At 45.9% G+C, this 72,089-nt stretch overlaps 1 protein-coding gene and 1 long non-coding RNA gene across 3 annotated transcripts; one reads left to right on the plus strand and one right to left on the minus strand.

Moving 5' to 3' along the window:
- Window positions 1-1,988: 1,988 nt before the first annotated feature.
- Window positions 1,989-33,763, plus strand: tspan2b (tetraspanin 2b). The gene is made up of 8 exons (XM_014147593.2): window positions 1,989-2,248; window positions 21,771-21,873; window positions 25,232-25,329; window positions 30,779-30,853; window positions 31,003-31,089; window positions 32,880-32,936; window positions 33,099-33,182; window positions 33,565-33,763. The coding sequence occupies exons 1-8, from the start codon at window positions 2,180-2,182 to the stop codon at window positions 33,628-33,630; spliced, it is 639 nt and encodes a 212-aa protein (XP_014003068.1). The 5' UTR covers window positions 1,989-2,179; the 3' UTR covers window positions 33,631-33,763.
- On the minus strand, window positions 30,493-30,804 carry LOC123727386 (uncharacterized). 2 transcript variants are annotated; one of them, XR_006759381.1, is made up of 2 exons: window positions 30,762-30,804; window positions 30,493-30,575 (listed from the first exon to the last, which is right to left on the minus strand). It is a non-coding gene; the product is annotated as an uncharacterized lncRNA (long non-coding RNA). The 2 variants fall into 2 exon arrangements; XR_006759382.1 differs by lacking the exon at window positions 30,762-30,804 and adding an exon at window positions 30,714-30,735.
- Window positions 33,764-72,089: the final 38,326 nt, after the last annotated feature.

The following is a 72,089-nucleotide window of genomic DNA, read 5'->3' on the forward strand; positions in this document are numbered from 1 at the left end:
CACACAAAGGCACACATTTATATTTTAGTCATTTAGCAGACACTCTTATCCAGAGCGACTTACAGTAGTGAATGCATACATTTCATTCATTTCCTTTCTCCGTACTGGTCCCCCGTGGGAATTGAACCCACAAGCCTAGCGTTGCAAACACCATGCTCTACCGACTGAGCCACATGAGTAAAGAGGACACAACCTGAGTGTCGTTAACGTTTCTGCTGTCCTCTGGTGACAGGGTATTACCATGACAACCTGAGTGTCGTTAACGTCTCTGCCGTCCTCTGGTGACAGGGTATTACCATGACAACCTGAGTGTCGTTAACGTCTCTGCTGTCCTCTGGTGACAGGGTATTACCATGACAACCTGAGTGTCGTTAACGTCTCTGCTGTCCTCTGGTGACAGGGTATTACCATGACAACCTGAGTGTCGTTAACGTCTCTGCTGTCCTCTGGTGACAGGGTATTACCATGACAACCTGAGTGTCGTTAACGTCTCTGCTGTCCTCTGGTGACAGGGTATTACCATGACAACCTGAGTGTCGTTAACGTCTCTGCTGTCCTCTGGTGACAGGGTATTACCATGACAACCTGAGTGTCGTTAATGTCTCTAGGACGGTCTCTGCTGTCCTCTGGTGACAGGGTATTACCATGACAACCTGAGTGTCGTTAACGTCTCTGCTGTCCTCTGGTGACAGGGTATTACCATGACAACCTGAGTGTCGTTACTGTCTCTAGGACGGTCTCTGCTGTCCTCTGGTGACAGGGTATTACCATGACAACCTGAGTGTAGTTAATGTCTCTAGGACGGTCTCTGCTGTCCTCTGGTGACAGGGTATTACAATGACACTCTATGGCGGCACCCGAGGGGCTAGATTAGAATTTACCCTTAGACTTGGTGGTGACGTAGTAACTCCATGAGTGACAGAACACTGAGCCAATCACGGCGCAACGCTCCGCATTTTCTGCTGGCTTGCCCCTCCACCACAGAAAACACTGAGCAAGGCTGAAACACCTGGATATTGGAGCTGCCTTACTCAAGAAAACAAAATAGAGCCCATGTTTGTATGTGGCTTTATTAACTCAATTATCTATATATATATTGTACATTGTTTGCAAACTGATATGTGACACATATTAATGCCAAAATAAAATGCAAAACAGGCAACAACAAAAAATGTATTCATTTATTTTTGCTAAAAATGTGGGGCTCAAAACAGGTGGGGTCTGCCCTGAATGACAGGTCACCACTGCTTATATGCACCCTTTAATTATCCTACGGTTCTGACTTGGTGTACAGGGAGAATACTGTAAGAACGGTCCATGTTCTGAATTCTGTCGCTGTACATTTCAAAAGTGCTGAACAACGTCCGTCCTAGCTCGCTCATTAATGTCTTAATCGAAATTACGGATTGCCTCTAATCCGCTCGCCATCACTTTATGCCATAGTTTGTACACCTCGATTGTCAGTAGAAACCACATTTGTTCAAGCAAGTCAGCAATATCAGCAGTAAATGAGGCTGAATGAGTTGTTTCCCCGATAGCCAAGAAAGCGCTGCTGTTGGGACAGCTTTATGTATGCCGTAACAGTTTGTGGGCACCGTTTTTCACCGTTATAGTGCAATTAATGTTGTGCTCTGACTTTGCTGGCATCGATTCCGCCAATATTTACATGCTAAAATCGCCACTGATTCAGCTCTGTCTGAGGAAAAACTAAGTGAAGCACTAACCACCATCAGAGCAAACCAGGCAGGAGAGGACACAGCCAGCTAGCTTCATATCCAATCAGAATCAACCATGCAGTCACTGGACTGGAATCAGCGTGTCTGCCGTGTTCTTTCCGTGTCTGAACCCCTCTCCCCCCCTCTCCCCTCCCCCTCTCCCCTCCCCCCCTTCCCCCCCTCCCCCCACCCCTCCCCCCTCTCTCCCCTCTCTCCCCTCCCCACCCCTCCCTCCCCTCCCCTCCCCACTCCCCCCTCCCCTCCCCCCGACATTATTATGGGCGGTCTGGAAACATAGTGAGAGGATCTTCAGGTGCTTCATTCTGCTGACAGCGAGGCTTGATGTTGTTGAAAGCAGCACCGATATTGTTTACCATATTTTTTTTTTTTAAAAGAGAGAAAGAACATCAACAAACTCCGATTTACGTTTTGTGAATTAGCGGCGCATTTTTTTGGGAGCCAACATGGGGAAAGTGGAAGGAGGAATGAAATGTGTAAAATATCTACTGTTCATCTTCAACTTCATATTCTGGGTAAGTCGTGATACAGTATTTTTATAATTTATTTGGTGATATATGTTGTGAGTTTGTGTTTGAATGAAGCGGTCGGTTGTGTCGATGCGGCGGACGGTGCAGATAACGTTACGTTATGTTATGTTAGCTGCATGTTGCATCGCCATGCGGACATACCAAACCGCAGAATTATTTTTTTAGCCTATTGTTTGTATTTTGTAACATTACTTCGCGAATAGCGACCTTTCAGTTCTAGTCATTTTTGCCGGTTAATTTCAGTCTCTCCCCCCCCCCCCCGTCCTCGGCTATTTCTGTCTCTTTATTCATCGTGTGTATTAAGTAAATCGCGTCGGCATGGAAAGGGTGACTACTAGGAGGTTGAGCTTTGGCTCGTCGGTCCCAAACCACATTTTCCACTGAAGGAAAATCCGCCCTTTTCCCCTAGCCTTGGTGTGTTTCTCATCGGAAGGATAGAGTGCGGGAGTTATATTACGCTGGCCCGGGTTGAACCGGGCAATGGCCCGTCACATCATAGGGCGAAAGCAGGGAGACAGTAGCGATCTTCTCAAATCAAACAGTCATTTGCACCACACTAAGTGCATCGTCCAGAAACATTACATAAAATACATGTTTTGAATTTAAGCTCGTTTTCATTGTGAAGGCAGATGAAGCGTCTATCAAAAGCAATCGCCTTTGTATGTGAAAACACATTTGCCTAATCCTATTCATCACTCCACGTGCTGATTTTACGTTATGTTTGTTTTGAGCCGACTTTAGAGACGTTGCTCATTCCCGGAAGGCAGCCAGAGTCCAAAACAAACGCTATTGTTTTCCACCGGGAAACTCCTCACCCTGTGTACCGCGGGCCAGGTAAACGAATCCCCTCGGGGAGTGAGTTCGGGGCGGTATGGAACAACACCGTCTCTGTCTGGGTCATTCATTAGAAAACAGACATATGATTGATTGATTGATTTTGATCAATACACAGTAGCGTGTATTCATGGATGGTCAGACTTCGCCAGATATTTGACCAATAAAGTTTTATTCGTTGTTGGTTTTTTTTGTATCTTTCGTCTCTGTTTTCATAATTTTCCATTCAATTCGCAAGTGTCTGAGTCTCTCTGGAGAAATAATCCGATCGAGGGAAACAAAGTCTGTCTCAGTATGTGTAGGCCATGTATCTGATGCTGTCTGGACCAAAATAGTATACCTTGTTTCCTGCCGTTGCATTTGCTTGATTGATGCCAACAAGCGTTTGGTCTCCTTTTAATACAAAACAAAATGTATAAAAATAATTAGCTGTGCTCAACTGTTGGTTGGTCTGGTGCAGCAAAACATTCCCCAAGGGAGGTCAGTTTGGATTTGGCTTCAGACCAAATTACTTCCTTTGCTTAAACATCATTTTCAGAAAAACGTGTGTGTTTCTGGTCTGTTTGTGTTGATGTCCTGCAGTAGCTAGTTTGCTAAACCGGCCCTTTCCTATAAAGCCATGGATGAAGATGGGGATTTGGACTTATGGCTTTGATTTAATTCTCTGTTCAAGTAATTCTGATGTAACCATACAATGAATGAATATGTTGTGCCACTGGCCTGAGAGACGATTTGAAGTTCAATATGTAGTTTAGATGCAGACTCACGTTAACTAGCTAGCTAGCTAACTCAGCTGGTTCAATGTTGACCATGCTAAGTCAGCTGGTTCAATGTTGACCATGCTAACTCAGCTGGTTCAATGTTGACCATGCTAACTCAGCTGGTTCAATGTTGACCATGCTAACTCAGCTAACTCAGCTGGTTCAATGTTGACCATGCTAGCTAGCTAACTCAGCTGGTTCAATGTTGACCATGCTAGGAAGCATTTTGACCATGCTAGGAAGCACAATGTTGACCATGCTAGGAAGCATTTTGACCATGCTAGGAAGAACAATGTTGACCATGCTAGGAAGCACAATGTTGACCATGCTAGGAAGCACAATGTTGACCATGCTAGGAAGCACAATGTTGACCATGCTAGTGTAACAGTGTAGGTTCCGTCCCTCTCTTCACCCCAACCTGGGCTCGAACCAGGGACCCTCTGCACGCATCAACAACTGACACCCCACGAAGCATCGTTACCCATCGCGCCACAAAAGCCGCGGCCCTTGCAACGCAAGGGGAAACCCTACTTCAGGTCTCAGAGCGAGTGACGTCACCGATTGAAACGCTATTAGCGCGCACCACCGCTAACTAACTAGCCATTTCACATCGGTTACACTATGAAGCACAATGTTGACCATGTTAGCAAGCGTTTTAGCTAGGTAACCTATGACTACGAAACTAAAAGTGGACTGGATGAGTCCGTTTTGCCAACATGAAAGAGAGGAGGGTGGCATTGGAGATCTTCTCCAAGTCATTAAGGTTTCGAGGCTGATGTTTGGTAACTCGAACCTTCAGCTCCCTCCACAGATTTTCTATGGGATTAAGGTCTGGAGACTGGCTAGGCCACTCCAGGACCTTAATGTGCTTCTTCTTGAGCCACTCCTTTGTTGCCTTGGCCGTGTGTTTTGGGTCATTGTCATGCTGGAATACCCATCCACGACCCATTTTCAATGCCCTGGCTGAGGGAAGGAGGTTCTCACCCAAGATTTGATGGTACATGGCCCTGTCCATCATCCCTTTGATGCGGTGAAGTTGTTCTGTCCCCTTAGCAGAAAAACACCCCCAAAGCATAATGTTTCCACCTCCATGTTTGACGGTGGGTATGGTGTTCTTGGGGTCATAGGCAGCATTCCTCCTCCTCCAAACACGGCGAGTTGAATTGATGCCAAAGAGCTCCATTTTGGTCTCATCTGACCACAACACTTTCACCCAGTTGTCCTCTGAATCATTCAGATGTTCATTGGCAAACTTCAGACGGGCATGTATATGTGCTTCTTGAAAACATGAAAACATTAATGTGCTTGACCCTGCTGCAGGTCCATATAACTGTTGAAAACATTAACTTGTTTGACCCTGCTGCAGGTCATAATATAACTGTTGAAAACATTAACGTGCTTGACCCTGCTGCAGGTCTATATAACTGTTGAAAACATGAACTTGCCTGGCCGTGCTGCAGGTCATAATATAACTGTTGAAAACATGAACTTGCTTGACCCTGCTGCAGGTCCATATAACTGTTTGTATGCAACATCTGTATTGTGGACTTCACCGGACAGATGTTGAAACAAACGTAGGCTATGTGCTTTTGAATATATTTCCGCCACTTTGTGACTTTTCTTTTTGTTGTTGTCACGGGCCGTATTGTATATCACTGTGGCTTATTAACGAAGGGGTTATAGAGCCTTATCACGGGCCTTATTGTATATCACTGTGGCTTATTAACGAAGGGGTTATAAAGCCTTATCACGGGCCTTATTGTATATCACTGTGGCTTATTAACGAAGGGGTTATAGAGCCTTATCACGGGCCTTATTGTATATCACTGTGGCTTATTAACGAAGGGGTTATAGAGCCTTATCACGGGCCTTATTGTATATCACTGTGGCTTATTAACTAAGGGGTTATAGAGCCTTATCACGGGCCTTATTGTATATCACTGTGGCTTATTAACGAAGGGGTTATAAAGCCTTATCACGGGCCTTATTGTATATCACTGTGGCTTATTAACGAACGGGTTACAGAGCAAACAACACAATTATCACAACATGCAGTAGGTTGTAATATGGTTTTTACACTGGCTTGGCTGTGATTTTTTTTTTTTACTTTTTTTTTTTCTCCCCCCACATACCTCTACTGTAAACACACACAAATCAAAGTGTATTGGTTGTGTACACAGCTAAGCAGATGTTATAACGGGTGCAGTGAAATGATTATGTTACTAGCTCCAAACAATGCAGTAAAATGTCACGAGTCATGCAGTGCTTGGACAGTTTTTTTTTACATTTAGGTGCAGGAGAGCTTCTGTGTTCTATAAAAGGAACGGGCGCTGAAGCAGTAGCCCTCTGCTATAGTGTTCTATAAAAGGAACGGGCGCTGAAGCAGTAGCCCTCTGCTATAGTGTTCTATAAAAGGAACGAGCGCTGAAGCAGTAGCCCTCTGCTATAGTGTTCTATAAAAGGAACGAGCGCTGAAGCAGTAGCCCTCTGCTATAGTGTTCTATAAAAGGAACGAGCGCTGAAGCAGTAGCCCTCGGCTATAGTGTTCTATAAAAGGAACGAGCGCTGAAGCAGTAGCCCTCTGCTATAGTGTTCTATAAAAGGAACGGGCGCTGAAGCAGTAGCCCTCTGCTATAGTGTTCTATAAAAGGAACGGGCGCTGAAGCAGTAGCCCTCTGCTATAGTGTTCTATAAAAGGAACGGGCGCTGAAGCAGTAGCCCTCTGCTATAGTGTTCTATAAAAGGAACGAGCGCTGAAGCAGTAGCCCTCTGCTATAGTGTTCTATAAAAGGAACGAGCGCTGAAGCAGTAGCCCTCGGCTATAGTGTTCTATAAAAGGAACGGGCGCTGAAGCAGTAGCCCTCTGCTATAGTGTTCTATAAAAGGAACGGGCGCTGAAGCAGTAGCCCTCTGCTATAGTGTTCTATAAAAGGAACGAGCCATTTTGAGACCATTTGAGGTGCCGGTTCTCGGCTCATGTGAGCTCCTGCCCATTTCGACCACTGCGAACGGGTACACAAATAATCAATTACAAAAAAAATAAACGAGAAAGTACAACAAGAAATGATGGAAATATTCCAAATTACTCGGAGGTATTGAACGGCGGCTACTGTTGTTTTTTTTTTCTAGGCCCTGCCTACGTTATGCCCTTATTTAGAAGTTGCATGGCACAAATAGTCGTTTTTCATTCCTTAAAGTCTCAATATGTCACTTTTTTTGGGGGGGGGGGGCGGCGAACTGACCAAATTGACATAGAAATGTAGTTGTAGATCTGTCATTCGACTTGACTGCAAGTCTAAGAAGCTGTCCTATGTGTGCTATTTCTATGCTATTTCTATGCTTCCTGTTCTTATGTTTTGTACGTGCATCTTTTACTGTGTGTTTTGTACACTAGCTGAAACAACAACAGTATTTTTGCTTATGGAAAATATACTTCCCAGTGGTTTAGATGGTACAATGATTCTCTACACTATACTATTTTTATTTTTGTCATAAACTGAAATTAAGCTAAATATTTGAATTTTCACAACCAGTTAAATGTCGGAGGGATTTATGCATAGTGCGGCTTTAAAGTCATCTCATCTGTGCTCAGACAGTAGCAGCCAGATAACCAGCTCACGTTATCTCTGTTCTCCTCGTACTCTCTGTTTGTAGTCATCCTGTTTAGCTAGCCTGCCTTAGTATGCTGCAGAGCTGTTCTTCAAATTAGATACGTTGTTGTGTACATAGCTAGCCTGCCTTAGTATGCTGCAGAGCTGTTCTTCAAATTAGATACGTTGTTGTGTACATAGCTAGCCTGCCTTAGTATGCTGCAGAGCTGTTCTTCAAATTAGATACGGCATACTTTCACAAACTCCCTGTATCTCCAGAGCTCTCTTCGTTGTTGTGTACATAGCTAGCCTGCCTTAGTATGCTGCAGAGCTGTTCTTCAAATTAGATACGGCATACTTTCACAAACTCCCTCTCCCTCTCGTTGTTGTGTACATAGCTAGCCTGCCTTAGTATGCTGCAGAGCTGTTCTTCAAATTAGATACGGCATACTTTCACAAACTCCCTCTCCCTCTCGTTGTTGTGTACATAGCTAGCCTGCCTTAGTATGCTGCAGAGCTGTTCTTCAAATTAGATACGGCATACTTTCACAAACTCCCTCTCCCTCTCTCGTTGTTGTGTACATTCGTCTCTCGCTGCGGCGTATACGGTCTGTGTGTATCTAAGTAGCAAGCGTAATAGTGTATCCATCTGTAAGAACAAGCGCAATTGGATTATGGTCATTTGTAGTTAATTACCACGTTTATGAGCTGAACTAGGTGTGAATATTTGCTTAATGAAAAACTACAACTCCCTGCAGCCCAGCATCCCCACATAAATTCTTGACTTCATTTCTCTCGTGAATGATTTGATTTCTCTAGAGAAATGGCGTGTTGGGCTCACACACAAAAAAAACAACACAACTAAATGGAATTCAAGTATTTGAGCCGATGTGGGTTAGTTAGTTCTGTTTTCATAAAACCCCCCCCCAAAAAAAATGGGTTAATCGCTGAGCACTAACAAGTAACCTAGTAATGTTATGCAGATGCAACAACATGTTTTATTTATTCATATCAATACAGGATTTAGACTGCCCTTGGGATTGGTAGAATATCAGAAGCCAACTTCCAGACCAACTCTAGATTTATATGGTTGTCCCCAAGCACCTGCGCTCTCTCGCGCTCTCTCTCTCGCTCTCTATCTCACACACAACAGGAAGTGAAGAAAGTGTTGCCACTGCGACAGGATGTGAAGAAAGTGTTGCCACTGTGTATGAACTCAGCCTCTGATGAAATCGGTGACGTACATGCTGCCGTGACACTTTAGACTCACGAGGAAGGTTTTCGTTAGCCGGTAATAGCCGATAAATAAAATTGGTTCCGGCCAATTGTCCAGGAGAAGAAGAAACAATCCCATTGTGTAATAATGTTGTATAGCCTCAACACTGATGGAGATACCAGTGGACTGGTCAGCTGTATAGCCTCAACACTGATGGAGATACCAGTGGACTGGTCAGCTGTATAGCCTCGACACTGATGGAGATACCAGTGGACTGGTCAGCTGTATAGCCTCGACACTGATGGAGATACCAGTGGACTGGTCAGCTGTATAGCCTCAACACTGATGGAGATACCAGTGGACTGGTCAGCTGTATAGCCTCAACACTGATGGAGATACCAGTGGACTGGTCAGCTGTATAGCCTCAACACTGATGGAGATACCAGTGGACTGGTCAGCTGTATAGCCTCAACACTGATGGAGATACCAGTGGACTGGTCAGCTGTATAGCCTCAACACTGATGGAGATACCAGTGGACTGGTCAGCTGTATAGCCTCAACACTGATGGAGATACCAGTGGACTGGTCAGCTGTATAGCCTCAACACTGATGGAGATACCAGATGACTGGTCAGCTGTATAGCCTCGACACTGATGGAGATACCAGTGGACTGGTCAGCTGTATAGCCTCGACACTGATGGAGATACCAGTGGACTGGTCAGCTGTATAGCCTCAACACTGATGGAGATACCAGTGGACTGGTCAGCTGTATAGCCTCAACACTGATGGAGATACCAGTGGACTGGTCAGCTGTATAGCCTCAACACTGATGGAGATACCAGTGGACTGGTCAGCTGTATAGCCTCGACACTGATGGAGATACCAGTGGACTGGTCAGCTGTATAGCCTCAACACTGATGGAGATACCAGATGACTGGTCAGCTGTATAGCTTCGACACTGATGGAGATACCAGTGGACTGGTCAGCTGTATAGCCTCAACACTGATGGAGATACCAGTGGACTGGTCAGCTGTATAGCCTCGACACTGATGGAGATACCAGTGGACTGGTCAGCTGTATAGCCTCAACACTGATGGAGATACCAGTGGACTGGTCAGCTGTATAGCCTCAACACTGATGGAGATACCAGTGGACTGGTCAGCTGTATAGCCTCTACGCTGATGGAAATACCAGATGACTGGTCAGCTGTATAGCCTCAACACTGATGGAGATACCAGTGGACTGGTCAGCTGTATAGCCTCGACACTGATGGAGATACCAGTGGACTGGTCAGCTGTATAGCCTCGACACTGATGGAGATACCAGTGGACTGGTCAGCTGTATAGCCTCGACACTGATGGAGATACCAGATGACTGGTCAGCTGTATAGCCTCAACACTGATGGAGATACCAGTGGACTGGTCAGCTGTATAGCCTCAACACTGATGGAGATACCAGTGGACTGGTCAGCTGTATAGCCTCGACACTGATGGCGATACCAGTGGACTGGTCAGCTGTATAGCCTCAACACTGATGGAGATACCAGTGGACTGGTCAGCTGTATAGCCTCAACACTGATGGAGATACCAGTGGACTGGTCAGCTGTATAGCCTCAACACTGATGGAGATACCAGTGGACTGGTCAGCTGTATAGCCTCAACACTGATGGAGATACCAGTGGACTGGTCAGCTGTATAGCCTCAACACTGATGGAGATACCAGTGGACTGGTCAGCTGTATAGCTTCGACACTGATGGAGATACCAGTGGACTGGTCAGCTGTATAGCCTCGACACTGATGGAGATACCAGTGGACTGGTCAGCTGTATAGCCTCAACACTGATGGAGATACCAGTGGACTGGTCAGCTGTATAGCCTCAACACTGATGGAGATACCAGTGGACTGGTCAGCTGTATAGCCTCAACACTGATGGAGATACCAGTGGACTGGTCAGCTGTATAGCCTCAACACTGATGGAGATACCAGTGGACTGGTCAGCTGTATAGCCTCAACACTGATGGAGATACCAGTGGACTGGTCAGCTGTATAGCTTCGACACTGATGGAGATACCAGATGACTGGTCAGCTGTATAGCCTCAACACTGATGGAGATACCAGTGGACTGGTCAGCTGTATAGCCTCAACACTGATGGAGATACCAGTGGACTGGTCAGCTGTATAGCTTCGACACTGATGGAGATACCAGATGACTGGTCAGCTGTATAGCCTCAACACTGATGGAGATACCAGTGGACTGGTCAGCTGTATAGCCTCGACACTGATGGAGATACCAGTGGACTGGTCAGCTGTATAGCCTCAACACTGATGGAGATACCAGTGGACTGGTCAGCTGTATAGCCTCAACACTGATGGAGATACCAGTGGACTGGTCAGCTGTATAGCCTCAACACTGATGGAGATACCAGTGGACTGGTCAGCTGTATAGCCTCGACACTGATGGAGATACCAGTGGACTGGTCAGCTGTATAGCCTCAACACTGATGGAGATACCAGTGGACTGGTCAGCTGTATAGCCTCAACACTGATGGAGATACCAGTGGACTGGTCAGCTGTATAGCCTCAACACTGATGGAGATACCAGTGGACTGGTCAGCTGTATAGCCTCAACACTGATGGAGATACCAGATGACTGCCTTGCGTTAGCCCCCTACTGCCTTGTGTTAGCCCCCTACTGCCTTGTGTTAGCCCCACTGCCTTGTGTTAGCCCCCACTGCCTTGTGTTAGCCCCCTACTGCCTTGTTAGGCCCCTACTGCCTTGTGTTAGGCCCCTACTGCCTTGTGTTAGCCCCCTACTGCCTTGTTAGCCCCCTACTGCCTTGTTAGGCCCTACTGCCTTGTGTTAGGCGCCACTTTATCAACATTTTAAACTAAATGTTCAGATCTGTTGCATCAGACTCATAGCTTTTTAATGTATTTATTACTTATGTAGCTTAGGTTTACAGGTTGTATGAATTTGGGGATGTATCTATCGTTACACAACTGTCCCAGAGTCTGTTTTGGAATAGTCTGTCTTTCTCAACAAACTGACCAATAGGATATGTAGTCTAAACTTTTCTAGTATAGTAGATTGACATAGGCTAGTGTTTTAGCTGTTCGTAAATCTGGTATTCTAACATGTGCATATGAGAATTCGGTAAGAAAGGGCCACACGTCGTTGCGTCCTCGACTTGCGTTTTCGGCGCCACATTTTTCCTAATTTAAAAACCCTGCTCACGAGAGTCGTTCAGCTCAGACCACGGGTCAGGTCGACCTGAAAGGTGACAAACACACACTCGGGTTCATTTATGTGAACGATGCCTCCCCAATCTGTCTCTATCACTTCTTCTATAATGTAGCACCAAGTCCTAATTTGAGCTAGACGGGCAGCTAGACGGGCAGCTAGACGGGCAGCTAGACGGGCAGCTAGACGGGCCACGTACATAATGCAAGCTCCCATTGAACTGATCTTTGCTAGTTTGGGTCTTTAACGTAAAGGTGTAGTAGCAGCCTAATGGTAATCTCAATCCCACTTGACTCTGGACATCCCTGGAGATTAATAATAAAGACGACACTCTCTAGGGGCTGGTTTCCCGGACACAGATAAAGTCTTGTCCTGGACTAATAAGCATGTCCAATGGAAAAACTCTATTGGAATAGCTGTTTAGTCCAGGAATAGAAACTGGCCCCTCTTTTCTGCTGTAGCCTAGCGTAGCATCGTGGACTGGGTGGTTAAACCGTAGCGTCGTGGACTGGGTGGTTAAACCGTAGCGTCGTCGTGGACTGGGTGGTTAAACCGTAGCGTCGTCGTGGACTGGGTGGTTAAACCGTAGCGTCGTCGTGGACTGGGTGGGTAAACCGTAGCGTCGTCGTGGACTGGGTGGGTAAACCGTAGCGTCGTCGTGGACTGGGTGGTTAAACCGTAGCGTCGTCGTGGACTGGGGGTTAAACCGTAGCGTCGTCGTGGACTGGGTGGTTAAACCGTAGCGTCGTCGTGGACTGGGTGGTTAAACCGTAGCGTCGTCGTGGACTGGGGGGTAAACCGTAGCGCCTGGACTGGGGTTAAACCGTAGCGCCGTGGACTGGGTGGGTAAACCGTAGCGCCGTCGTGGACTGGGTGGGTAAACCGTAGCGTCGTCGTGGACTGGGTGGGTAAACCGTAGCGTCGTCGTGGACTGGGTGGGTAAACCGTAGCGCCGTCGTGGACTGGGTGGTTAAACCGTAGCGTCGCCGTGGACTGGGTGGGTAAACCGTAGCGCCGTCGTGGACTGGGGGGTAAACCGTAGCGTCGTCGTGGACTGGGTGGGTAAACCGTAGCGTCGTCGTGGACTGGGTGGTTAAACCGTAGCGTCGTCGTGGACTGGGTGGTTAAACCGTAGCGTCGTCGTGGACTGGGTGGGTAAACCGTAGCGTCGTGGACTGTAGCATCGTGGATTGGGTGGTTAAACCGTAGCGTCGTGGACTGGGTGGTTAAACCGTAGCGTCGTGGACTGGGTGGGTAAACCGTAGCGTCGTCGTGGACTGGGTGGTTAAACCGTAGCGTCGTGGACTGGGTGGGGTAAACCGTTTTATTTTATATATTTTTTTGTCCTACTTGAGACGCCGTAGCAATAATACACAGTGAATAAAAAATGGGAGTACCAGATAATAACATGGTTATATACAGGGAGTACCAGGTAATAACATGGCTATATACAGGGAGTACCAGGTAATAACATGGCTATATACAGGGAGTACCAGGTAATAACATGGCTTTATACAGGGAGTACCAGGTAATAACATGGCTATATACAGGGAGTACCAGGTAATAACATGGCTTTATACAGGGAGTACCAGGTAATAACATGGCTATATACAGGGAGTACCAGGTAATAACATGGCTATATACAGGGAGTACCAGGTAATAACATGGCTATATACAGGGAGTACCAGGTAATAACATGGCTATATACAGGGAGGACCAGGTAATAACATGGCTATATACAGGGAGCACCAGGTAATAACATGGCTATATACAGGGAGCACCAGGTAATAACATGGCTATATACAGGAAGTACCAGGTAATAACATGGCTATATACAGGGAGGACCAGTACTGAGTCCATGTGCAGGGTTACCAGGTAATAACATGGCTATATACAGGAAGTACCAGGTAATAACATGGCTATATACAGGAAGTACCAGGTAATAACATGGCTATATACAGGAAGTACCAGGTAATAACATGGCTATATACAGGGAGTACCAGGTAATAACATGGCTATATACAGGAAGTACCAGGTAATAACATGGCTATATACAGGGAGTACCAGGTAATAACATGGCTATATACAGGGAGTACCAGTACTGAGTCGATGTGCAGGGGTACCAGGTAACTGAGGTAGATATGTACGTATAGGTAGGGGTGAAGTGACTAGTTAACAGGATAGACACACTGCGCTGTAGCAGCAACGTATGAAAGTGTGTGTGTTTAGCGTCAGTATGCATGTGTGCTGCATGTTCCTCAAAATGGTCACAATTCGTGCACGAAATCTGTAATTTTTTGACGTTTTTGCCGAGGTCTTGGATGTAAAATTGTGCAACTAATTAAGATGTTTGGTGCAGTGTTTCTCAGGTGAACAAAATATGCGTGAAAACTAGTCGTCCGTCGTTGAATGAAAACAAACACTTCCTTGAAGAACCCCTACTGTTGACCAATCACCGACAAAGGGGCGTAGACTACTGAACTACTGAACTTCGGCTTGCCTGGAGACAAAAAACCCTGGGGGACCGAAACAAACAAAAACGTCACAAAATTGTTGTCATGAATTGTTTTTAAACGGTTTCGGATGGAAAACATGCAGCCTGGCCGTTAGCTTTAGTGGAGTGTGTTTTATCCATGTGATTTCAATCCGTTTTTGACAGCATCCCTTTTGATTTAAACACAACTTTCCATACATGTTTGGCCATGGTAGAGTTGCTCAGAAAGTGCCTTTTTTTTGGACCTGAATGCCAAAACATTCATGAGATAAAGGTACTCGAAGTTGACTCCTTTTGCATGCTCCACCATTACAGTTTAGTTGTATTTATTTTTCATAAGACACAATCAAATGAAAATCAGATACAATAGAGAAAAAATTACTTTCTTCAGTAAGAAGGTCGTCGATATGTTTAATTACCTGACGGTGACCAGAACAACCAGTTGTAAATGTATTTTGTAGTGGGTTTGTCACGTCCTGGCCAGTATAAGGGTTAATTGTCATTGTAGTTTGGTCAGGACGTGGCAGAGGGTATTCGTTTTATGTGGTTCGGGGTGGTGTGTTTTTCTAGAAGGGCATTTGATTCAAGTATTCCGGGGGTTTTTTGGGCACTGTTTGATTTTCATGTATTCTATGTTGAGTCTAGTGTGTCTGTTTCTATGTTTGGTTAATTGGGGTTGGGACTCTCAATTGAAGGCAGGTGTTGTCTATTTGCCTTTGATTGAGAGTCCCATATATTAGGGTGTGTTTGTCATTTGTGGGAGATTGTTCTGTGTTTAGCCTTGTGCCTTGCCAGACTGTTTTGTTGATCGTTCGTTGTTTTGTTATTTTGGTGTTCATTTAGAATTTATTAAAACGTCAAGATGAGCATACACATACCTGCTGCGTTTTGGTCCTCCTTTACCAACGACGACCCTGACAGGGTTCCAGCGATCGGGTCCTTTTTAAAAAAACGTAAAGTGGATTTACCTAGTTCGGTAGAGACCAGAGGAACCTCGAGTTAACAAACCTTGTGGATTGGAATCTCGTGGTGTAGAGCTTTCATAATGAAGGCATCTTACAGTGAGGGGGGGGAGTATTTGATCCCCTGCTGATTTTGTACGTTTGCCCACTGATAAAGAAAGGATCAGTCTATAATTTTAATGGTAGGTTTATTTGAACAGTGAGAGACAGAATAACAATCCAGAAAAACGCATGTCAAAAATGTTATAAAATGATTTGCATTTAGCAGACGCTCTTATCCAGAGCATAATTACAGGAGCAATTAGGGTGAAGTGCCATGCTTAACGGGCACGTCGACAGATTTTTCACCTAGTTGGCAAGGGGATTTGAACGAGCGATATTTTCAGTTACTGGCTCAACGCTCTTAACTGCTAGGCTACCTGCCACCATGCTTCATCCAATGCTTCATCACTGGAAAAGATACAGTTGACTTTTTATATAATATTAAAAGTTTCCAAACAGTGTAGTTAAATTAATTAGTCATTGAAAAAAAATATATATATATTTTAACGTAAAATTATTTTAAAAAATGCGTTTAACGATATCTTTTCCCCCCATATTTTCGTAGGTTGTAGCTCGGACCCTATTTTCCATAATCGTAGGTGTTTGTGTCGGTCGAGACACAACATGCTGTTGAATACAGGAGAGGGTCATGTCATGTCATGTCATGTCATGTCAATCATACAAATAGAATTGATTTAAATTGAAACGTCAACTTCTAATTACTTCCACAAAGATGACCGCCGGTCCAATGGCAACTTAAATGGTCATGTCTATTGTATTATATATATATATTTCTATAGGTTTCCTCTGAAGGATTGACACTATCATTTAAAACAACAGATAGGGCGGCAGGTAGCCTAGTGGTTAGAGAGTTGGGCCAGTAACCAGCAGGTAGCCTTGTGGTTAGAGAGTTGGGCCAGTAACCGGCAGGTAGCCTAGTGGTTAGAGCGTTGGGCCAGTAACCGGCAGGTAGCCTAGTGGTTAGAGCGTTGGGCCAGTAACCGGCAGGTAGCCTAGTGGTTAGAGCGTTGGGCCAGTAACCGGCAGGTAGCCTAGTGGTTAGAGCGTTGGGCCAGTAACCGGCAGGTAGCCTAGTGGTTAGAGCGTTGGGCCAGTAACCGGCAGGTAGCCTAGTGGTTAGAGCGTTGGGCCAGTAACCGGCAGGTAGCCTAGTGGTTAGAGCGTTGGGCCAGTAACCGGCAGGTAGCCTAGTGGTTAGAGCGTTGGGCCAGTAACCGGCAGGTAGCCTAGTGGTTAGAGTGGAGGGCCAGTAACCAGCAGGTAGACTAGTGGTTAGAGCGTTGGGCCAGTAACCGGCAGGTAGCCTAGTGGTTAGAGAGTTGGGCCAGTAACCAGCAGGTAGCCTAGTGGTTAGAGCGTTGGGCCAGTAACCAGCAGGTAGCCTAGTGGTTAGAGCGTTGGGCCAGTAACCAGCAGGTAGCCTAGTGGTTAGAGCGTTGGGCCAGTAACCGGCAGGTAGCCTAGTGGTTAGAGCGTTGGGCCAGTAACCGGCAGGTAGCCTAGTGGTTAGAGCGTTGGGCCAGTAACCGGCAGGTAGCCTAGTGGTTAGAGCGTTGGGCCAGTAACCAGCAGGTAGCCTAGTGGTTAGAGCGTTGGGCCAGTAACCAGCAGGTAGCCTAGTGGTTAGAGCGTTGGACCAGTAACCAGCAGGTAGCCTAGTGGTTAGAGCGTTGGGCCAGTAACCAGCAGGTAGCCTAGTGGTTAGAGCGTTGGGCCAGTAACCAGCAGGTAGCCTAGTGGTTAGAGTGTTGGGCCAGTAACCAGCAGGTAGCCTAGTGGTTAGAGCGTTGGGCCAGTAACCAGCAGGTAGCCTAGTGGTTAGAGCGTTGGGCCAGTAACCAGCAGGTAGCCTAGTGGTTAGAGCGTTGGGCCAGTAACCGGCAGGTAGCCTAGTGGTTAGAGCGTTGGGCCAGTAACCAGCAGGTCGCCTAGTGGTTAGAGCGTTGGGCCAGTAACCGGCAGGTAGCCTAGTGGTTAGAGAGTTGGGCCAGTAACCAGCAGGTCGCCTAGTGGTTAGAGTGTTGGGCCAGTAACCAGCAGGTCACTGGTTTGAATACCTGACCCGACAATGTGAAAACTCTGTCTATGAGAAAGGCACTGAACCCTAATAGGATCGATCCACGATGGCTACTGAACCCTAATATGATCCATCCATGATGGCTACTGAACCCTAATATGATCCTTCCATGATGGCTACTGAACCCTAATATGATCCATCCATGATGGCTACTGAACCCTAATATGATCCACGATGGGTAATTCAGCCAGCCAGGCAGTCAGTAATTCAGCCAGGCAGTCAGTAATTCAGCCAGGCAGTCAGTAATTCAGCCAGGCAGCCAGGCAGTCAGTAATTCAGCCAGCCAGCCAGGCTTGGGGTCATTGTCCATTTGTAAAACCAAGCTTTAACTTCCTGACTGATGTCTTGAGATGTTGCTTCAGTCCCTCCTGCAGCAAAGCACCTCCACAACATGATGCTGCCACCCCGTGCTTCACGGTTGGGATGATGTTCTTCAGCTTGCAAGCCTCCCCCTTTTTCCTCCAAACATAACGATGGTCATTATGGCCAAACAGTTCTATTTTTGTTTCATCAGACCAGAGGACATTTCTCCAAAAAGTACGATCTTTGTCCGCATGTGCAGTTGCAAACCGTAGTCTGGCTTTTTTATGGCGGTTTGGAGCAGTAGCTTCCTCCTTGCTGAGCGGCCTTTCAGGTTATGTCAATATAGGACTCGTTTTACTGTGGATATAGATACTTTTGTACCTGTATCCTCCAGCATCTTCACAAGGTCCTTTGCTGTTGTTCTGGGATTGATTTTCACTTTTCGCACCAAAGTACGTTCATCTCTAGGAGACAGAACGCGTCTCCTTCCTGAGCGGTATGACGGCTGGTGGTCCCATGGTGTTTATACTTGCGTACTATTGTTTGTACAGATAAATATGGTACCTTCAGGCGTTTGGAAATTGCTCCCAAGGATGAACCAGACTTGTGGAGGTCTACAATTCTTTTTCTGAGGTCTTGGCTGATTTCTTTTGATTTTCCCATGATGTCAAGCAAAGAGGCACTGAGTTTGAAGGTAGGCCTTGAAATACATCCACAGGTACTCCTCCAATTGACTCCAATGATGTCAATTAGCCTATCAGAAGCTTCTAAAGCCATGACATAATTTTCTGGAATTTTCCAAGCGGTTTAAAGGCACAGTCAACTTAGTGTATGTAAACTTCTGACCCACTGGAATTGTGATACAGTGAATTATAAGTGAAATAATCTGTCTGTAAACAATTGTTGGAAAAATGACCTGTGTCACGCACAAAGTAGATGTCCTAACCGACTTGACAAAACTATAGTTTGTTAACAAGAAATTTGTGGAGTGGTTGAAAAACGAGTTTTAATGACTCCAACCTAAAGTGTATGTAAACTACCGACTTCAGCTGTAGTTCTGACACACTGCTGAAGGCTACTGAATGAACGTGCCCATTTTAGGAGATGAAAAACACACGCGTTAGTGTTTCCCCTATTTTCTTCAGCGGTGGTGGCAGAGTTAGCGTGGGGGAGGACTGGGTGTGTTTTAATGCCGTCAGACGTGAGAGTAAAACCCCTTGGGGCTGACGCACCTAGCTGTATTTAGACATAGCATTGTCTGTAGCTAAGCCCCTCTATAAAGGACATGAACGGTTTATATATGTGTGTATATATATATATATAGAGAGAGAGAGAACAGCCTCTTGTATGATGTTGTTTAACAATTCTCTCTCTCTCTCCCCTTTTTAAACAACATCGTACAAGAGGCTGTTCCCCCTTTCTCCCCCCTCTCCCCCTCTACCAGCTCCTCTCCCCCTCCCCTCTCTCTCTCTGCTGATAACCCACTATAACAACTTAGAGCTACACCCCTCCCTCTCCTCTCTGCTGATAACCCACTATAACAGACCTTAGAGCTACACCCCTCCTCCCCCCTCCTTCTCTGCTGATAACCCACTATAACAGACCTTAGAGCTACACCCCCTTTCTCCCCCCCTCCCCCTCTCTCTCTCTGCTGATAACCCACTATAACAGACCTTAGAGCTACACCCCCTTTCTCCCCCCCCTCCCCCCCTCTCTCTCTCTGCTGATAACCCACTATAACAGACCTTAGAGCTACACCCCCTCTCTCTCCCCTCTCTCTCTCTCTCTATGCTGATATAAATTACCCTAATGTAAAGTCTACAGTGTAAAACTCCCTCAATAAAAAGGCCTTAACAACCAGCCAGATATTTCCACTGTTTAATAAACCTCACAGCACGACACACACACACACACACACACACACACACACACACACACACACACACACACACACACTGCTCTCCTCTATCCCTCCCAAAAAGTATTTGATGTACTCTGCTGTACTGTACTATACTAAACTACTGTACTGTACTACTGTACTGTTCTAAAGTACTGTACTACTGTACTGTTCTAAAGTACTGTACTAAACTACTCTACTGTTCTAAAGTACTGTACTAAACTAAACTACTGTACAATACTGTACTGTACTGCACTCTACTGTACTGTACTATACTAAACTACTGTACTATACTAAACTACTGTACTATACTAAACTACTGTACTGTACTATACTATACTAAACTACTGTACTATACTAAACTACTATACTATACTAAACTACTGTACTATACTATACTACTGTACTATACTATACTATACTACTGTACTAAACTACTGTACTGTACTATACTATACTACTGTACTATACTATACTAAACTACTGTACTATACTAAACTACTGTACTATACTAAACTACTGTACTGTCCTTTACTGAACTACTGTACTAAACTACTGTACTACTATACTGTAGTGTACTACTATACTGTAGTGTACTACTATACTGTAGTGTACTACTATACTGTACTTTACTGAACTACTGTACTAAACTACTGTACTACTGTACTGTACTACTATACTGTACTGTACTACTATACTGTAGTGTACTACTATACTGTACTCTACTGAACTACTGTACTAAACTACTGTACTACTGTACTGTACTACTATACTGTACTGTACTACTATACTGTAGTGTACTACTATACTGTAGTGTACTACTATACTGTACTTTACTGAACTACTGTACTTTACTGAACTACTGTACTAAACTACTGTACTACTGTACTGTACTACTATACTGTAGTGTACTACTATACTGTACTGTACTACTATACTGTAGTGTACTACTATACTGTAGTGTACTACTATACTGTACTACTATACTGTAGTGTACTACTATACTGTACTACTATACTGTAGTGTACTACTATACTGTAGTGTACTACTATACTGTACTACTATACTGTACTACTATACTGTACTACTATACTGTACTGTACTACTATACTGTACTACTATACTGTAGTGTACTACTATACTGTACTACTATACTGTACTGGTTCAGATCGGTCTGTTCTGGACCAACCAAATGTGGTGTTGTTTATTGTAATGACTTCCTTCCGCAGTAGCCGGTGTGTCGACCCCCAAATGACCATGAAGAGAACGATATTCACGGTCCTCATTATGCATTTCTGTATAGTTACAGATCAGGGACCCGCGATGTAATTCCGTTACCGGGTGTAAATGCACTTCACCTACTGTATTTCAGTAACCAAAATAAAACCTGTCAAGGTGTGATCATTAATTCTGTTACCAAACTTTGCATCGTCGCAGTTCATCCACTAAATATGAAATGCATGTGTAAATTGATCAAAGTAGTCCCTGTCCATAGAGTTGTATGGTTTGTTAAACTTTTTGGAATCAATGTTTTTGTTTATTTTAAAAAAATTTTTGGGCATACGTTTTTAAAAAGTGAACAAATGAAAGTGTAATTCCGTTGCCGTGGAAATGCCCTAGACCAGGCCTGAGTGGAGAGGGGGTGGAGAGGGGGTGTAGGGGTGGTGGAGTAGGGGGTGGTGTAGGGGGGGTGGAGAGGGGGTGGAGAGGGGTGTAGGGGGGTGTAGAGGGGGTGGAGAGTCGGTGGATGCTGATGGTCTGTTATTGAGGGGAAAATGTGACTAAGACACAAATAGCCTTCTAACTATCTCTCCTCTCGCTCTCCTCTCTCTCTCCTCTCTCTCCCCCGCTCTTTCTCTCTCCTCTCTCTCCCCCTCTCTCCTCTCTCTCCCCCTCTCTCCTCTCTCTCCCCCTCTCTCCTCTCTCTCTCCCTCTCTCCTCTCTCTCTCCCTCTCCCCCTCTCTCCTTCCTCTCCTTCCTCTCTCTCTCCTCTCTCTCCTCTCTCTCTCTCCTCTCTCCTCTCTCTCTCCTCTCTCTCCTTCCTCGCTCTCTCTCTCTCTCTCCACTAGTTGATGGGCTCGTTGGTCCTTGCGGTTGGGTTGTGTTTGCGGTTCGATTCTGAGACCGTCACTCTGCTGAACGGAGACGGAGCGCCAGACACCTTCTTTTATGGTGAGTACAGGGACAGGAATCAGCCAATCAGAAGGGAGGGGATGTATGAGTTAGCCAACGGGACTGGAGGAGGCCTATAAATGAACCAATGGGCATGGAGGAGTGACATAATGTCAGAGAGGCTGAAAGTGGCCCCGGGGAGAAACGGTGAGGATTGTAATTTCAATAAGGTCACAAAAGTGTTTGTTTATAAACTGTATGAAAAACAGCGTTGTCGCCCCTATACTGAACAGAAATATAAACACAACATGCACCTTGTGCTGGGGACAATAAAAGGCCACTGTAAAATGTCTCAAGTTTTGAGGGAGTGTGTAATTGGCATGCTGACTGCAGGAATGTCCACCAGAGCTGTTGCCAGAGAATTTAATGTTCATTTCTCTACCATAAGCCGCCTCCAACATTGTTTTAGAGAATTTGGCAGTACGTCAAACCGGCCTCACAATCGTAGACCTCATGTAACCAGCCTGATCAACTCTATGAAAAGGAGATGTGTCGCGCTGCAAGAGCCAAATGGTGACCACACCAGATACTAACTGGTTTTCTGATACACGCCCTTATCTTTCTTTTTAAAGGTTATCTGCGACCAACAGATGCATATCTGCATGTCCGGTCGTATGAAATAGTACGCAGTGTACAAAACACCAGTTTGAGTGTGTCAAGAACATTTACGTTCAAGAGTTTCCTGTGTGTATCAGGAATGGTCCAACACACTCTTAGTCTATATGGTTAGTTAGTCTATAGACACACTGTTAGTCTATGTGGTTAGTTAGTCTTAACCAGACACACTTTTCTGGTTAGTTAGTCTTCAGACACACTGTTAGTCTATATGGTTAGTTAGTCTATAGACAGACACACTTAGTCTATATGGTTAGTTAGTCTATAGACAGACACACTGTTAGTCTATATGGTTAGTTAGTCTATAGACACACTGTTCGTCTATATGGTTAGTTAGTCTATAGACAGACACACTGTCAGCTATTTGATATCCTTGCTTCCAGACAAACTAAACACCTTCTCCCGCTTTGAGGATAATACAGTCCCACTACTGCGGCCCGCTACCAAGGACTGCGGGCCCCCCGCTTCTCCTTCTCCGTGGCCGACGTAAGACATTTAAATGTGTTAACCCTCACAAGGCTGCCGGCCCAGACGGCATCCTTAGCCGCGTCCTCAGAGCATGCGCAGACCAGCTGACTGGTGTGTTTACGGACATATTCAATCAATCCTTATCCCAGTCTGCTGTTCCCACATGCTTCAAAATGGCCACCATTGTTCCTGTTCCCAAGAAAGCAAAGGTAACTGAACTAAATTACTATCGCCCCGTAGCACTCACTTCTGTCATCATGAAGTGCTTTGAGAGACTAGTCAAGGATCATATCACCTCCACCCTACCTGATACCCTAGATCCACACCAATTTGCTTACCGCCCCAATAGGTCCACAGACGACGCAATCGCCATCACACTGCACACTGCACACTGTTAGGGAACCCATCTGGACAAGAGGAATACCTATATAAGAATGCTGTTCGTTGATTACAGCTCAGCATTTAACACCATATGGAATCCTGAAAGGCCGCCCCCAGGTGGTGAGGTTAGGTAACAACATCTCCACCCCGCTGATCCTCAACACTGGGACCCCACAAGGGTGCGTTCTCAGCCCCCTCCTGTACTCCCTGTTCACCCACGACTGCGTGGCACGCCTCCAACTCTGCGCACAACCGTAAGGCTCTCCAGAGGGTAGTGAGGTCTGCACAACGCATCACCGGGGGCAAACTACCTGCCCTCCAGGAAACCTACACCACCCGATGTCACAGGAAGGCCAAAAAGATCATCAAGGACAACAACCACCCGAGCCACTTCCTGTTCACCCCGCTATCATCCAGAAGGCGAGGTCAGTACAGGTGCATCAAAGCTGGAACCGAGAGACTGAAAAACAGCTTCTATCTCCAGGCCATCAGACTGATAAACAGCTTCTATCTCCAGACCATCAGACTGTTAAACAGCTTCTATCTCCAGACCATCAGACTGATAAACAGCTTCTATCTCCAGACCATCAGACTGATAAACAGCTTCTATCTCCAGACCATCAGACTGTTAAACAGCTTCTATCTCCAGACCATCAGACTGATAAACAGCTTCTATCTCCAGACCATCAGACTGATAGAAGCTGTTTATCTCAACATCATATAAACAGCTTCTATCTCCAGACCATCAGACTGATAAACAGCGTCTATCTCCAGGCCATCAGACTGGTAAACAGCCATCACTAACACCGAGAGGCTGCTGCCCTGTGTCAATAGACTTGAAATCACTGGCCACTTTAATAAATGGAACACTAGTCACTTTAATAATGTTTACATACTGCTTTACTCATTTCATATGTCTATACTGGTTTCTACTGTATTTTAGTCAATGCCACTCAGACATTGCTCTATATAATATTTATATATTTATTTTACTTTTGTGTGTATTGTTCGATACTACTGCACTGGGATTTGTGATTTCAGCTCATGAAACATGGGACCAAAGCTTTATGGTCCTGACTCTCCTGCTGGTCACTGCATTATGTCTGTTTTAGTCCACAGTTATGGTCCAGACTCTCCTGCTGGTCACTGCATTATGTCTGTTGTGTTTAGTCCAGTTCGACAGATGATGTCCAGCTTGTAAAGTTCTCTCACACATGGTCTGGTTAATAGTAGTGTTACGGTCTAATGCTGCCCTTTGCTGGTGCTCCTGGAAACTGCAACAGTCTGGCTGAATTTATAATATACTGAATAGTCTTCCATCTGATTGTTTTCCTGTCTCTCTGTCTCTCTCTCTCTCTCTGTTTCTCTGTCTCTCTCTCTGTCTCTCTCTGTTTCTCTGTCTCTCTCTCTGTTTCTCTGTCTCTCTCTCTGTTTCTCTGTCTCTCTCTCTGTTTCTCTGTCTCTCTCTCTCTCTCTGTTTCTCTGTCTCTCTCTCTCTCTGTTTCTCTGTCTCTCTCTCTCTCTGTTTCTCTGTCTCTCTCTCTCTCTGTTTCTCTGTCTCTCTCTCTCTGTTTCTCTGTCTCTCTCTCTGTTTCTCTGTCTCTCTCTCTGTCTCTCTCTCTGTTTCTCTCTCTCTCTCTGTTTCTCTGTCTCTCTCTCTGTTTCTCTGTCTCTCTCTCTGTTTCTCTGTCTCTCTCTCTCTGTTTCTCTGTCTCTCTCTCTGTTTCTCTGTCCTCTCTCTCTCTGTCCTCTCTCTCTCTGTCTCTGTCTCTCTGTCTCTGTGTCTCTCTCTCTGTCTCTCTCTCTGTCTCTCTGTCTCTCTCTCTGTCTCTCTGTCTCTCTCTCTGTCTCTCTCTTTCTGTCTCTCTCTGTCTCTCTCCTCTCCTCCCTCTAGGTGTGTATATCCTGATCATAGCGGGCAGTCTAGTGATGTTGGTGGGATTTTTTGGCTGCTGCGGAGCCATACGAGAGTCCCAGTGTCTGCTGGGTTCGGTGAGTTGACACACTTCCCAGAGGGACAGAAAACACAACCGAGCTAGCTAGCTAATTAGTCAGATCTTGACCGAACTCAGAATCTTCAGTAACACTGTATTTTTAAAGGTACACATATTAGCCACTAATTTGTACTTCATCAGTGTGCTTATAAGTAGCTTATTGGCCTTTTCCTAGGTCTCATTCAGTGGTGGAAAAAGTACTCAATTGTCATACTGTAGTAAAAGTAAAGATACCTTAAAAGAAAATTACTCAAGTAAAAGTGAAAGTCACCCAGTAAAATACTACTTGAGTAAAAGTCTAAAAGTATTTGGTTTTAAATATACTTAAGTATCAAAAGTAAAAGTATAAACCGTTTAAACTTCCTTTATATTAAGCAAACCAGACGGCACAATGTTGTTGTTGTTGTTGTTGTTATTATTATTATTATTATTATTATTATTATTATTATTATTATTATTATTATTATTATTATTGATGGATAGCCAGGGGAACACTCCAACACTCTGACATCATTTACAAACAAAGCATTTGTGTTTAGTGAGTCCTCCAGATCAGAGGCAGTAGGGACGACCAGGGATGTTCTCTGTTTAGTGAGTCCTCCAGATCAGAGGCAGTAGGGATGATCAGGGATGTTCTCTGTTTAGTGAGTCCTCCAGATCAGAGGCAGTAGGGACGACCAGGGATGTTCTCTGTTTAGGGAGTCCTCCAGATCAGAGGCAGTAGGGACGACCAGGGATGTTCTCTGTTTAGTGAGTCCTCCAGATCAGAGGCAGTAGGGACGACCAGGGATGTTCTCTGTTTAGTGAGTCCTCCAGATCAGAGGCAGTAGGGATGACCAGGGATGTTCTCTGTTTAGTGAGTCCTCCAGATCAGAGGCAGTAGGGACGACCAGGGATGTTCTCTGTTTAGTGAGTCCTCCAGATCAGAGGCAGTAGGGATGACCAGGGATGTTCTCTGTTTAGTGAGTCCTCCAGATCAGAGGCAGTAGGGAGGACCAGGGATGTTCTCTGTTTAGTGAGTCCTCCAGATCAGAGGCAGTAGGGAGGACCAGGGATGTTCTCTGTTTAGTGAGTCCTCCAGATCAGAGGCAGTAGGGATGACCAGGGATGTTCTCTGTTTAGTGAGTCCTCCAGATCAGAGGCAGTAGGGAGGACCAGGGATGTTCTCTGTTTAGTGAGTCCTCCAGATCAGAGGCAGTAGGGATGACCAGGGATGTTCTCTGTTTAGTGAGTCCTCCAGATCAGAGGCAGTAGGGATGACCAGGGATGTTCTCTGTTTAGTGAGTCCTCCAGATCAGAGGCAGTAGGGATGACCAGGGATGTTCTCTGTTTAGTGAGTCCTCCAGATCAGAGGCAGTAGGGATGACCAGGGATTTTCTCTGTTTAGTGAGTCCTCCAGATCAGAGGCAGTAGGGATGACCAGGGATGTTCTCTGTTTAGTGAGTCCTCCAGATCAGAGGCAGTAGGGATGACCAGGGATGTTCTCTGTTTAGTGAGTCCTCCAGATCAGAGGCAGTAGGGACGACCAGGGATGTTCTCTGTTTAGTGAGTCCTCCAGATCAGAGGCAGTAGGGATGACCAGGGATGTTCTCTGTTTAGTGAGTCCTCCAGATCAGAGGCAGTAGGGATGACCAGGGATGTTCTCTGTTTAGTGAGTCCTCCAGATCAGAGGCAGTAGGGATGACCAGGGATGTTCTCTGTTTAGTGAGTCCTCCAGATCAGAGGCAGTAGGGATGACCAGGGATGTTCTCTGTTTAGTGAGTCCTCCAGATCAGAGGCAGTAGGGATATCCAGGGATGTTCTCTGTTTAGTGAGTCCTCCAGATCAGAGGCAGTAGGGATGACCAGGGATGTTCTCTGTTTAGTGAGTCCTCCAGATCAGAGGCAGTAGGGATGACCAGGGATGTTCTCTGTTTAGTGAGTCCTCCAGATCAGAGGCAGTAGGGATGACCAGGGATGTTCTCTGTTTAGTGAGTCCTCCAGATCAGAGGCAGTAGGGATGACCAGGGATTTTCTCTGTTTAGTGAGTCCTCCAGATCAGAGGCAGTAGAGATGACCAGGGATGTTCTCTGTTTAGTGAGTCCTCCAGATCAGAGGCAGTAGGGATGACCAGGGATGTTCTCTGTTTAGTGAGTCCTCCAGATCAGAGGCAGTAGGGATGACCAGGGATGTTCTCTTGATAAGTCTGTAAATTGAACCATTTTCCTGTCCTGCTAAACATTCAAAATGTAACGAGTACTTTTGGGTGTCAGGGAAAATGTATGGAGTAAAAAAGTACATTATTTTCTTTAGGAATCTAGTGAAGTAAAAGTTGTCAAATATAAATAGTAAAGTTCAGATACCCCAAAAAACGACTTAAGTTGTACTGTATAGTATTTTTTTTTACTTAAGTACTTTATACCACTGGTCTCATTAGCCATATATTAAGCCTTAACTAAGTGATTTCTTATTCCAACATTATGAGTCATGTATAACAGGCCAATCCCTAATAACCTGGTTATTCGCTATAATAAAGGCATGTTAATAAAGAGCAAGTTACACAAGAAGAACTCTCAGGGATAGGTACCTCAATATGGGACCTAATTAAGGGATTGGTACCTCAATATGGGACTAATTAAGGGATAGGTACCTCAATATGGGACTAATTGAGGGACAGGTACCTCAATATGGGACTAATTGAGGGACAGGTACCTCAATATGGGACTAATTGAGGGACAGGTACCTCAATATGGGACTAATTGAGGGACAGGTACCTCAATATGGGACTAATTAAGGGACAGGTACCTCAATATGGGACTAATTAAGGGACAGGTACCTCAATATGGGACTAATTAAGGGACAGGTACCTCAATATGGGACCTAATTAAGGGACTGGTACCTCAATATGGGACCTAATTAAGGGACAGGTACCTCAATATGGGACTAATTAAGGGACAGGTACCTCAATATGGGACTAATTAAGGGATAGGTACCTCAATATGGGACCTAATTAAGGGACAGGTACCTCAATATGGGACCTAATTAAGGGACAGGTACCTCAATATGGGACCTAATTAAGGGACAGGTACCTCAATATGGGACCTAATTAAGGGACAGGTACCTCAATATGTGTAACGGTTGTCGTTGGATAAAGTGGACCAAAACGCAGCAGGAATATGTGCACTCATCTTCTTTTATTAATAAGGAAAGAAGGAAAAACTAAAATAAACACAACGATGAATAAACAGTCCTGTAAGGCCATAAGCTATACATGGAACAATCTCCCACAAACTACAAAACACACACCCATATATAGGACTCTCAATCAGAGGCAACTAAAAACACCTGCCTCCAATTGAGAGTCCAACACCCAATTACCTAGACATAGAAATACAAAGAACTAGAAAGAACATAACCCAAAACCCCCCGGAATACACAAATCAAATACCCTACTAAACAAACCACCACCCCGAACCACACAAAACAAATACCCTTCTGCCACGTCCTGACCAAACACTAATACAATTACTCCCTCTGCTGGTCAGGACGTGACAATATGGGACTAATACGGGATAGGTACCTCAATGTGGAACTAATTAAGGGATAGTTACCGCAATATGGGACCTATTTAAGGGATAGGTACCTCAATATGGGACTAATTAAGGGATAGGTACCTCAATATGGGACTAATTAAGGGGATAGGTACCTCAATATGGGACTAATTAAGGGATAGGTACCTCAATGTGGAACTAATTAAGGGATAGGTACCTCAATGTGGAACTAATTAAGGGATAGTTACCGCAATATGGGACCTATTTAAGGGATAGGTACCTCAATATGGGACTAATTAAGGGATAGGTACCTCAATATGGGACTAATTAAGGGGATAGGTACCTCAATATGGGACTAATTAAGGGGATAGGTACCTCAATATGGGACTAATTAAGGGGATAGGTACCTCAATATGGGACTAATTAAGGGATAGGTACCTCAATATGGGACTAATTAAGGGACAGGTACCTCAATATGGGACTAATTAAGGGACAGGTACCTCAATATGGGACTAATTAAGGGACAGGTACCTCAATATGGGACTAATTAAGGGACAGGTACCTCAATATGGGACTAATGAAGGGATTGGTACCTCTATGTGCTCCCTATTCTGAAGTGTGACCATATTTCCACCAAACTGTCCAAATGTGACCTTATTGGACAGTAAGGGGCATACCTCTCCATACAGCCAACATTCATGTCAAACTCGGATAACTTACAATGTTTCAATAAGAAATCACTTAATTAAGGCCTAGTATATGGTTCATGAGACTCACTAAAGGCCTTTATAAGCTAAAAAACAGAGAACAATAAAAAATATGTACCGTAAATTCCGGACTATAAGCCGCAACTTTTTTCCCAGGCTTTGAACCTCGCGGCTTAAACAATGACGCGGCTAATATATGGATTTTTCCCGCTTTCAATTTTTTCTCCTCCAAAAAAACACATTCTGTGACGTGCTCAGTTTTTTGGGCGGCATGAAGCTTTCATTAGACCAATGAAATTGCCGAACGGGTTAAGGTCAAACAACTTTTTTTGTTTACTGTTTAGATTAAATCAAGCGCTCTCAAACTTCCCATCATTCTGATTACGGTAGTCATTTTGTCACCCTCATCATGGCAAAGACACGGAGAAATGCATATGACGCAGCTTTCAAGTTGAAGGCGATTGATCTGGCTGTTGGAAAAGGAAATAGAGCTGCTGCACGGGAGCTTGGTCTTATTGAGTCGATGATAAGACGTTGGAAACAGCAGCGTGAGGAATTGACTCAGTGCAAAAAGACAACTAAAGCTTACTGCTAATTTTTTATTTTTTGTTACAAGCCGTGTTTCGTTAAAGCCTGTGTAAAGTTCATTTGTTTCAATGTACCGGTAGGCACCTGCGGCTTATAGACATGTGCGGCTTATTTATGTTCAAAATAATACTTTTTTAAATTCAGTGGGTGCGGCTTATATTCAAGTGCGCTTAATAGTCCGGAAATTACGGTATATGGTTCATGAGACTTATTAAAGGCCTTTATAAGCTACTTATATATATACACACTGATAAACTACAAATTAGTGGCTAGTATGTGTAGCTTTTTTAAAATACAGTGTTACCTAATCATCTGCTCCCAAGAGCTCAAGATAAAGCCAGATCAGAAACCATGGAAACGGTCCACTCTAACCCGTCTTTGTGTTCCAGATCAGAAACCATGGAAACGGTCCACTCTAACCTGTGTTCCAGATCAGAAACCATGGAAACGGTCCACTCTAACCCGTCTTTGTGTTCCAGATCAGAAACCATGGAAACAGTCCACTCTAACCCGTCTTTGTGTTCCAGATCAGAAACCATGGAAACGGTCCACTCTAACCCGTCTTTGTGTTCCAGATCAGAAACCATGGAAACGGTCCACTCTAACCTGTCTTTGTGTTTCAGTTCTTTGCCTGCCTGCTGATAATCTTCGGCGCAGAGGTTGCTGCTGGTGTGTTTGGCTTCTTGAACAAAGACAAGGTACCCATAATGCACCACACCACTCCACCACGTTACCTTACCACAACTGGTGGTAATTGTCTTACTTCAGATGACCAATCAGACGTCACCTGTCAGAATATAATGATTATTTTATTTTAATGGTTTTGTTTTGATTCTTATTCTCACAGATAATCGAAGATGTCCAGAACTATTACATCAAATCCTACAACGGCAACAACAACAACACAATGATACAAAACTCCTACCATGAAGTTGTAAGTACATTACCGCTACCGTTTTACCTGGTGAAAAACACTATGCATGAAAACAATACGATGAAAGATGCATCGCATAAGATTTCTTGTTGATTTCAATGATACAACACTCTAGTAGAACTACCGATTTACAGCGCCCTCCATAATCATTGGGACAGTGTGACATTTTGTTATTTTTGGCTCTGTTGTCCAGCACTTTGGATTTTAAAAATAAACGATGACTACGAGGTTAAAGTGCAGACTGGCAGATTTCACTCCATCCATATCTGATGAATCATTTCGAAATTACAGCATTTCTGTACTTAGTCCCCCCCCCCCCATTTTAGTGGACCAAAAGTATTGGGCCAAATTCACTTGCATGTGTATAAAAGTAGTCAAAAGTGTAGTATTTGGTCCCATATTCCTATTACACAATGACTACATCAAACATGTGACTCTATAAACTTGTTGGATGCATTTGCTGTTTGTTTTGGTTGTGTTTTCAGATTATATTGTGTCCAATAGAAATTCATGGTAAATAATGTATTGTGTCATTTTGAATTTACTTTTATTGTAAATAAGAATAGAATATGTTTCTAAACACTTCTACATTAATGTGGATGCTGCCATGGTTACAGATTACCCTGAATGAATTGTGAATAATGACGAGTGAGAAAGTTATAGACGCACAAATATCATTTGGAGCGGCAGGGTAGCCTAGTGGTTAGAGTGGAGGGGCGGCAGGTAGCCTAGTGGTTAGAGTGTTGGACTAGTAACCAGCAGGTAGCCTAGTGGTTAGAGCGTTGGACTAGTAACTGAAAGGTTGCAAGATCGAATCCCCGAGCTGACAAGGTACAAATCTGGTGTTCTGCCCCCTGAACAAGGCAGTTAACCCACTGTTCCCTGGTAGGCCGCCATTGTAAAATAAGAATTTGTTCTTAACTGACTTGCCTAGTTAAATAAAGATAAATACAAAATACCCCCACGACATGCTAACCTCTCACCATTACAATAACAGGTGGGTTTAGCATATCTTAGGGGTATGATATAAAATGCTAACCTCCCCTGTTATTGTAATGGTGAGAGGTTAGCATGTCTTGGAGGTATGCTAAGCTCCCCAGTTATTGTAATGGTGAGAGGTTAGCATGTCTTGGAGGTATGCTAAGCTCCCCTGTTATTGTAATGGTGAGAGGTTAGCATGTCTTGGGGGTATGATATAAAATGCTAACCTCCCCTGTTATTATAATGGTGAGAGGTTAGCATGTCTTGGGGGTATGATATAAAATGCTAACCTCCCCTGTTATTGTAATGGTGAGAGGTTAGCATGTCTTGGGGGTATGATATAAAATGCTAACCTCCCCTGTTATTGTAATGGTGAGAGGTTAGCATGTCTTGGGGGTATGATATAAAATGCTAACCTCCCCTGTTATTATAATGGTGAGAGGTTAGCATGTCTTGGGGGTATGATATAAAATGCTAACCTCCCCTGTTATTATAATGGTGAGAGATTAGCATGTCTTGGGGTTTATGATATAAAATGCTAACCTCCCCTGTTATTATAATGGTGAGAGGTTAGCATGTCTTGGGGGTATGATATAAAATGCTAACCTCCCCTGTTATTGTAATGGTGAGAGGTTAGCATGTCTCAGGGTTTATGATATAAAATGCTAACCTCTTCTGTTATTGTAATGGTGAGAGGTTAGCATGTCTTGGGGGTTTGATATTTGTGTGTCTGTAACTCGTCGTTATTCACGATTCATTCAGGACTATCTGTAATCACGGTAACATCCACACTCCCTCCCTCTCTGTAGCTGAACTGTTGTGGGACGTCCCAGAGCGTCTGCCCTGAGGCCCCAGCTGACACCAAGGTGGGACTAATGACAGTAGATAACTACCTAGATAGCCATCATCGCTAACTTGGGCAAAAGATTAGAACTTTAATATAAATCTTTATTTTGTTTCTAACGCGTGTGTGTGTGTGTGCATGGTGTGTGTGTGTGTGTGTGTGTGTGCATGGTGTGTGTGTGTAGGACTGTGAGGCGGGCATCAAGGAGTTCTTCAACAGTAAACTCTACATCATCGGTTACGTGGGGATCGGCATCGCTGGAGTCATGGTGAGAACAGGACTGGGGAGTCTCTGTCTCTCTCTCTCTGTCTCTCTCTCTCTGTCTCTCTCTCTCTCTGTCTCTGTCTCTCTCTCTCTCTCTCTCTCTCTCTCTCTCTCTCAATTTAATAGACTTTATTGACTTGAATTACTTACATGTATAACAACAATGGTGAGACCAACAGCAATAAGGCATCAATAATAATAGTAGTAGTGGATATGGGATTAGCATTAACAGCAACTACAACAACAATATTAATCAGAACAACAATACATTAAAGCGACGGTAGTAGACCAGTGTCAACCTGACTGAGAAGACACATGACCTGGTATGAAAGACAACACTTTATTGACATCTCTCTCTCTCTCTCTCTCTCTCTCTCTCTCTCTAGGTTATAGGGATGGTCTTCAGTATGGTGTTGTGCTGTGCCATCCGCAACAGCAGGGAGATCATCTAACCAGGCAGAGCTTCCAGTCCCCCCCAACAGCCCAACCCCGGTCCTCCAGTCCCCCCAACAGCCCAACCCCGGTCCTCCAGTCCCCCCAACAGCCCAACCCCGGTCCTCCAGTCCCCCCCCTCCAACAGCCCAACCCCGGTCCTCCAGTCCCCCCAACAGCCCAACCCCGGTCCTCCAGTCCCCCCAACAGCCCAACCCCGGTCCTCCAGTCCCCCCAACAGCCCAACCCCGGTCCTCCAGTCCCCCCAACAGCCCAACCCCGGTCCTCCAGTCCCCCCAACAGCCCAACCCCGGTCCTCCAGTACTCCCCTCCCACCCCATTGACATCCCCACTTCTATGTACGTCCTGTAGTCATTGTGACAAAGCTTTTTCCACAGCCAGCACTCTCTCTTCACGTGCCTATTTTTTTTTTTTAACACAAAACAAACATATTACAACAACTAATCAGTGGCCAGAAGCAAAGTTTGCAGTAATATCTAAACTGCCCGGCAACTAGATTCCAAGACATTCCACTGTAAGGTTTTAAAAGACATCTGTAGGTGATTGGTTGTTTTCCAGTTTTTCTAGTCGCCTTCCAGTCCAACTACATTACGAACGTTGCATTGCATCAACCAATGGTTGTGTGCCACGTCATTGACTACACAGGCGGACATTAGCTGTCTGTATCATGTGACGTGGCTTTAGCTGATATGTTAAACACCAATCCGAGTGTTGTGAAATCTGGCAAGCGTCTGCGGTGTAGTTAGCCTGGAGTGTGGCCGTTGTGACAGCCAGCTCTGTGAGGCAGACGCTCCTGGTAGAAGTGGTGGTAGTGTACATTTTTAGTCCCAAGTGGCACCCTATTTCCTTGATATTACACAACCTTTTTAACAGGGCCCATACGGCTGTGGTCAAAAGTAGTGCATTCTAAAAGGGCTAAGATTTAATTAGAGATGTTTATTGTTGTTTTTTTTTTAATGGTAAATTGACTGAGAACACGTTCTCATTTACAGCAACGACCTGGGGAATAGTTATATGGTTTGGGCGGATGGACGTACCGGTTCTGTACCATACCTTGGTATACAGTGTTACCAGAAGTGCACACAAGGGACGCTATTTTAAAAAATATATATGTTTTTATTTGTGACGCACAAAACAAATTGGCCAAAAGGGATCTTGATCCAGGAGGGGATTGAATATCTCTAGTCTGGGTGTCTTTATCTAACGTTCCACTCCATGTCGTCGCCAAAGAGACTGGCCAATCGGCTATCTCAACGCTGCAGCTGGATTTATGGCGGAGTTGCTCATTGGTTGTTGGAAATAACATTATTCATATTTTCCATGACGAAATTGAATTATAATTAATAACAAAGTCATAATCAAAACATTGAGCTGTTAGCTAGGTAAGTTCTTCATATTTTTTTTTAAAAAAAGTTTAAATTCAATTCAAAGCGTTATTTTCGGTTTGAATCGCAGTATTTATTTAGTTTATTTTTTAAGTGAGCTAGAAACTTTTGACAAGACCGGTTTCGTCTGGACAAACAAACAAAAATGGTTGCTTAGCAACTGGATACCGATGTGTTCTGTGGGGAGGAGGAGAGAAAAAAAACAGGTGATAGTTACAATATTTTGAATAATTGTTGTGATTGGAGGATATATTGGAGGGGTTATCGAATCAGGATCAACTTCGCTGTTTGCCTCGAAGCTCATTAATGATAAAATGTTGATATTTGAAGATGGCAGAAAGGCCAGTCTCTTTGGCGACGGCCAGGAGTACAGTGAGTGGATTAGCTAAAGAGACTGGCACCCAGGCTAGAATGCTCTCTGCTCTAACCAAGAAGCTTGATCTTAACGTATAGCTTACTTAGCTAGCAAGTTAGCAAACCAAACGCAAAGCTGGGAGCCCTGAGCTGGAGATCATTTATTTAACACATTTTAGATTTCTTTTAGTTTACACTTAATCTGTTTCTTTTAGTTATACTTACCGTGTAAGGGATAATCAACGAGGGGCTATGGAATTTATGGAAAATAATGAACGACTTGGAAGGTATGTTCTACGACGCACTAGCGGAGTGAAACTGCTCTTCCACACAGAGTTGCATTATTTTCCAGAGAACGCATCGAGCCCCGAGATGAATATCCCTTTAATGGCTATAACTTATTAACACATTTTGCCGCTAGAAATGTGTTTAACATCCACTGAAGTAGCTTGCAAGTTTACTAGATAGTTACAGAAGTTGCCTTGGTCACCAAACACACAGACTTGCTAGTTTTAACTAACCAAACCAACAGTCCTAGTTCGCCGTTATGAAAATCCAATTCAACAATGCTGGTAATGTTTTCAATTCGACTTCTGCTTTTTAAAAGCAGCTCAACTATTAGAACATGTAAGAATGAACTACAGCGTTTGAATTCTATCGTGCGTTTATAGGGAAATAATGCACTTCAAGCCAATCAGAGACGAGTATTCAACAATGCCATGGTATAAATATTTATAAGCAGTTGCGTAGCACTCAACCCACCACAAAAATAATTATTATATAAACGGTATTGAAAATAATACCGTCTGCAGGCTTGTGCGGTATCCAGATTGTCGTACCTTTTTTTTTTACCGACCTTGTGTCATACCGGAATATTCGGGAATACCGGCACTGAACACAAGGGCTGCTATTTTCAAAACCCCACCTCCTGTAATCTGAAGGTTAGCAATGCTAACAGGTACATGTAAAATCCCATAGAGAATACTAATTAAAATGCTAACGTGCGCATTGCGAACATTTTATAGTCTCTGACCTAAACTATTGCAGGACAGACATCCCATCTTTGCTTCTACCAAGTGAAGCTTGATTTTGGAAGAAGCTAAGCACTTAGCTAGATTGCTAACGAGATAATAAATTAGCAAACCAATGCAAAACTGCAGAGCATTTTAGCACATTGTAGACAGTTAACTTTTTAATAGTTATTAGATATCTAGCTGGCCGACGTTTAGTTGTGAATTCCATACTGTAACTAGATCACCTGGTGTGTGCTGAATAACAGCGAGTGATTTACAAGGCTCCCGGTCTCTAGTCATTGTGTGCTTCTAAACAAACACCACGTGACCGGGGACTACCGTGGCCGGGGACTACTAACTTCATAATGAAAACGTTTGGTAAAATGTGATCTTCTTTATCTTCTAACGTATTACACAAGCTGACTGCAGGTATTTACTTAAAATAGCTACAAATATTCAAAATCATAAAAAAAATTTAAAAAAAGTCTAAACATTTTTTTCAACGTTATTGAAAAACAATCCAACGGTTATTTTCAAATACCCCGGTATATAAGGTATACCACCCAAGCCTAATACCAAGGTCACTAGACTCCTCCCTGTGAAGGACAATAAAGTTGTTTTGTACTCGCTGTTTGCGATTTGTGTGTTTAATTTATTTTTTATTTTAATGGCTGATGTAATTTGAGTTCAGATGGCATTCCGGAAGATGGACGTTCTGTTCAACTAATAATAAACATTTTTTTAAACCGTTTTACCCACTTGTCCCCTTACTTCCGTTCTCTTCGTCTCTCTGCGTTCCTTTCTGAAAGTGTTTGACCGGAATGTGACACAATCTCAATCATGATAGTCAGGCATTTACATTTACATTTTAGCAGACGCTCTTATCCAGAGCGACTTACAGTAGTGAATGCATACATTTCATTCATTTTTTTTTTTTACAATTTGTACTGGCCCCCGGTAAAATCGAACCCACAACCCTGGCGTTGCACACACCATGCTGGCGTTGCAAACACCATGCTCTACCAACTGAGCCACAGGGAAGACCCTATTCCACATCATATTCCGCATTACAGATGCTGTGTCTTAATTTGATCATGCTGTTGTTGCAGGACTTAAAATGAAAACCTGTATTTGTATTTTGTGTTTAGCAGCTACTCTTCCTGGGGTCATGCCAAATTTAAGGCAGCTATACAATTTTAAAAACAGTACAATACATTCACAGATTTCACAACACACTGCCCCTACTCCACCACTACCACAGATCTACAATACAAAATACGTGTGTGTGTGTGTCTCTTCACAGTCCCCGCTGTTCCATAAGGTGTATTTTTATCTGTTTTTAATCTAATTTAAATCTATTTTTTACTTGCATCAGTTACTTGATGTGGCATAGAGTTCCAACTACACTACCAGTCTAAAGTTTTAGAACACCTACACAATAATGGGATTTTATTTTATTTTTTTACTGTTTTCTACATTGTACAATAATAGTGAAGACATCAAAACTATGAAATAACACATATGGAATCATGTAGTAACCAAAACAGTTCTTGTTAACAAACTATAGTTTTGGCAAGTCGGTTAGGACATCTACTTTGTGCGTGACACAAGTCATTTTTCCAACAATTGTTTACAGACAGATTATTTCACTTATAATTCACTTTATCACAATTCCAGTGGGTCAGAAGTTTACATACACTAAGTTGACTGTGCCTTTAAACAGCTTGTAAAATTCCAGAAAATTATGTCATCGCTTTAGAAGCTTCTGATAGGCTAATTGACATCATTTGAGTCAATTGGAGGTGTACCTGTGGATGTATTTCAAGGCCTACCTTCAAACTCAGTGCCTCTTTGCTTGGCATCATGGGAAAATCAAAAGAAATCAGACCTCAGAATTTTTTAAATAATCTGGTTCATCCTTGGGAGCAATTTCCAAATGCCTGAAGGTACCACGTTCATCTGTACAAACAATAGTACGCAAGTTTAAACACCATGGGACGACGAGGCTGTCATACCGCTGTCACGGTTTTCGTCGGTAATGGAGGACCAAAACGCAGCAGGTATGTGTAAGCTCATCTTGATGTTTATTAACTTCCAAAATGAACGTACAAAACAAAACAACGAACGATCAACAAAACAGTCTGGCAAGGCACACGGCTAAACACAGAACAATCTCCCACAAACACACAGACAAACACACCCAGCTCGGGACAGTCTAGGCAGTCTGGCAGCTCGGGACAGTCTGGCAGCTCGGGGCAGTCTGGCAGCTCGGGGCAGTCTGGCAGCTCGGGGCAGTCTGGGCAGTCTGGCAGCTCGGGGCAGTCTGGGCAGTCTGGCAGCTCGGGGCAGTCTGGGCAGTCTGGCAGCTCGGGACAGTCTGGGCAGTCTGGCAGCTCGGGGCAGTCTGGGCAGTCTGGCAGCTCGGGACAGTCTGGGCAGTCTGGCAGCTCGGGGCAGTCTGGGCAGTCTGGCAGCTCGGGGCAGTCTGGGCAGTCTGGCAGCTCGGGGCAGTCTGGGCAGTCTGGCAGCTCGGGGCAGTCTGGCAGCTCGGGGCAGTCTGGGCAGTCTGGCAGCTCGGGGCAGTCTGGCAGCTCTGGCAGCTCGGGGCAGTCTGGCCGCTCTGGCAGCTCGGGCAGTCTGGGCAGTCTGGCAGCTCGGGGCAGTCTGCTGGCAGCTCGGGGCAGTCTGGCCGCAGTCTGGCAGCTCGGGGCAGTCTGGCAGCTCGGGGCAGTCTGGCAGCTCGGGGCAGTCTGGGCAGTCTGGCAGCTCGGGGCAGTCTGGGCAGTCTGGCAGCTCTGGCAGCTCGGGGCAGTCTGGCCGCTCTGGCAGCTCGGGGCAGTCTGGCAGCTCGGGGCAGTCTGGCAGCTCGGGGCAGTCTGGCCGCTCTGGCAGCTCGGGGCAGTCTGGCAGCTCGGGGCAGTCTGGCCGCTCTGGCAGCTCGGGGCAGTCTGGCCGCTCTGGCAGCTCGGGGCAGTCTGGCAGCTCGGGGCAGTCTGGCCGCTCTGGCAGCTCGGGGCAGTCTGGCCGCTCTGGCAGCTCGGGGCAGTCTGGCCGCTCTGGCATCTCCGGGCAGTCTGGCCGCTCTGGCATCTCCGGGCAGTCTGGCCGCTCTGGCATCTCCGGGCAGTCTGGCCGCTCTGGCATCTCCGGGCAGTCTACATAAAGACCACGTAGATTGAGACTCTGCTATGTACAGCACCAGGCAAAAGATTGGGCACACCTACTCATTCAACATTCAAGGGTTTTTCTTTATTTTTTAAAATTTTCTACACTGTAGAATAATAGAGAAGACATCAAAACTATGAAATGGCATGTTGTTACGAACACCTCTAGGAAGATGGACCGCAACACCCTGCTACAACTCAACTCCCCGTGGAGAGAAAGAGGTACGGGACTGTAGGTGGAGGTATAGAGGTATGGGACTGTAGGTGGAGGTATAGAGGTATGGGACTGTAGGTGGAGGTATAGAGGTATGGGACTGTAGGTAGAGGTATGGGACTGTAGGTAGAGGTATAGAGGTATGGGACTGTAGGTGGAGGTATAGAGGTATGGGACTGTAGGTGGAGGTATAGAGGTATGGGACTGTAGGTGGAGGTATAGAGGTATGGGACTGTAGGTGGAGGTATAGAGGTATGGGACTGTAGGTGGAGGTATAGGACTGTAGGTGGAGGTATGGGACTGTAGGTGGAGGTATGGGACTGTAGGTGGAGGTATAGAGGTATGGGACTGTAGGTGGAGGTATAGAGGTATGGGACTGTAGGTGGAGGTATAGAGGTATGGGACTGTAGGTGGAGGTATAGGACTGTAGGTGGAGGTATAGGACTGTAGGTGGAGGTATAGAGGTATGGGACTGTAGGTGGAGGTATAGAGGTATGCGACTGTAGGTGGAGGTATTGAGGTATGGGACTGTAGGTGGAGGTATAGAGGTATGGGACTGTAGGTGGAGGTATAGAGGTATGGGACTGTAGGTGGAGGTATAGAGGTATGGGACTGTAGGTGGAGGTATGAGACTGTAGGTGGAGGTATAGAGGTATGGGACTGTAGGTGGAGGTATGAGACTGTAGGTGGAGGTATAGAGGTATGGGACTGTAGGTGGAGGTATAGAGGTATGGGACTGTAGGTGGAGGTATGGGACTGTAGGTGGAGGTATGGGACTGTAGGTGGAGGTATGGGATTGTAGGTGGAGGTATAGGACTGTAGGTGGAGGTATAGGACTGTAGGTGGAGGTATAGAGGTATGGTACTGTAGGTGGAGGTATGGGACTGTAGGTGGAGGTATAGGACTGTAGGTGGAGGTATAGGACTGTAGGTGGAGGTATAGGACTGTAGGTGGAGGTATAGAGGTACGGGACTGTAGGTGGAGGTATTGAGGTACGCGACTGTAGGTGTAGGTATTGAGGTATGGGACTGTAGGTGGAGGTATAGGACTGTAGGTGGAGGTATAGAGGTATGGGACTGTAGGTGGAGGTATGGGACTGTAGGTGGAGGTATGGGACTGTAGGTGGAGGTATGGGACTGTAGGTGGAGGTATAGAGGTATAGGACTGTAGGTGGAGGTATAGAGGTATGGGACTGTAGGTGGAGGTATAGGACTGTAGGTGGAGGTATAGAGGTATGGGACTGTAGGTGGAGGTATAGGACTGTAGGTGGAGGTATAGAGGTATAGGACTGTAGGGGGAGGTATAGAGGTATGGGACTGTAGGTGGAGGTATGGGACTGTAGGTGGAGGTATAGGACTGTAGGTGGAGGTATAGGACTGTAGGTGGAGGTATGGTACTGTAGGTGGAGGTATGGTACTGTAGGTGGAGGTATAGGACTGTAGGTGGAGGTATAGGACTGTAGGTGGAGGTATAGAGGTATGGGACTGTAGGTGGAGGTATAGAGGTATGGGACTGTAGGTGGAGGTATAGAGGTATGGGACTGTAGGTGGAGGTATAGAGGTATGGGACTGTAGTTGGAGGTATAGGACTGTAGGTGGAGGTATAGGACTGTAGGTGGAGGTATAGAGGTATGCGACTGTAGGTGGAGGTATCGGACTGTAGGTGGAGGTATAGGACTGTAGGTGGAGGTATAGAGGTATGGGACTGTAGGTGGAGGTATAGAGGTATGGAACTGTAGGTGGAGGTATAGAGGTATGGGACTGTAGGTGGAGGTATAGAGGTATGGGACTGTAGGTGGAGGTATGGGACTGTAGGTGGAGGTATAGAGGTATGGGACTGCAGGTGGAGGTATAGAGGTATGGGACTGTAGGTGGAGGTATGGGACTGTAGGTGGAGGTATGGGACTGTAGGTGGAGGTATGGGACTGTAGGTGGAGGTATAGGACTGTAGGTGGAGGTATAGAGGTATGGTACTGTAGGTGGAGGTATGGGACTGTAGGTGGAGGTATAGGACTGTAGGTGGAGGTATAGAGGTATGGGACTGTAGGTGGAGGTATAGAGGTATGGGACTGTAGGTGGAGGTATAGAGGTATGGGACTGTAGGTGGAGGTATAGAGGTATGGGACTGTAGGTGGAGGTATAGAGGTATGGGACTGTAGGTGGAGGTATAGGACTGTAGGTGGAGGTATAGGACTGTAGGTGGAGGTATAGAGGTATGCGACTGTAGGTGGAGGTATAGGACTGTAGGTGGAGGTATAGGACTGTAGGTGGAGGTATAGAGGTATGGGACTGTAGGTGGAGGTATAGAGGTATGGGACTGTAGGTGGAGGTATGGGACTGTAGGTGGAGGTATAGGACTGTAGGTGGAGGTATAGAGGTATGGTACTGTAGGTGGAGGTATGGTACTGTAGGTGGAGGTATGTGACTGTAGGTGGAGGTATGGGACTGTAGGTGGAGGTATAGGACTGTAGGTGGAGGTATAGGACTGTAGGTGGAGGTATAGAGGTATGGGACTGTAGGTGGAGGTATAGAGGTATGGGACTGTAGGTGGAGGTATATAGGTATGGGACTGTAGGTGGAGGTATAGAGGTATGGGACTGTAGGTGGAGGTATAGGACTGTAGGTGGAGGTATAGAGGTATGCGACTGTAGGTGGAGGTATAGAGGTATGCGACTCTAGGTGGAGGTATAGGACTGTAGGTGGAGTTATAGGACTGTAGGTGGAGGTATAGAGGTATGGGACTGTAGGTGGAGGTATAGAGGTATGGGACTGTAGGTGGAGGTATAGAGTTATGGGACTGTAGGTGGAGGTATAGAGGTATGAGACTGTAGGTGGAGGTATGGGACTGTAGTTGGAGGTATAGAGGTATGGGACTGTAGGTGGAGGTATAGAGGTATGGGATTGTAGGTTGAGGTATGGGATTGTAGGTGGAGGTATAGGACTGTAGGTGGAGGTATAGAGGTATGGGACTGTATGTGGAGGTATGGGACTGTAGGTGGAGGTATAGGAATGTAGGTGGAGGTATAGGACTGTAGGTGGAGGTATAGGACTGTAGGTGGAGGTATAGAGGTATGGGACTGTAGGTGGAGGTATAGGACTGTAGGTGGAGGTATAGGACTGTAGTTGGAGGTATAGGACTGTAGGTGGAGGTATAGAGGTATGGGACTGTAGGTGGAGGTATGGGACTGTAGGTGGAGGTATAGAGGTATGGGACTGTAGGTGGAGGTATAGAGGTATGGGACTGTAGGTGGAGGTATAGAGGTATGGGACTGTAGGTGGAGGTATAGAGGTATGGGACTGTAGGTGGAGGTATAGAGGTATGGGATTGTAAGTGCGAGTAAGCGTGACAAAAGGAAGAGAATTTGTACCGTTTACTGGGAATTTATTCCGTCGCACTGTAATTTTTGGGGAAAAGAGGCTGAACGGAACCAAAGCAAAGAAAGTAAATATCAAAGCCCCCTTTCTTACCTGCCTACCCACTACTGACCTAACTAGCACCGCCTGGTGACCTACCCACTACTGACCTAACTAGCACCGCCTGGTGACCTACCCACTACTGACCTAACTAGCACCTCCTGGTGACCTACCCACTACTGACCTAACTAGCACCACCTGGTGACCTACCCACTACTGACCTGACTAGCACCACCTGGTGACCTACCCACTACTGACCTAACTAGCACCACCTGGTGACCTACCCACTACTGACCTAACTAGCACCGCCTGGTGACCTACCCACTACTGACCTAACTAGCACCGCCTGGTGACCTACCCACTACTGACCTAACTAGCACCGCCTGGTGACCTACCCACTACTGACCTAACTAGCACCGCCTGGTGACCTACCCACTACTGACCTAACTAGCACCGCCTGGTGACCTACCCACTACTGACCTAACTAGCACCACCTGGTGACCTACCCACTACTGACCTAACTAGCACCGCCTGGTGACCTACCCACTACTGACCTAACTAGCACCGCCTGGTGACCTACCCACTACTGACCTAACTAGCACCGCCTGGTGACCTACCCACTACTGACCTAACTAGCACCGCCTGGTGACCTACCCACTACTGACCTAACTAGCACCACCTGGTGACCTACCCACTACTGACCTAACTAGCACCGCCTGGTGACCTACCCACTACTGACCTAACTAGCACCGCCTGGTGACCTACCCACTACTGACCTAACTAGCACCGCCTGGTGACCTACCCACTACTGACCTAACTAGCACCACCTGGTGACCTACCCACTACTGACCTAACTAGCACCGCCTGGTGACCTACCCACTACTGACCTAACTAGCACCGCCTGGTGACCTACCCACTACTGACCTAACTAGCACCGCCTGGTGACCTACCCACTACTGACCTAACTAGCACCACCTGGTGACCTACCCACTACTGACCTAACTAGCACCACCTGGTGACCTACCCACTACTGACCTAACGAGCACCACCTGGTGACCTACCCACTACTGACCTAACGAGCACCGCCTGGTGACCTACCCACTACTGACCTAACGAGCACCGCCTGGTGACCTACCCACTACTGACCTAACTAGTACCACCTGGTGCGCTAACCAAAATACAGGGGATGGTCCACCCTGGTCTTACCTAGTGTGTATCGACAGTAAATACTACGGGTTATGTATGCCCGCAGGCCTCTTGCCTAAACACTCCCTAGGTGCCTTCTCCTTCCCCCCTGGGAACAAATGAAACAGAATAATACAAACATAAGTAATCCATTTCAAGAATCAAAGACACTGCATCCTATTGGCACACATACCTCAGATCAGCAGTTACAAAAATACTTAACAAAACCTGTCTCTCAGCAACAACCGACATACCAAATCTCTCTTAACAACCACCAACACAGGACATACTAATCATCTCTCTACTGAGCAACAGAACACTGGCTTCTACAGCTGGAGGAGGAGTCTAATGGGATACAGCTGGAGGAGGAGTCTAATGGGATACAGCTGGAGGAGGAGTCATACAGCTGGAGGAGGAGTCATACAGCTGGAGGAGGAGTCATACAGCTGGAGGAGGAGTCTAATGGGATACAGCTGGAGGAGGAGTCTAATGGGATACAGCTGGAGGAGGAGTCTAATGGGATACAGCTGGAGGAGGAGTCTAATGGGATACAGCTGGAGGAGGAGTCATACAGCTGGAGGAGGAGTCTAATGGGATACAGCTGGAGGAGGAGTCTAATGGGATACAGCTGGAGGAGGAGTCATACAGCTGGAGGAGGAGTCTAATGGGATACAGCTGGAGGAGGAGTCTAATGGGATACAGCTGGAGGAGGAGTCTAATGGGATACAGCTGGAGGAGGAGTCTAATGGGATACAGCTGGAGGAGGAGTCATACAGCTGGAGGAGGAGTCATACAGCTGGAGAAGGAGTCATACAGCTGGAGGAGGAGTCATACAGCTGGAGGAGGAGTCATACAGCTGGAGGAGGAGTCTAAGGGGATACAGCTGGAGGAGGAGTCTAATGGGATACAGCTGGAGGAGGAGTCTAATGGGATACAGCTGGAGGAGGAGTCTAATGGGATACAGCTGGAGGAGGAGTCTAATGGGATACAGCTGGAGGAGGAGTCATACAGCTGGAGGAGGAGTCTAATGGGATACAGCTGGAGGAGGAGTCTAATGTGATTCAGCTGTATCCTGACGAGGGGGGCGGGGTCAGCTCTCCAATCATCGATGTGGCCGACCAATCAGCTGCTTGGGGGAATTTCAGGAAGCCATTTTCCTGAAACACACACATACAAACAAAACCCACAACAGAGGAACTGGGGAAGGTAACAGCAGTAAAGGTGCTGGATTGTAGGAGTGTGAAGGAGGTCAGTAGGACCATTTGGGGGATTTTGGGTGATCCATTTGGGTGATCCTCTGTTGAACTGGGAGCCAGTGGATTGGGGATGATGTGTGTGAGGATTTTTACAGTTAAGTCTTGTTTGAAGTCTGTCCAGTGTTTCGGTGTGTTTTGCAGTGTTGAGTGTTTCAGAACACACTGGTACAGTTATGTAGAACAGTTCTAATGTCTCATATCTCTTTATAGGGTTGCAAAATTCCAGTAACAACTTTCCCAAAATTCCCAGCTTTTCCAGAATTCCTGGTTGGAGGATTCAGGATTTCCTGCGTGTTCCAATCTGATTCCAGGGAATCTTCCAACCTGTGAATTTTGGAATCTTGAGAGTGCAACCCTCCATCTCTCCTCTCTAACCGTGATGGCCATTCATTCACTGTTCATTTATATCCACTAGAGGGCAGCAATGTAATGTTTTTTTAAGTGTTTGTAATATTCTCTATGGGGGAAAAATGAACCGTCGGAAAGCAATTACAACCATTTCCCAGTTTAACCACAAGGTTTTATGGGTATTATGACAACTCTACTGTGGGGCTCTATAGAGGCCCAGCCACATGCGTACATGGCTGATGAATAAAACTGTTGCAGGCCAAAAATGACTGGGAGAAAAAAATCAAACATTGTAAAATAATGCTTTTTTTAAATTCAGTCCATGTAAATACATTTGACCGTCATGCTTGTCGGTTTATAGGTTAAATTGGCTAATTTAGTGGAATAAAATTAACCTGTGTGTATTTTGATTAGTCATCGTGTATCTTATTTATCCAACAGACCTATCACACGCGCACAGCATACAGAAGCTATTTAGAGAGGGATTTCTCCTGCTGCTCCTCAGCTGGTTGCTGCCGGAGGAAAACATGAGCTTTTAGAAGACCTTTCATCTCAATTGGTAATTGACTGGTGAACGGGAGGCGGCGCTGCAAGGTGAATGGGAGGCGGCTCTGCAAGGTGAACGGGAGGCGGCGCTGCAAGGTGAACGGGAGGCGGCGCTGCAAGGTGAACGGGAGGCGGCGCTGCAAGGTGAACGGGAGGCGGCGCTGCAAGGTGAACGGGAGGCGGCGCTGCAAGGTGAACGAGAGGCGGCGCTGCAAGGTGAACGGGAGGCGGCGCTGCAAGGTGAACGGGAGGCGGCGCTGCAAGGTGAACGGGAGGCGGCTCTTCAAGGTGAACGAGAGGCGGCTCTGCAAGGTGAACGAGAGGCGGCGCTGCAAGGTGAACGGGAGGCGGCGCTGCAAGGTGAACGAGAGGCGGCGCTGCAAGGTGAACGGGAGGCGGCGCTGCAAGGTGAACGGGAGGCGGCTCTGCAAGGTGAACGAGAGGCGGCGCTGCAAGGTGAACGGGAGGCGGCGCTGAAAGGTGAACGGGAGGCGGCGCTGCAAGGTGAACGGGAGGCGGCGCTGCAAGGTGAACGGGAGGCGGCGCTGCAAGGTGAACGAGAGGCGGCTCTTCAAGGTGAACGGGAGGCGGCTCTTCAAGGTGAACGGGAGGCGGCGCTGCAAGGTGAACGAGAGGCGGCGCTGCAAGGTGAACGGGAGGCGGCGCTGCAAGGTGAACGGGAGGCGGCTCTTCAAGGTGAACGGGAGGCGGCGCTGCAAGGTGAACGGGAGGCGGCGCTGCAAGGTGAACGGGAGGCGGCGCTGCAAGGTGAACGGGAGGCGGCGCTGCAAGGTGAACGGGAGGCGGCGCTGCAAGGTGAACGGGAGGCGGCGCTGCAAGGTGAACGGGAGGCGGCCCTGCAAGGTGAACGGGAGACAGCAGGCAACAGGCCATCAGCCCCTCACACACCACTTTACAATGTGAGCTGGAGGCAGTAGACGTTTTGAAAACATATATCATTCTTTGAATCCTGAATCTTTAATTTCCTATTATGAGGCATGTCTTATCTTGCTTTATAGTAGCCTATAGGCTAAATCTGACCGTGGAGACAATTATTTTATCAAGACTTCAAAGACAGGCGGGTGAGTTTCAAGTTTGGGGAAGTTTACAATTTATCCTACCATTTCTACCATTGTGTGTGCCAGTTATGATTTCAGATGCGCATTTTCAGGGAACAGTTTTATTTCAATAATAATTTGATCAATATCAAATCATGTAGATCTGAATTAAAATGATAATTTAAAAAGTTAAGTCAATCAATCAAATGTATTTATAAAGCCCTTTTTACATCTGCAGATGTCACCCGTCCCCAGTCCCCACACCAACCCTCCCCAGTCCCCACACCAACCCTCCCCAGTCCCCACACCAACCCTCCCCAGTCCCCACACCAACCCTCCCCAGTCCCCACACCAACCCTCCCCAGTCACCACACCAACCCTCCCCAGTCCCCACACCAACCCTCCCCAGTCACCACACCAACCCTCCCCAGTCACCACACCAACCCTCCCCAGTCCCCACACCAACCCTCCCCAGTCACCACAACCACACCAACCCTCCCCACACCAACCCTCCCCAGTCCCCACACCAACCCTCCCCAGTCCCCACACCAACCCTCCCCAGTCCCCACAATCACACGAACCAGTCCCCAGTCCCCACAACTACACCAACCCCAGTCCCCACAACTACACCAACTGGTTGGGGGGAGAGAGGAGAAGAGGGAGTAGGTGAGGTGGTGGGGAGGAGAGGGGAGAAGAGGGGGTAGGTGAAGATTGGGGAGGGGGATGGTGGGGAGGAGGGGGGAGAGAGGAGGAAGAGGAGGGGGGGTGAGGAAAGCAGAGTTGTAGTTGAGTCAGTAAATTACCACCCCTCTACTCACTAATGTACTCTCTCACCTGGTGCATGTACTGTGAGTAGTCCACTCCTATGGGTCTACCAGTAGGTTCTGTCAGCAGTGTGGCTGCAGCCTCCAGACCCAGTCCTGGCCCGTGGCCCAGTTCTAACACTGTATCTCCAGACCCAGTCCTGGCCCGTGGCCCAGCTCTAACACTGTATCTCCAGACCCAGTCCTGGCCCGTGGCCCAGCTCTAACACTGTATCTCCAGACCCAGTCCTGGCCCGTGGCCCAGCTCTAACACTGTATCTCCAGGCCCAGTCCTGGCCCGTGGCCCAGTTCTAACACTGTATCTCCAGACCCAGTCCTGGCCCGTGGCCCAGCTCTAACACTGTATCTCCAGGCTGGATCCCAGACAGAGACACTGCACTCTCCTCTAACATCTTGTTGTGATACTTCAGGAACTTAGTGATCAGCCAACCATACACTGACCGGGTGGGATGACCCAACTGCTGCCCCAGGTGTGTGTGTGTGTGTGTGTGTGTGTGTGTGTGTGTGTGTGTGTGAGGTGTGTGTGGAGGTGTGTGTGGAGGTGTGTGTGTGGAGGGGTGTGTGTGGAGGGTGTGTGTGTGTGTGTGTGTGTGTGTGTGTGTGTGGAGGTGTGTGTGGAGGGGTGTGTGTGGAGGGGTGTGTGTGTGTGTGTGTGTGTGTGTGTGTGTGTGTGTGGAGGGGTGTGTGTGTGTGGAGGGGTGTGTGTGGAGGGGTGTGTGTGTGTGTGTGGAGGGGTGTGTGTGTGTGTGGAGGGGTGTGTGTGTGGAGGGGTGTGTGTGTGCGTGCGTTTGTTGGGAGGGGTGTTTCTGTGTGTGTGAGAGAGAGGAATGTAACTGTATGCTTGTTTTGATAAAACAAAAAGTGTTAAAACAAATAACCTGCCAATGAGACTCCTGCATAAAAACATGTTAACATGTTAAGTTAGCACCATGAGATATATTGGACCATTATACAATTATTATTTACATGAATGTAATTTAAATAATAACTTTGTCTCTCAATCGAATGATCAAAGATTGAAACTCAAAACAGCTTTCTGTCTGGCAATGAGAGCACTGTATCTGTCGGCAGAGCAGGCATGGCTTCGACCCGAATAAACCGTACTCTCGACAAATTAAAAAAAAACACAACATGAGAGGCTGCGTTGCCACTTTCAAAACAACTAGGAACTCTGGGGGGGGGGGGGAACTAGCTTTGACTGGGGAAAAAAAAAAATCGATTTGGACGGTCATCAACCTGGAAACTCTGGCTTCTGTCGTGCCGTGCTGCCCTGTTCTGAGACAATTGTAATTTTCCTAAGTCCCTCTCTGTGATACCTAATACCTAACAACACGAATGAACATTAGTCCAGGTGCAACAAAACTAGGGCCTGTAGGACCTGCCTTGTTGATAGTGCTGTTAAGAGGGTAGAAACTAGGGCCTGTAGGACCTGCCTTGTTGATAGTGTTGTTAAGAAGGCAGAGCAGCGCTTTATTATAGACAGACTTCTCCCCATCTTAGCTACTGTTGTATCAATATGTTTTGACCATGACTGTTTACAATCCAGGGTTACTCCAAGCAGTTTAGTCTCTTCAACTTGCTCAATTTACACATTATTCATTACACGGTTTAGTTGAGGTTTAGGGTTTAGTAAATGATTTGTCCTAAATACAATACATTAGATTTTCAAATATTTAGGACTAACTCATGTCTTGACACCCATTCTGAAACGAACTGCAGCTCTTTGTTAAGTGTTGCAGTGATTTCACTCGCTGTAATAGCTGATGTGTACAGTGTTGAGTCATCCGCATACATAGACACTCTGGCTTTACTCAGCCAGTGGCATGTCGTTAGTGAAGATTTAAAAAAGTAAGGGGCCTAGACAGCTGCCCTGGGGAATTCCTGATTCTACCTGGATTATATTTGAGAGGCTTCCATTAAAGAACACCCTCTGTGTTCTGTTAGACAGGTAACTCTTTATCCACATTATAGCAGGGGGTGTAAAGCCATTATAGCAGGGGGTGTAAAGCCATTATAGCAGGGGGTGTAAAGCCATAACACATACGTTTTTCCAGCAGCAGACTGTGATCGATAATGTCAAAAGCTGCCCTGAAGTCTAACAAAACAGCCCCCACAATCTTTTTGTCATCAATTTCTCTCAGCCAATCATCAGCCATTTGTGTAAGTGCTGTGCTTGTTGAATGTCCTTCCATATAAGCATGCTGAAAATGTGTTGTCAATTTGTTTACAGTAAAATAACAGTAAAATAACATTGTATCAGGTCAAATAATTTGAGCCAGTAAAGAGGGCTTTACAATTCTTGAGTAGCGAAATTACTTTTGCTTCCCTCCAGGCCTATATTGAAGATATTGCAAATAGGAGTGGCAATATGGTCTGCTATTATACTCAGTAATTTCCAATCCAAGTTGTCAGACCCCAGTGGCTTGTCATTGTTGATAAACAACAATAATGTTTTCACCTCTTCCACACTCACTTAATGAAATTCAAAATTACAACGCTTGTCTTTTATAATTGAATCAGTTATACTTGGATGTGTAGTACCCACAAAACACCAGTCTCAACGCAATGCACCAGTCTCAACGTCAGCAGTGAAGAGGCAACTCCGGGATGCTGGTATGCTGGTGGGATGCTGGTCTTCAACAGGGGGAATATACTAGGTGGGTTCAACCTTAATGCATCATAATCAATAGGGGGAATAGACTAGGTGGGTTCAACCTTAATGCATCATAATCAACAGGGGGAATATACTAGGTGGGTTCAACCTTAATGCATCATAATCAATAGGGGGAATAGACTAGGTGGGTTCAACCTTAATGCATCATAATCAACAGGGGGAATAGACTAGGTGGGTTCAACCTTAATGCATCATAATCAACAGGGGGAATAGACTAGGTGGGTTCAACCTTAATGCATCATCATCAACAGGGGGAATAGACTAGGTGGGTTCAACCTTAATGCATCATAATCAACAGGGGGAATAGACTAGGTGTACTCTAATAAGCTGTAGAAAGAATTTGTAAATTCATAAGACTTGTTCATAAAATATAGAATTGTTCGTAAGGGCCTGAGATCAGAGTCAATATTCTGACCACTAGGGGTCAATGTTTTTAGACGGGATCTCCAGTAAGCCTCCCTTTGTAGTAGTAGGATCTCCATGTTACCTCCTCTCCTGGGTAGAGCAACATGCTCACTGCCTGTGTATTTAAGGAAGGATTGTTACCTTCAACAAACTGAGCTGCTATTGGATAGTCAATGTTCTTACACCTGATTGAGCTGCGGTGTTCTGCTATTGCGTTGTTTTAGTTGTCTTTTCGTTTGTCCTACCGTAGGCTTTTCCACGTGAACAGGTAATGAGATAGATTACTCCCTTGGTCTTGCATGAGATGATCCCCCCCCCAACAGGGATTTTTCCACCTGTATGTGAGCGTCTGAAGAAAGATGTTTTTATGGTGCTATTTGCACTGTGCGAATGAGCCACATTTGTAGTTCCAATTTGGAATGGGTGTCAAGAGTGTCTGAGTGGACTCAGGGGGCAGGTCAGATCTCACCAAACTATCTCAAATATTACCACCAGGCTTACAGACCACCAGTGGGGGTTCCTTACAGACCACCAGTGGGGGTTCCTTATAGACCACCAGTGGGGGTTCCTTATAGACCACCAGTGGGGGTTCCTTACAGACCACCAGTGGGGGTTCCTTATAGACCACCAGTGGGGGTTCCTTATAGACCACCAGTGGGGGTTCCTTATAGACCACCAGTGGGGGTTCCATATAGACCACCAGTGGGGGTTCCATATAGACCACCAGTGGGGGTTCCTTATAGACCACCAGTGGGGGTTCATTATAGACCACCAGTGGGGGTTCCTTACAGACCACCAGTGGGGGTTCCATATAGACCACCAGTGGGGGTTCCTTATAGACCACCAGTTCCTTATAGACCACCAGTGGGGGTTCCTTACAGACCACCAGTGGGGGTTCCTTACAGACCACCAGTGGGGGTTCCTTATAGACCACCAGTGGGGGTTCCATATAGACCACCAGTGGGGGTTCCATATAGACCACCAGTGGGGGTTCCTTATAGACCACCAGTGGGGGTTCATTATAGACCACCAGTGGGGGTTCCTTACAGACCACCAGTGGGGGTTCCATATAGACCACCAGTGGGGGTTCCTTATAGACCACCAGTGGGGGTTCCATATAGACCACCAGTGGGGGTTCCATATAGACCACCAGTGGGGGTTCCTTATAGACCACCAGTGGGGGTTCATTATAGACCACCAGTGGGGGTTCCTTACAGACCACCAGTGGGGGTTCCTTATAGACCACCAGTGGGGGTTCCTTATAGACCACCAGTGGGGGTTCCTTATAGACCGCCAGTTCCTTATAGACCACCAGTTCCTTATAGACCACCAGTTCCTTATAGACCACCAGTGGGGGTTCCTTATAGACCACCAGTGGGGTTCCATATAGACCACCAGTGGGGGTTCCTTATAGTCCACCAGTGGGGGTTCCTTATAGAAGGATTGTTACCTTCCTTATAGACCACCAGTGGGGGTTCCTTACAGACCACCAGTGGGGGTTCCATATAGACCACCAGTGGGGGTTCCTTATAGACCACCAGTGGGGGTTCCATATAGACCACCAGTGGGGGTTCCTTATAGACCACCAGTGGGGGTTCCTTATAGACCACCAGTGGGGGTTCCTTATAGACCACCAGTGGGGGTTCCTTACAGACCACCAGTGGGGGTTTCATATAGACCACCAGTGGGGTTCCTTATAGACCACCAGTGGAGGTTCAATATAGACCACCAGTGGGGGTTCCTTATAGACCACCAGTGGGGGTTCCTTATAGACCACCAGTGGGAGTTCCTTATAGACCACCAGTTCCTTATAGACCACCAGTTCCTTATAGACCACCAGTGGGGGTTCCTTATAGACCGCCAGTGGGGGTTCCTTATAGACCACCAGTTCCTTATAGACCACCAGTTCCTTACAGACCACCAGTGGGGGTTCCATATAGACCACCAGTGGGGGTTCCTTATAGACCACCAGTGGGGGTTCAATATAGACCACCAGTGGGGGTTCCTTATAGACCACCAGTGGGGGTTCCTTATAGACCACCAGTGGGGGTTCCATATAGACCACCAGTGGGGGTTCCTTATAGACCACCAGTGGGGGTTCCTTATAGACCACCAGTGGGGGTTCCTTACAGACCACCAGTGGGGGTTCCATATAGACCACCAGTGGGGGTTCCTTATAGACCACCAGTGGGGGTTCCATATAGACCACCAGTGGGGGTTCCTTATAGACCACCAGTGGGGGTTCCTTACAGACCACCAGTGGGGGTTCCATATAGACCACCAGTGGGGGTTCCTTATAGACCACCAGTTCCTTACAGGCCACCAGTGGGGGTTCCTTATAGACCACCAGTGGGGGTTCCTTATAGACCACCAGTGGGGGTTCCTTATAGACCACCAGTGGGGGTTCCTTATAGACCACCAGTGGGGGTTCCTTATAGACCACCAGTGGGGGTTCCTTATAGACCACCAGTTCCTTATAGACCACCAGTGGGGGTTCCTTATAGACCACCAGTGGGGGTTCCTTATAGACCACCAGTGGGGGTTCCTTATAGACCACCAGTTCCTTATAGACCACCAGTTCCTTATAGACCACCAGTGGGGGTTCCTTATAGACCACCAGTGGGGGTTCCTTATAGACCACCAGTGGGGGTTCCTTATAGACCACCAGTGGGGGTTCCTTATAGACCACCAGTGGGGGTTCCTTATAGACCACCAGTTCCTTATAGACCACCAGTGGGGGTTCCTTATAGACTACCCCACTGGTTAATACATGAGCCGGGTCCTTGAAGAGGTGTGCAATTTTTGTTGTTGTTGTCTGATTGCAGAATATGCCAGTGCTTTTTCAGGATTGCTTTCATTTTCTCCGAACACTTGGTTTACTTAGTGCAAAAGACGGTTGTGTTTTTCTTCATTGGTTGGAGTTTTTAGTAATTCCTCTCTTGATTTTAGAGATATTTTCATCATTGCAGCATCAAGAGTTTTGTCCTTGTAGCCTCTCATTTTGAATTTGTCTTTTTTTTATTTTTAGCATTGCTGTCAAAAACTGTCTGGTGGCCACAGATTGGATTAACCCTGTGTAACTGATTGTATGGTAGACCAGTCTTGAGGGGAAGGGGATGCCTACGATCCGCTCGCAGCAGGATATTGCGCTCTGTGGGCTTTGTGTATAAGTCTGTGTGTAATGCATCATTCTCTTTGATAATCCATAAATCCAGGTAGTTTATTTTTCTCTCGTCAGTCTGCATGGTAAATTTGAGGTATTCAGAGCTCTCGTTTAGTAGAGTTTGGAATTCATTTAGTTCCTGCTGACTTCCTTCCCAGAGCATAAAGACATCATCTATGTATCTCTTCCATAGGAGGATTTTAGAAAGTACGGGTTGTGTCTCTGTTTTTGGAAGAGATACATAGATGATGTAGAACACTAAACAATACATTAATTGCACTATAATGGTGACAAGCGGTGCCCACAAACTGTTAGGGCCTCCATAAAGCTGTTAGGGCCTCTACATAAAGCTGTTAGGGCCTCTACATAAAGCTATTAGGGCCTCTACATAAAGCTGTTAGGGCCTCCATAAAGCTGTTAGGGCCTCTACATAAAGCTGTTAGGGCCTCTACATAAAGCTGTTAGGGCCTCTACATAAAGCTGTTAGGGCCTCTACATAAAGCTGTTAGGGCCTCTACATAACGCTGTTAGGGCCTCTACATAAAGCTGTTAGGGCCTCCATAAAGCTGTTAGGGCCTCTACATAAAGCTGTTAGGGCCTCTACATAAAGCTGTTAGGGCCTCTACATAAAGCTGTTAGGGCCTACATCAGATCAAAATCAAATCAAATGTATTTATATAGCCCTTCGTACATCAGCTGATATATCAAAGTGCTGTACAGAAACCCAGCCTAAAAGCCCAAACAGCAAGCAATGCATGTGAAAGAAGCACGGTGGCTAGGAAAAACTCCCTAGGAAAAACTCCCTAGAAAGGCCAAAAACCTAGGAAGAAACCTAGAGAGGAACCAGGCTATGAGTGGTGGTCAGTCCTCTTCTGGCTGTGCAGGGTGGATATTATAACAGAACATGGTCAAGATGTTAAAATGTTCATAAATGGCCAGCATGGTCAAATAATAATAATCATAGTAGTTGTCGAGGGTGCAACAAGCACGTCCGGTGAACAGGTCAGGGTTCCATAGCCGCAGGCAGAACAGTTGAAACTGGAGCAGCAGCATGGCCAGGTGGACTGGGGACAGCAAGGAGTCATCATACCAGGTAGTCCTGAGGTATGGTCCTAGGGCTCAGGTCCTCCGAGAGAAAGACAGAAAGAGAGAAAGAGAGAATTAGAGAGAGCATATTTAAATTCACACAGGACACCGGATAAGACAAGAGAAATACTCCAGATGTAACAGACTGACACTAGCCCCCCGACACATAAACTACTGCAGCATAAATACTGGAGGCTGAGACAGGAGGGATCAGAAGACACTGTGGCCCCATCCGATGATACCCCCGGACAGGGCCAAACAGGCAGGATATAACCCCACCCACTTTGCCAAAGCACAGCCCCTACACCACTAGAGGGATGTCTCCAACCACCAACTTACCGTCCTAAGACAAGGCTGAGTATAGCCCACAAAGATCTCTGCCACGGCACAACCCAAGGGGGGGTGCCAACCCAGACAGGAAGACCACGTCAGTGACTCAACCCACTCAAGTGACGCACCCCTCCCATGGACGGCATGGAAGAACACCAGTAAGCCAGTGACTCAGCCCCTGTAAAAGGGTTAGAGGCAGAGAATCCCAGTGGAAAGAGGGGAACCGGCAAGGCAGAGACAGCAAGGGCGGTTCGTTGCTCCAGCCTTCCGTTCACCTTCACACTCCTGGGCCAGACTATACTTAATCATAGGACCTACTGAAGAGATAAGTCTTCAGTAAAGACTTAAAGGTTGAGACTGAGTCTGCGTCTCTCACATTGGTAGGCAGACCATTCCATAAAAATGGAGCTCTATAGGAGAAAGCCCTACCTCCAGCCGTTTGCTTAGAAATTCTAGGGACAATTAGGAGGCCTGCGTCTTGTGACCGTAGCGTACATGTAGGTATGTACAGCAGGACCAAATCGGAAAGATAGGTAGGAGCAAGCCCATGTAATGCTTTGTAGGTTAGCAGTAAAACCTTGAAATCAGCCCTTGCCTTAACAGGAAGCCAGTGTAGGGAGGCTAGCACTGGAGTAATATGATCAAATTTTTTGGTTCTAGTCAGGATTCTAGCAGCCGTATTTAGCACTAACTGAAGTTTGTTTAGTGCTTTATCCGGGTAGCCGGAAAGTAGAGCATTGCAGTAGTCCAGCCTAGAAGTAACAAAAGCATGGATTAATTTTTCTGTGTCATTTTTGGACAGAAAGTTTCTGATTTTTGCAATGTTACGTAGATGGAAAAAAGCTGTCCTTGAAACAGTCTTGATATGTTCTTCAAAAGAGAGATCAGGGTCCAGAGTTATGCCGAGGTCCTTCACAGTTTTATTTGAGACGACTGTACAACCATCCAGATTAATTGTCAGATTCAACAGAAGATCTCTTTGTTTCTTGGGACCTAGAACAAGCATCTCTGTTTTGTCCGAGTTTAAAAGTAGAAAGTTTGCAGCCATCCACTTCTTTATGTCTGAAACACAGGCTTCTAGCGAGGGCAATTTTGGGGCTTCACCATGTTTCATTGAAATGTACAGCTGTGTGTCGTCCTCATAGCAGTGAAATTTAACATTATGTTTTCGAATGACATCCCCAAGAAGTAAAATATATAGTGAAAACAATAGTGGTCCTAAAACGGAACCTTGAGGAACACCGAAATTTACAATTGATTTGTCAGAGGACAAACCATTCACAGAGACAAACTGATATCTTTCCGACAGATAAGATTTAAACCAGGCCAGAACTTGTCCATGTAGACCAATTTGGGTTTCCAATCTCTCCAAAAGAATGTGGTGATCGATGGTATCAAAAGCGGCACTAAGATCTAGGAGCACGAGGACAGATGCAGAGCCTCGGTCTGACGTCATTAAAAGGTCATTTACCACCTTCACAAGTGCAGTCTCAGTGCTATGATGGGGTCTAAAACCAGACTGAAGCGTTTCGTATACATTGTTTGTCTTCAGGAAGGCAGTGAGTTGCTGTGCAACAGCTTTTTCAATTTTTTTTGAGAGGAATGGAAGGTTCGATATAGGCCAATAGTTTTTTATAATTTCTGGGTCAAGATTCGGCTTTTTCAAGAGAGGCTTTATTACTGCCACTTTTAGTGAGCTTGGTACACATCCGGTGGATAGAGAGCCGTTTATTATGTTCAACATAGGAGGGCCAAGCACAGGAAGCAGCTCTTTCAGTAGTTTAGTTGGAATAGGGTCCAGTATGCAGCTTGAGGGTTTGGAGGCCATGATTATTTTCATCATTGTGTCAAGAGATATAGTACTAAAACACTTTAGTATCTCCCTTGATCCTAGGTCCTGGCAGAGTTGTGTAGACTCAGGACAATGGAGCTTTGGAGGAATACCCAGATTTAAAGAGGAGTCTGTAATTTGCTTTCTAATGATCATGATCTTTTCCTCAAAGAAGTTCATAACTGTATTACTGCTGAAGTGAAAGCCATCCTCCATTAGCGAAGGCTGCTTTTTAGTTAGCTTTGCGACAGTATCAAAAAGAAATTTCGGATTGTTCTTATTTTCCTCAATTAAATTGGAAAAATAGGATGATCGAGCAGCAGTGAGGGCTCCTCGATACTGCACGGTACTGTCTTTCCAAGCTAGTTGGAAGACTTCCAGTTTGGTGTGGCGCCATTTGGTGTGGCGCCAGTTCCAATTTTCTGGAAGCTTGCTTCAGAGCTCGTGTATTTTCTGTATACCAGGGAGCTAGTTTCTTATGACAGATGTTTTTAATTTTTAGGGGTGCAACTGCATCTAGGGTATTGCGCAAGGTTAAATTGAGTTCCTCGGTTAGGTGGTTAACTGATTTTTGTCCTCTGACGTCCTTGGGTAGGCAGAGGGAGTCTGGAAGCGCATCAAGGAATCTTTGGGTTGTCTGAGAATTTATAGCACGACTTTTAATGCTCCTTGGTTGGGGTCTGAGCAGATTATTTGTTGCGATTGCAAACGCAATAAAATGGTGGTCCGATAATCCAGGATTATGAGGAAAAACATTAAGATCCACAACATTTATTCCGTGGGACAAAACTAGGCCCAGAGTATGACTGTGGCAGTGAGTAGGTCCAGAGACATGTTGGACAAAACCCACTGAGTCGATGATGGCTCCGAAAGCCTTTTGGAGTGGGTCTGTGGACTTTTCCATGTGAATGTTAAAGTCACCAAAAATTTGAATATTATCTGCTATGACTACAAGATCCGATAGGAATTCAGGGAACTCAGTGAGGAACACTGCATATGGCCCAGGAGGCCTGTAAACAGTAGCTATAAAAAGTGATTGAGTAGGCTGCATAGATTTCATGACTAGAAGCTCAAAAGACGAAAACGTCATTGTTTTTGTTTTTGTAAATTGAAATTTGCTATCGTAAATGTTAGCAACACCTCCGCCTTTGCCGGATGCACGGGGGGTATGGTCACTAGTGTAACCAGGGGGTGAGGCCTCATTTAACACAGGAAATTCATCAGGCTTAAGCCATGTTTCAGTCAGGCCAATCACATCAAGATTATGATCAGTGATTAGTTCATTGACTATAACTGCCTTGGAAGTGAGGGATCTAACATTAAGTAACCCAATTTTGAGATGTGAGGTATCACAATCTCTTTCAATAATGGCAGGAATGGAGGTCTTTATACTAGTGAGATTGCTTAAGCGAACACCGCCATTTTTAATTTTGCCCAACCTAGTTCGAGGCACAGACACGGTCTCAATGGGGAAAGCTGAGCTGACTACGCTGACTGTGCTAGTGGCAGACTCCACTAAGCTGGCAGGCTGGCTAACAGCCTGCTGCCTGGCCTGCACCCTATTTCATTGTGGAGCTAGAGGAGTTAGAGCCCTGTCTATGTTCGTAGATAAGATGAGAGCACCCCTCCAGCTAGGATGGAGTCCGTCACTCCTCAACAGGCCAGGCTTGGTCCTGTTTGTGGGTGAGTCCCAGAAAGAGGGCCAATTATCTACAAATTCTATCTTTTGGGAGGGGCAGAAAACAGTTTTCAACCAGCGATTGAGTTGTGAGACTCTGCTGTAGAGCTCATCACTCCCCCTAACTGGGAGGGGGCCAGAGACAATTAATTAAAGCTATCCCAACAGCTATACATAAAGCGGAGCCTTGTCTGGCAGCGAAACAGTTCATTCAGCCTCTACTGCCTTTAAAAAAAACTTATGGCTGATATGGCTGACTTGCTTTAATAAATGTGGTTTCTACTGACAATTGAGATGTACAAACTATTACATTTTTACATTTACATTTTTTGTCATTTAGCAGATGCTTTTATCCAGAGCGACTTACAGTAGTGAATGCATACATTTAATTTCATGCATTTAAAAAAAAAAAAAATGTTGTACTTCCCCCGTGGGAATCGAACCCACAACCCTGGCGTTGCACACACCATGCTGGTGTTGCACACACCATGCTCTACCAACTGAGCCACAGGGAAACTATGCCGTAAGGGGACGACAAGCGGATAAGAGGCAATCCGTAATTTCAATTAAGACATTAATGAGCGAGCGACGACGGACGTAGTCAATATAACTATTTGTTCAGCAATGTACAGCGACAGAATTCAGAACATTGGCCGTTCTTAGTGTTCTCCCTGTACACCAAGTCAGAACCGTAGGATAAATAAAGGGGGGGGCAAATAAGCAGTCAATGAAAGCTCTTACAATATTCAATGACATTTCTCTAAAACAGGTTATAGGCTACATGTGCACCACCAAGTCAGAACAGTAGAATAAATGAAGAGGGGTAAATAGACCAAATTATTAGGGTGAGACACATGGGCTACTAACAGCTTACTACACAACATACACTTATGTATTACGTTCTTAGCTACAGTATACATATCTCCCTGGCATGTTACATGTTTGGACTCACCTTGTTGTACTGTGCTCCCTTGAACAGGAAGATGGCGCAGCGGGCCTTCGTGGGAATAATTTGTCATCAAACTTTGTCATCAAAGTCTGGCATACTGTGGATTTATGGTGCTTTCCAGAGTTTTGGGAACTCTGGAGAATCATAATTTTTTTAATCACGATGACGTCAGTGATCTTCATGTCGTAGCTCTAGAAAGAGGACCGAGTTCCGGATTTACAATTACGAGTTGGATGAAAATTCAAAACGTATTTTTCCAGTAGTAGCTCGTTTTTCCCCGAGTTCCCAGTTGTCTTGAACTCACTAAAGTCAGATTTCCCAGTTCCAAGTTAACAGTTGTTTTGAGCGCGGCACAAATCATGCTTCTTTGACAGCATAGACAATGTTGAATGTTTATCATTTTAAACTAGGAAAAGAGACCCTTAGTCTTAGCCTTGGGACCACACAGCCACTCCACTGAATAGCAGGCTAATGATTGCTTTGCTACGCTTGCAGTTAGCCACTGATTCCTTCCAAACCACTCATTGTTGAATTTGCGATTTCTAACTTGTTGTGTAATGTTTATGTAAAATGGCCGATGAGCACCAATACGTTTTATCTATAATTTATCTTCATTATTTATTTTCATATGACAAGGATTAAACAGGATTGGCCAGTAGATTGTTGACTTGATTCATGATGATGACTGCTAGATAAGATTTTGAAAGTATTATGTTGACCCGCAAAATACCAATGTCAACAGTGAAGAGGCGAATTCGGGATGCTGGCCTTCTAGGCAGAGTTGCAAAGAAAAAGCCATATCTCAGACTGGCCAATAAAAAGAAAAGATTAAAATGGGCAAAAGAATACAGACACTGGACAGAGGAACTCTGTCTAGAAGGCCAGCATCCTGGAGTCGCCTCTTCACTGTTGACGTTGAGACTGGACAGAGGAACTCTGCCTAGAAGGGCAGCATCCCGGAGTCGCCGCTTCACTGTTGACGTTGAGACTGGACAGAGGAACTCTGCCTAGAAGGGCAGCATCCTGGAGTCGCCTCTTCACTGTTGACGTTGAGACTGGACAGAGGAACTCTGCCTAGAAGGTCAGCATCCCGGAGTCGCCTCTTCACTGTTGACATTTAAACTGGTGTTTTGTGGGTACTATTTAATGAAACTGCCAGTTGAGGATTTGTGAGGCGTCTGTTTCTCAAAATAGACACTCTAATGTACTTGTCCTCTTGCTCAGTTGTGCACCGGGGCCTCCCACTCCTCTTTCTATTCTGGTTAGGGCCAGTTTGTGCTGTTCTGTGAAGGGAGTAGTACACAGCTTTGTGCGAGATCTTCAGTTTCTTGGCAATTTCTCGCATGGAATAGTCTTCATTTCTCAGAACAAGAATAGACTGACGAGTTTCAGAAGAAAGTTCTTTGTTTCTGGCCATTTTGAGCCTGTAATTTAACCCACAAATGCTGATGCTCCAGATACTCAACTAGTCTAAAGAAGGCCAGTTTTATTGGTCTTTAATCAGAACAACAGTTGTCAGCTGTGCTAACATAATTGAAAAAGGGTTTTCTAATGATCAATTAGCTTTTTAAAATGATAAACTTGGATAAGCTAACACAGCGTGCCATTGGAACACAGGAGTGATGGTTGCTGATAATGGGCCTCTGTACGCCTATGTAGATATTCCATAAAAAATCTGCCTTTTCCAGCTACAATAGTCATTTACAACATTAACAATGTCTACACTGTATTTCTGATCAATTTGATGTTATTTTAATGGACAAAAAAAATGTGCTTTTCTTTCAAAAACAAGGACATTTCTAAGTGACCCCAAACTTTTGAACGGTAGTGTAGATATACGGTAGTGTAGATATACGATAGTGTAGATATATACGATATACACTATCTACACTACCGTATATCTACACTACCGTGTGTGTGTGTGTGTGTGTGTGTGTGTGTGTGTGTGTGTGTGTGTGTGTGTGTGTGTGTGTGTGTGTGTGTGTGTGTGTGTGTGTATATATATCTATATATACACACAGAAAAGCAGAGATTTTAGAGTGAAAGCAATACTGTATACAATACTGTATACACAGAATGGCCTCACTGAAGTGCTGTGACTTTCAACGTGGCACCGTCATAGGATGCCACCTTTCCAACAACATTTCAAGCTCACAGAACGGGACCGCCGAGTGCTGAAGCGCATAGAAATCATCTGTCCTCGGTTGCAACACTCACTACCGAGTTCCAAACTGCCTCTGGAAGCAACATGAGCACAATAACTGTTTGTCAGGAGCTTCATGAAATGGGTTTCCATGGCCGAGCAGCCGCACACAAGCCTAAGATCACCATGCGCAACGCCAGGCGTCGACTGGAGTGGTGTAAAGCTCGCTGCCATTGGACTCTGGAGCAGTGGGAAGGCGATCTCTGGAGTGACGAATCACGCTTCACCATCTGGCAGTCCGACTGACAAATCTTGGTTTGGCGGATGCCAGGAGAACGCTACCTGACTGAATGCATAGTGCCAACTGTAAAGTTTGGTGGATGATGAATAATTAGGAGGAATAATGGTCTGGGGCTGTTTTTCATGGTTCAGGCCCCTTAGTTCCAGTGAAGGGAAATCTTAATGCTACAACATACAATGACATTCTAGACGATTCTGTGCTTCCAACTTTGTGGCAACAATTGGGGAAGGCCCTTTCCTGTTTCAGCATGACAATTCCCCCGTACACAAAGCGAGGTCCATACAGAAATGGTTTGTCATTATTGGTATGGAAGAACTTGATTGGCCTGTACAGAGCCCTGACCTCAACCCCATCGAACACCTTTGGGATGAATTGGAACGCCGACTGCGAGCCAGGCCTTAATCGCCCAACATCAGTGCCCGACCTCACTAATGCTCTTGTGGCTGAATGGAAGCAAGTCCCCGCAGCAATGTTCCAACATCTAGTGGAAAGCCTTCCCAGAAGAGTGGAGGCTGTTATAGCAGCAAAGGGGGGGACCAACTCCATATCAATGTCTTCCCAGAAGAGTGGAGGCTGTTATAGCAGCAAAGGGGGGACCAACTCCATATTAATGACTTCCCAGAAGAGTGGAGGCTGTTATAGCAGCAAAGGGGGGACCAACTCCATATTAATGACTTCCCTGAAGAGTGGAGGCTGTTATAGCAGCAAAGGGGGGGACCAACTCCATATTAATGACTTCCCAGAAGAGTGGAGGCTGTTATAGCAGCAAAGGGGGGGACCAACTCCATATTAATGCCTTCCCTGAAGAGTGGAGGGCTGTTATAGCAGCAAAGGGGGGACCAACTCCATATTAATGCCTTCCCAGAAGAGTGGAGGCTGTTATAGCAGCAAAGGGGGGACCAACTCCATATTAATGACTTCCCAGAAGAGTGGAGGCTGTTATAGCAGCAAAGGGGGGACCAACTCCATATTAATGACTTCCCAGAAGAGTGGAGGCTGTTATAGCAGCAAAGGGGGGGACCAACTCCATATTAATGCCTTCCCTGAAGAGTGGAGGGCTGTTATAGCAGCAAAGGGGGGGACCAACTCCATATTAATGCCTTCCCAGAAGAGTGGAGGCTGTTATAGCAGCAAAGGTAGGGGACCAACTCCATATTAATGCCCATGATTTTGGAATGAGATGTTTGACAAGCAGGTGTCCAAATACTTTTGGTCATGTAGTGTAAATGTCATGCCTGCATAATGAAACACCTCTGAGAGAGGGGGGGGTGGAGAGCGAGAGTAAAGTATATATTTCCTCATAGTTGCTCCTGGCAAATACATGATGACCCACTTACTGAAGACAGACGGGCTGGGAGAGCGAGATGGCACAGAGAGCACAGAGAACACTTCCCCGGGCGCCCGAAGACGTGTATGTCGATTACTGCAGCCCCCCCGCACCTCTCTGATTCAGAGTTGGTTGGTGTTAAATGCGAAAGACACATTTCATTTGAATGCATTCAGTTGTACAACTGACTAGGTATCCCCCCTCTTTCCCTTTAATACAGAGAGCACAGAAGCAAACTCTTTTTTAGTGATTTACAGCCTCTGAGGACTCCAGGCAGCATGTCTGGACCTCCCACTGCAACACACATACACTCACACCCTGAGGCTGATTCACCACTCTCTCCCCTCAACCTCCGTGTAAGACACATACACACACACACACACACACACACACACACACACACACACACACACACACACACACACACACACACACACACTCCTCTGGAGGTCCTTGGGAACAAAAGAAAAATGGTTCAGACAGTGTAAATGGTTGACCAATATTCGACTGCCTCTTTGCTGTGTGTTTAGTGCATAGCCTACATCGCCGTTGAGAGTTACTGGCTCTTTGACAAGACACACCATCAGTCTTCTAATGTACAGGAAGTAGTCTACACATATATCTTCTAATGTACACGAAGTAGTCTACACACCATCAGTCTTCTAATGTACAGGAAGTAGTCTACACACCATCAGTCTTCTAATGTACAGGAAGTAGTCTACACATATGTCTTCTAATGTACAGGAAGTAGTCTACACATATGTCTTCTAATGTACAGGAAGTAGTCTACACATATATCTTCAAATGTACAGGAAGTAGTCTACACATATATCTTCTAATGTACAGGAAGTAGTCTACACATATATCTTCTAATGTACAGGAAGTAGTCTACACATATATCTTCTAATGTACAGGAAGTAGTCTACACATATATCTTCTAATGTACAGGAAGTAGTCTACACACCATCAGTCTTCTAATGTACAGGAAGTAGTCTACACACCATCAGTCTTCTAATGTACAGGAAGTAGTCTACACATATGTCTTCTAATGTACAGGAAGTAGTCTACACACCATCAGTCTTCTAATGTACAGGAAGTAGTCTACACACCATCAGTCTTCTAATGTACAGAAAGTAGTCTACACATATGTCTTCTAATGTACAGGAAGTAGTCTACACACCATCAGTCTTCTAATGTACAGGAAGTAGTCTACACACCATCAGTCTTCTAATGTACAGGAAGTAGTCTACACATATGTCTTCTAATGTACAGGAAGTAGTCTACACACCATCAGTCTTCTAATGTACAGGAAGTAGTCTACACACAGCAGTCTTCTAATGTACAGGAAGTAGTCTACACACAGTACTACTGAGCTGCAAGATGCCTTATTAAAACTATTCAACTTGGTTTTGGAGAATGGCTGCTTCCCTGATCCTGTATATACCTGTATATACAGTACTAGCCAAAGGTTTGGACACAACTTCTCATTCAAGGGTTTTTCTTTATATTTACTATGTTCAATATTGAAATAACACATTTGGAATCATGTAGTAAGCAAAAAAGTGTTAAACATATCAAAATATATTTTATATTTGAGACTCTTCAAAGTAGCCACCATTTGTCTTGATGACAGCTTTGCAGACTCTTGGCATTCTCTCAACCAGCTTCACCTGGAATGCTTTTCAAACAGTCTTGAAGGAGATCCCACATATACTGAGCATTTGTTGGCTGCTTTTCCTTCGCTCTGCAGTCCAACTCATCCCAAACCATCTCAATTGGGTTGAGGTCAGGTGATTGTGGAGGCCAGGTCATCTGATGCAGTACTCCATCACTCTCCTTCTTGGTCAAATAGCCCTTACACAGCCTGGAGGTGTGTAGGGTCAATCCCATTGAGCACGTCTGGGACCTGTTGGATTGGAGGGTAAGGGCTAGTGCCAGTCACAAGTTTTTCACAATTCCTGACATTTAATCCCAGTAAAAAATTCCCTGTTTTAGGCCAGTTAGGATCACCACTTTATTTTAAGAATGTGAAATGTCAGAATAATAGCAGAGAGAATTATTTATTTCAGCTTTTATTTCTTTCATCACATTCCCGGTGGGTTAGAAATGTACATACTCAATTAGCATTTGGTAGCATTGCATTTAAATTGTTTAACTTGGGTCAAATGTTTCAGGTAGCCTTCCATAAGCTTCCCACAATAAGTTGGGTACATTTTGGCCCATTCTTCCTTACAGAGCTGGTGTAACTGAGTCAGGTTTGTAGGCCTCCTTGCTCGCACACACAATTTTCTATGGGATTGAGGTCAGTGCTTTGTGATGGTCACTCCAATTCCTTGACTTTGCTGTCCTTAAGCTATTTTGCCACAACTTTGGAAGCATGCTTGGAGTCATTTTCCATTTGGAAGACCAATTTCCGACCAAGCTTTAACTTCCTGACTGATGTTCTTTGAGGCTACCCGGAAACATGTCCCAGTCTACATGATCAAAACAATCTTAAAGCATGGATTCTGATTGGTCAGACCTGTGTTGCATAGTCCTTACCATCGGTATATCCTGTTTGAGTTTCTGCCTATAGGAAGGGAGGAGGAAAATGGAGTCGTGGTCAGATTTGTCTAAAGGAGGTCTGGGGAGGGCCTTGTATGCATTGCGGAAGGTAGAGTAGCAATGATCCAGTGTTTTACCAGCGCAAGTGCTACAGTCAACATGCTGATAGAATTTAGGTTGCCTTGTTCTCAAATTTGCAAAATTTTTATAAATGCAGCCTCAGGATATATGGTTTCCAGTTTGCATAAAGTTCCTTGAGGGGTGTTGGCTTGAGGGTGGATATACACTGTTGTGACAATAATCGAGGAGATTTCCCTTGGGAGATAATACGGTTGATTGTGAGGGATTCTAGGTCAGGTGAACAAAAGGACTTGAGTTCCTGTATGTTGTTACAATTTTACAATGAGTCGTTAATCATGAAACATACTCCCCCTTGCCCTTCTTCTTCCTGGAGAGATGTTTATTTCTGACAGTATATCCCGATAGAGCCATGTTTACGTACAACAGAGTATGTTACAATCCCTGATGTCTCCCTGGAAAGCAACTCTTGCCCTAATTGTGTCTATCTTGTTATCTAGAGACTGGACATTAGCGAGTAATATACTTGGAAGCGGTGGGTGGTGTGCTCGCCTTCGAAGTCTGACCAGAAGACCGCTCCGTCTACCTCTTCTCTGGCGGCGTTGTTTTGGGTCGGCCTCTGGAAACAGTTCAAATGCCCTGGGTGGTTCGGACTAAGGATCCTCTTCAGGAAAGTTGTATTCCTGGTCGTATTCCTGGTCGTAGTGCTGATAAGTTGACATCGCTCTAATATCCAATAGTTCTTCCCGGCTGTATGTAATAACACTTAAGATTTTCTGGGCTAACATTGTAAGAAATAATACGTTAAAAAAATATATATATATTGCAAAGTTTCCTAAGAACTAGAAGCGAGGCAGCCCTCTCTGTTGGTGCCATCATCACTGGCCTCGTGGTGAAATCCCAGAGCGATTTCCTTCCTCTCAGGCAACTGAGTTAGGAAGGATGCCTGTATCTTTGTAGTGACTGGTTGTATTGATACACCATCCAATGTGTAATTAATAACTTCACCATGTTCAAAGGGATATTCAATGTCTGTTTTTTTATATTTTTGCCCATCTAGCAATAGGTGACTTTCTTTGCGAGGCATTGGAAAACCTCCCTGGTCTTTGTGGTTGAATCTGTGTTTGAAATTCCACTGCTTCGACTGAGGGACCTTACAGATAATTGTATGTGTGGGTTACAGAGATGAGGTAGTCATTCAAAAATCATGTTAAACACTATTATTGCACACAGAGTGACTCCAAGCAACTTATTATGTGACTTGTCAAGCTATGTTTTACTCCTGAATGTATTTAGCCTTGCCATAACAAAAGGTTGAATACCTACTGACTGAAGACATTTCAGCTTTTCATTTTTAATGCGTTTGTAAAAATGTAAAAGGGTGTGATTACTTTCTGAAGGCACTGTATATTCATCATGTTAGACAATAACAAGCTGTCATGGCCAGATCTCTCTCTCTCTCTCTCTCTCATCTTTTCCTCTCTACCCCTGGTTGCTGGGTTACGGCAGGGCCTGATGTAGCTCTTGGCCGGGGAGGCTATGTTCTACAGATGGCCTTGTCCTTCTTCTCCTCCTCTCTCTTGTCCTCACCCCTGTTATCCATTCTCTCTCCCCCTCTCCCCTCTCTCGCTGCCCTCCTCTCGATCAATTTCTCTTTCTCTCTGTGTACCTTTTTCATTTTGTCTTCGACAGTCCCATTCTTCTCTATCAACAGCTCTCTGTTACTAAGTGAATGAAGCACCCCCTTTCTATCTCTCCAGCTACCCACCATAGGTTGGCTGAGGGAAGGGTTAGGGGAGCTGATGCTGGGAGCTGGGGGTGAGTGTTTGATTGGTTGAGTAAGAGGAAGACGTATTTATCTAAAGATTAAACCACACTAATTTCGTTTGGAGGTGATTGATTTGTCCCCTGGTGTCTGACAGACTTACTGACTGGAGAGGAGACTGACTGTTAGGAGAGGAGAGACTGACCTGTCTGTTTCCCCCAGTAGACTGACCTGTCTGTTTCCCCCAGTAGACTGACCTGTCTGTTTCCCCCAGTAGACTGACCTGTCTGTTTCCCCCAGTAGACTGACCTGTCTGTATCCCCCAGTAGACTGACCTGTCTGTTTCCCCCAGTAGACTGACCTGTCTGTTTCCCCCAGTAGACTGACCTGTCTGTTTCCCCCAGTAGACTGACCTGTCTGTTTCCCCCAGTAGACTGACCTGTCTGTTTCCCCCAGTAGACTGACCTGTCTGTTTCCCCCAGTAGACTGACCTGTCTGTTTCCCCCAGTAGACTGACCTGTCTGTTTCCCCCAGTAGACTGACCTGTCTGTTTCCCCCCAGTAGACTGACCTGTCTGTTTCCCCCAGTAGACTGACCTGTCTGTTTCCCCCAGTAGACTGACCTGTCTGTATCCCCCAGTAGACTGACCTGTCTGTTTCCCCCAGTAGACTGACCTGTCTGTTTCCCCCAGTAGACTGACCTGTCTGTTTCCCCCAGTAGACTGACCTGTCTGTTTCCCCCAGTAGACTGACCTGTCCGTTTCCCCCAGTAGACTGACCTGTCTGTTTCCCCCAGTAGACTGACCTGTCTGTTTTCCCCAGTAGACTGACCTGTCTGTTTCCCCCAGTAGACTGACCTGTCTGTTTCCCCCAGTAGACTGACCTGTCTGTTTCCCCCAGTAGACTGACCTGTCTGTTTCCCCCAGTAGACTGACCTGTCTGTTTCCCCCAGTAGACTGACCTGTCTGTTTCCCCCAGTAGACTGACCTGTCTGTTTCCCCCAGTAGACTGACCTGTCTGTTTCCCCCAGTAGACTGACCTGTCTGTTTCCCCCAGTAGACTGACCTGTCTGTTTCCCCAGTAGACTGACCTGTCTGTTTCCCCCAGTAGACTGACCTGTCTGTTTCCCCCAGTAGACTGACCTGTCTGTTTCCCCCAGTAGACTGACCTGTCTGTTTCCCCCAGTAGACTGACCTGTCTGTTTCCCCCAGTAGACTGACCTGTCTGTTTCCCCCAGTAGACTGACCTGTCTGTTTCCCCCAGTAGACTGACCTGTCTAGCCATCAGACCCATAAAACAATCACAACACTGAGAGATGATAATGGACGCTTCCAGACCACCAGGCAGCAGTCACAGCTATGGGCTCTGCCTCTGATTTAGCCGTGGGCTCTGCCTCTGATTTAGCTCTAGGCTCTGCCTCTGATTTAGCTGTGGGCTCTGCCTCTGATTTAGCTCTGCCTCCAAATGCACCGTTTGACAACGTTTCATTCCTCATCGCCTCATCTGAAACTTACTGTCTCTACTGAGAGTTGAAGGGTAGCGAGGGTAAAATAGGATTTGGGACCGAGAGATGGTATCATTCCAGGGATAGAGCTTCTCCTCATCTCCTCAGTAACCCAGGGGGGTGTACTGTCCCTCTATAGCCTCCTGTCCAGGGGGTGTACTGTCCCTCTATAGCCTCCTGTCCAGGGGGTGTACTGTCCCTCTATAGCCTCCTGTCCAGGGGGTGTACTGTCCCTCTATAGCCTCCTGTCCAGGGGGTGTACTGTCCCTCTATAGCCTCCTGTCCAGGGGGTGGACTGTCCCTCTACAGCCTCCTGTCCAGGGGGTGTACTGTCCCTCTATAGCCTCCTGTCCAGGGGGTGTACTGTCCCTCTATAGCCTCTATCCAGGGGGTGTACTGTCCCTCTATAGCCTCATGTCCAGGGGGTGTACTGTACCTCTATAGCCATCTACCCAGGGGGTGTACTGTCCCGCTATAGCCTCCTGTCCAGGGGGTGTACTGTCACTCTATAGCCTCCTGTCCAGGGGGTGTACTGTCCCTCTATAGCCTTCTGTCCAGGGGGTGTACTGTCCCTCTACAGCCTCCTGTCCAGGGGGTGTACTGTCCCTCTATAGCCTCCTGTCCAGGGGGTGTACTGTCCCTCTATAGCCTCCTGTCCAGGGGGTGTACTGTCCCTCTATAGCCTCCTGTCCAGGGGTGTACTGTCCCTCTACAGCCTCCTGTCCAGGGGGTGTACTGTCCCTCTACAGCCTCCTGTCCAGGGGGTGTACTGTCCCTCTATAGCCTCCTGTCCAGGGGGTGTACTGTCCCTCTATAGCCTCTGTCCAGGGGGTGTACTGTCCCTCTACAGCCTCCTGTCCAGGGGGTGTACTGTCCCTCTATAGCCTCCTGTCCAGGGGGTGTACTGTCCCTCTATAGCCTCCTGTCCAGGGGGTGGACTGTCCCTCTACAGCCTCATGTCCAGGAAGTGTACTTGTTCATCAAGCTGCCTCACTACGATAGACTGTTCCTGTCCAGGAAGTGTACTTGTCATCAAGCTGCCTCACTACATAGACTAGTGTCCTGTCCAGGGAGTGTACTTGTTCATCAAGCTGCCTCACTACAGAAACAGGAAATAGACTGGTGTCCTGTCCAGGAGTGTACTTGTTCATCAAGCTGCCTCACTACAGAAACAGGAAATAGACTAGTGTCCTGTCCAGGAAGTGTACTTGTTCATCAAGCTGCCTCACTACGGAAACAGGAAATAGACTAGTGTCCTGTCCAGGAAGTGTACTTGTTCATCAAGCTGCCTCACTACAGAAACAGGAAATAGACTAGTGTCCTGTCCAGGAAGTGTACTGGTACATCAAGCTGCCCCACTACATAAACAGGAAATAGACTAGTGTCCTGTCCAGGAAGTGTACTGGTACATCAAGCTGCCCCACTACAGTAACAGGAGATGGACTAGTGTTCTGTCCAGGAAGTGTACTGGTACATCAAGCTGCCCCACTACAGTAACAGGAGATGGACTAGTGTTCTGTCCAGGAAGTGTACTTGATTTGGGATGCAGCTCCTCCTCATCTCATCTCCAACTAACTTTAGATTTTCCGAGTCTGATTTTATTCTCCTTCCCAGATTCACTTCCTCCCGAAATACGCGGAGAGTCTGATGGACCAATGCGTCAACTTGGTCTTTTGTTAACCAATAAGAAAAAAGTGAGAACCTCCCAGCGCAATTGGCATTGTCTAATCGGCTTAATCTGCCAACCAATCATCTTCCACAACACCTTCCCCTACGTGTCTTGTCAGACATCTTGGCAATGAAGAGACTGTGTGTTTGTATAGGTCAGACATCTTGGCAATGAAGAGACTGTGTGTTTGTATAGGTCAGACATCTTGGCAATGAAGAGATTGTGTGTGTATAGGTCAGACATCTTGGCAAT

This window comes from Salmo salar, chromosome ssa15, assembly GCF_905237065.1.
Source record: "Salmo salar chromosome ssa15, Ssal_v3.1, whole genome shotgun sequence".
NCBI classification, from domain to species: Eukaryota; Metazoa; Chordata; class Actinopteri; order Salmoniformes; family Salmonidae; genus Salmo; species Salmo salar.

Bases quoted from the DNA above. Each gene is read 5' to 3' on its own strand.
- tspan2b (XM_014147593.2), top strand. From the start codon at position 2,180: ATGGGGAAAGTGGAAGGAGGAATGAAATGTGTAAAATATCTACTGTTC. The intron at 2,249-21,770 runs GTAAGTCGTGAT...TCTCTCCACTAG, and splicing joins TCTTCAACTTCATATTCTGG to TTGATGGGCTCGTTGGTCCT. The intron at 31,090-32,879 runs GTAAGTACATTA...CCCTCTCTGTAG, and splicing joins AAAACTCCTACCATGAAGTT to CTGAACTGTTGTGGGACGTC.